Source organism: Peromyscus californicus, unplaced genomic scaffold, assembly GCF_007827085.1.
Source record: "Peromyscus californicus insignis strain IS unplaced genomic scaffold, ASM782708v3 Scaffold_4__1_contigs__length_199733344, whole genome shotgun sequence".
In the NCBI taxonomy this organism is placed as follows: Eukaryota; Metazoa; Chordata; class Mammalia; order Rodentia; family Cricetidae; genus Peromyscus; species Peromyscus californicus.
In genome coordinates, this window is record NW_026294562.1 from 3,213,677 (window position 1) to 3,281,513 (window position 67,837).

At 46.9% G+C, this 67,837-nt stretch overlaps 1 long non-coding RNA gene across 5 annotated transcripts; it reads right to left on the reverse strand.

Moving 5' to 3' along the window:
• Nucleotides 1–3,925: 3,925 nt before the first annotated feature.
• LOC128094835 (uncharacterized) lies at nucleotides 3,926–24,682 on the reverse strand. 5 transcript variants are annotated; one of them, XR_008213090.1, is made up of 5 exons: nucleotides 13,897–15,256; nucleotides 13,307–13,341; nucleotides 12,204–12,317; nucleotides 5,974–6,329; nucleotides 3,926–5,589 (listed from the first exon to the last, which is right to left on the reverse strand). It is a non-coding gene; the product is annotated as an uncharacterized LOC128094835 (long non-coding RNA). The 5 variants fall into 5 exon arrangements; XR_008213092.1 differs by lacking the exons at nucleotides 13,307–13,341; nucleotides 13,897–15,256 and adding an exon at nucleotides 24,518–24,682; XR_008213089.1 differs by adding an exon at nucleotides 15,988–16,193 and having other exon boundaries at nucleotides 12,204–14,139.
• Between the last annotated feature and the right edge of the window lie 43,155 nt (nucleotides 24,683–67,837).

Sequence of the window (67,837 nt, forward strand, 5' to 3'; positions counted from 1 at the left end):
AAAGCCCTAGTCACACACTAAGCCATTGCCACAGCTCTCTCCCAGTACACTGTAAGAAGCCCTCACCCGGGAGAGAGATTTACTGCCATAAAAAATACTGCCCTGCCGGCCAGGAGAGCCGCAGTGCCTGCTGTACGCATCGGAAGCCTGCTGCCCGCAGCCACACACACCAATCTAAGCAGGGTTATTAAAGCATAAATTCCCATCGCTTGTCTCCCTCTCATTGGGCCGGAGCATCACCATGTTCATTAGTGGGAAATGTGAGGTTATATAATCTAATTTTTATAACTCTCCAAGGAGAGTGTGGGTCATACATTAGCCTGAGATTTCAACCTTTAAAGATAAGGGGAATGTCATTTTTATTAAAAAGGACCACAAAGTATAATGAGAATTATTACCCCAAATAGGCAAAATAACCCAGAATGCACAGAAAGGCTTGCTTATAATTCTCTCTCATATATGGTATCTGCAGCAGGACTGCATAAGAAACAGCTCAGAGGCATTTTCCATGATGTCCAAAGAGCGCCTGAGCTCTTCACAGGGACCCAGGCAGACAAGAGGTGGCACCATGAGACTTAGTGCCGGCTGGTGGGAGGTGGCCAGGTCCCATTGGCCTTCAGTGCACGACCTGGACAAGAGGTCAACCCAGGCCTGCCCCGGCTCCTTTCATGTTGGAAGCACTGAGAAGGCCACAGAAACATCCAATACAAGAGGCTGCATGACTACCTTGGTTGATGTGTGGGGGTGGACATCTGTGACGGCTCCACACCTCCAAGGGCAAATGGTGGCCTCTCCTTCCTGGTCCAGGTCCTCTTCTCTGGCACCAGGAGCTTCAAGTGCAGTGGCATTGCTCCCAGGGTCAGATGGAAGTGATCTACAGTCAGAAGTCACCTAGACCCAGACAGGGCCTCTGCAGCATCCAAGGTCATCAATATCTGTTCTGCCTGCATATGTGTCCAAGAGATCTCTTAATGGTTTTCTTGGCAACATTAGTGGTATTCAGAACTGGCTGTGGGTACAAGAGTACTGTGGGCTGAAACAGTTTCAAAAGATTCTAGAAAGCATCCAAGAATGAAAAGTTTTACCTCCTGACACAGAGTGTGGGTTCCCCTGGTGCTCCAGTCACTGGGTAAGCACATGGGTGCAGCCTGGCAGGTGCTCGTATGTAAGTGTCTCCTGAGCCTCGGCCTTGTACCGCGATGTGGGGAGGTTTGAGTTCCATATGACCCTCACCCACTCCTCTCACTGCCCTGGCCATTCTTTGCTCCCTGCCTACTTCCTAACTTTGACACTGTCCAATCCATGGGTAGGATCTTTTACTGAGTGGGTCTCTCTGCCTACCTCCTTTTCTCTCACTAGCCTGTGGTCTGAGGTAGCTGGGTTACCTATGGCTGGCCCATCTGATGACCCCATCACAATCTACCACTGGACTGTTGTGGGAATTTACAAATGGCAAGTGAGGTCCTAAAAATGCAGAGTCCCATGTGTCCAAGGATGCCAAAGACAGTAAGGACTCCTCTACTTTACACTCAGAGAGAAGTTCAAGGCCAAAGAGAAGTCAGAAGTCTAGCCCAGAGCACACCCCAGCCCCTCACACTTGTATCCCAGAGCTGCTCAGCAAGAAGTACTGCCTCAGCAAATCTAAATCTTTCTTGTTGCAGTTTGAGCCAATTTCCTGGGCAGTGTGATGTACATTTCATCAAGGACACATGGGTGGCAATTATGTTTCAGAGTGGCTATTATGGGCAGGCTCAGCGGATGACAGCCTTTTAAGTTTTCAGAAGTGTGTGTGTCTTTATTCCGTGCCATATGGACTTCCTGCTCTGTTCTGCATATTTAAAAACCCATCGTCTTCTGTTTGAAATACATTTAATCCATCGGAACAGGCAGGACATCAAGTAAAACCATGGATGCAGCTACTGATCAATATCCCACCTGGGAGAAGAGCTTAAGCAAGGCTGACTTACACTCCAATCTCATAGCAAACCTGAGCTGGGCTCGTTTAAGAATGTTCTAGACCTTCACTTCTCTAATTCCCTTAAATCCTGAACCCCCGTGGCTGCCAATGAAACACAGAAACAAATGTTTGTAACTAGGTTATGCTAACTTGGAAAGTGTTTCCTTGAGCTACTAGATGCATTTTAAAATAATTCCCTCTGATGTACAATACAGAAAGTCATCCTAAGAGAATGACTGTCACTAGGATTCTGGGATCCTTTGACACAAAGAGCTCCAGGCACTGAAACCAGACTCTGTGAAAATAAATATTAATGGAGACGTGGGTGTTAAGCAAATCCTCATGTTGTATTTGCAAAATACCCATAGTAAAGAGAAAGAAAAGGATCTAATGCTCGCCAACAGTCTGGAAGGAAGGCTGACAGAGTAACTAGAAGTGTCTCTTCCACCCCTCAGCGCAGGAGGCATGCTTTCTGTCTGGGTGGCCGGGTTTGGGATGATAGAACTTTTCACATTACATGTTAATTTCACATATGTGAATATATATTTCATATGTATAAGGCACTATTCTCTCTTCCTATAACATTCCTGTTCTCATTAGTGCTGGGTCACAGTGAAATGCTTAAGTTTTAAAGTGTCCCTTTGAGGCATGTGGGATAGATAGTTCTTTGCTGATGTGTAACAGATCTCTGCTTATGAGTCAAAGCCAGGAAAGGGTTGACATTTCAAAATGGCCTTGGGGACTTTGTGAAGGCAGAGTTCCGGCCTGCAGATGTCAGACCCAGTGGACTCCTCTCAGGCCAGGTTCATCCAGTGGAGTAAGGGAAGGTCATCATGGAGTCATAGAATCCTGCTGTGGCCATGGAGAAGGAAAAGAGCAGCCTTTGGGTAGTGGATACATGTTCTACCTACCTATGATCTTGAAGTCCTGGCCCCTGGGGCGTGGCCTTGGGGCTACCCTTAAGACCTGAGATGAACCAGGCCGCTGCTCTTCTCTCCCTCATGGGCTTGGATGGTGGGACTGACTCAGGCAGGGGGAGCTGCGTGGGAGCTGCGGGGGACAGGACATCAGCCTTCCAGAACCCTGCCACGATTTGCCTATCCTGTTCAGTGAGTTGTCTTTTCTGGTTTATCTCCTAATAAATTACTTATAACCTTTAAGCAGACTCCCTTGGATCTCTCACCTACACCTTGGAGCCTTAATTCTAGGACTCACGGTTACAGAATCTTCCTGGGAGGAGGAGCTGGAGGCACACTTACCTGTAACTTCTGTTCGACTTCATAGTTCCCTGGAACAAAGTGACCATGGAGTCAGTCCTGGGCACAAACCCACTGTGAGTCTCAAAGGAGGTGGGGAACAGGATGGAGAGCTGTTATTTTCCTAATGGGACAAGAATGTATTCTTTATCCAGCGATGACTGTTAAAACAGATATCCCAGTTGCTATTAAAAACCAAAGGACTCGCCGGGCGGTGGTGGCGCACGCCTTTAATCCCAGCACTCGGGAGGCAGAGCCAGGCGGATCTCTGTGAGTTCAAGGCCAGCCTGGGCTACCAAGTGAGTTCCAGGACAGGCGCAAAGCTACACAGAGAAACCCTGTCTCGAAAAACCAAAAAAAAAAAAAAAAAAAAAAAAAACCAAAGGACTCATTGGCATATGGAGAGACGCTGTTGCCTTGTCTTTCAGTTCCATAGATCTCTGCTCAACTCCAGTGACACATTTCGAAAAAAATAGATGGTTACTGTCTGGGTTTTCCTTTTAACTTTCAACCCATTTCCTCTCCTCTGAGTGAACAGCTAACCCACAGACACTAGAACTGAACATCTCACTTTGGAACCACTTGACGACTAAATGCGCTTTAGTTGTGTCAAGTTTCTAATAACCAAATTTACCCGTTAATACAAGTAGAAAAATATTAAAATCAGAATCATTTCATGCTAGAATATTCCATCAGCCTCAACTCCTTTCATTCCACTTTATTGTCTTTATTATAATAAGCACAAGAAGCTATAAAATGTGAAAGCAAGAAATCCCGGCTCCAGGGAGGCAATCGCCCTTCCAGGCATAAGAATTGATCATCTACTCTTCCTATTCATGCTGTTCAGACTCATATTGGTCTTTCTAATTTTAACAGCAAAAGTCAGCTTGGGAAAGAATGATTCTGTGCAAATCTTCACAATACGTTAACAATTCCAACTGTGAGGAGTCAACAGTTACAGCATACATCATCGTCAGGGAGACTGCATTAAAAGGAGATAATTATGAATGGAATACATATAGATTCCATTCATATATATATATATATATATATATATATATATATATATATATATAAAATTTGCATATAATCGCAGCTCTGGCTGATGAGACGAGGGCCTTGCTCATGGAACACATGTTTGGTAATTGAGTTCTCATTTGGAAGATTAATTGTTCCGTGGCTGCTGTCTGAGTCTCACTCCTGTCACTGATGGAAAGCAGCTTCCCCAAGGCTGTCCTTCTGGAGCCCTTGGCCCTGGGCAGAGAACAAAGCCGAGGATGGAGGAGAATAGGGCTATGGTTTGGCTGGGTTATGGTTTCACCCAGTCTTGACAATGGAACACTCCACAGACTTGCCCACCAGATTCTTAGGCTTGTGTCCTCACCAAAGGATACTTTGTGTCCCAAAGGTGGCAGACAAGACCATTTCAGGTGAAGCAGATGTGGACTGTATTTAATTACTACACAGTTACTTTCTTGAGTATTATTAAACATTCACTTCGCACATGCATGGGTAATTTCAGAGGGAGAATTACTTACAATGAAGCAAAGAAAAAAAAGAGCAGACTATTAAAGAAATGTAAAGGCTGACAGTAAGTAGGTTAGGCACAGGGATGGCTCAGGCAGGAGAAAATGAAGTTGATGAAGGCTTGGAAACTGTCACGAATCCTCACCTCAATGGAGACAGGCAAGGCAGGACCCTGCATCCTCCTGTTTAGAGAAAGGGATGGAGTGAGTGAGGAAAGGTTTCAATTGCTTGTGTCCAGCATTCAAATTGAATTCAGATATGTCATGGTGGCTGGTAACTTAGAACCAGGACAGGTTAGTGTTTGTCAATATGTGGGCCTCAAAATTACAATCCAGACTTCAATTTTGGAAAAATAAACCAACAACAACAAACCCCAGCCAACCAACTAACCAAACAAAACAGGGAATGTGGAAGCTAAGCAATATGTATGCCTCTGGACACTGCCTTAGAATTCTCCCAAGCTCCTGTTGAATTCCCAGGGTCTCTGACCCAGAGACTCCAAGTACAGAGACATGAGATCTGATGTGGTAGAGGGCCAGGCTCTGTTTCTCGGTCCTTGACCCGAGGGCCTAATACTTCTGGAGAGCATCCATTTTCAAGATGAAGAAATGAAGACCCGGAGACGTAGCAGCTGGCCCAAGGCTGACCTGCTCACGGCTACACGTTGACCGTGCCACACTGAATCCTCTTGGTCCCTGTTCACCTGTCATCAAAAGCCCCAAACTGTTGAGAGTCACAGAGAAGTCCAGACACCTCATCTCAGGACCTCACAGTGAGTTTATGCATCCTCTTACTCCAGTTGCTTACCCTTTCTCCTCAAGATGATGGCCGTAGCTGATCAGTCATTGTCTGGAAAAGAGCAAAGATGCTGTCACTCAAAAGTGAGGTGCCCACAGGAAACTGATAGGCAGTTGTTTTCTTTCATTTTCATTTAAATTTCTTGTAAAACAGAATTTTAATGCCAGGAGGCCGCATGGTAGAAAAAGGCCTAACCATTACTTGACGAGGGAAGTAAAACTCCTCTGGCGTTTTCTTTCTTTCCGTACCCCCACCCCCACCCTGCCGAACTTGATCTTCTCCCACAGGCTCCATCCCTCCGTGATCGGATATGCCTTGTGAGAAAACATGATTGAAGAGAGTCTACACATCATTTCTCAGCTTCCCTTGGCTCTTCCCAAAGAGAGCGCCGGTTAGGATACAGAGGTGATTTTTCAAATCTACTGTCTAAATTACCTGTGAGAGCAGTGCCTCTTCTCAAGGTCAAATTAGTCTTTAAAGCAAACGTTGTATCACTGAAGGCAAATTATTTTTAATCCATCCTCATGCCCGGCAATAACACCATGTTCAAGTTATAATGAGGATTAGTCAAATGCTGAACTCAGATAATGAGAATAGTTACTGTTTAAAGAGATGGGCGCTTCTTGAGATGGGCAGGTGTGCAGGGCTCACGTTAGTTCTGCTTTGGCTTCGGGCTGGTTGATGACTAGTTCTCGATGTGCATGGGAAGCTCCTTGGCCATTGGCCTTGGGTGTTCTCAGGTTCCAATAAAGCTGTAACATTGGGTTGGAAGACACATGCTTCTACTTACCCTGGGGACAAGACAGCAAATAGTCACAAGGAAGCAATAGATGTGAAATCTCCCTCCCCATCCTCCAAAATGGCACAGGAAGCCACTTTGTGTGGGCGAGGACGAGGGTTCAGCCAGGAAAGTGACAGACCCATGCAAAAGCCAGTTGTGGTTATGTGTCTCTGTGGCCTCAGCACTGGGGTGCCCAGTGGAAAGATGCCAGGGCTGACTTGCCAGCCAGTCTACTCAATTGGCGGCCTCTGAACTCAATGAGAAATACTGTCACAAAAGGCACAGTTGAGAGAGAGAGTGGGAAGATACCCAACAGCGACTTCTTTCCTCCATATACACACACATGAGCACACAAGTGCATGCCTGCCCACATTCATACTTGCTTACATATACACTACATGTACACACGTATACATAACACTCAACAAGGGGCACTTTAAATAATCAAGCCGTGTACGTAAAATAATGTGACATTTTATCTGTGTCCCCCAGTAAAGTTTATCTGAGGATCAGAGAAAAAAGCCAGCCACTGTGGTGGTATTTTATTTGTACTGAAATGTGATTTTAATTGTATGTTAATAAATAAAGTTGCCTGGGGGTCAGAGCTATTAGAGCCACAGCAAGTGCGTGGCAGCGGTGGCGCACGCCTTTAAGGACCTGGAGGGCGGTACATACAGGCAGTGACGAGGCAGTCACATGTTTGGGTTTACAACCAATGAGAAGGCAGAATAGGAAGACTTTAAAGACAGACACACAGGAAGTAGGTCTTTTTCGGAGAGCTCTCTTGGCTGAAGAGGATCGCTGAATCAGGAAGGGTGAGGCTCTTAGCTCTGACCTCTTGGCTTTCTTCTCTGAATTGGCTCTGTGTTTTTTATTTAATAAGACCGTTGGTTACATCTACAAGCCACTATAGTAAACATAGAAGTCAGGCAATGGTAGCACATGCCTTTAATCCTATCACTCAGAAGGCAGAGATCCATCTGGATCTCTGTGAGTTCAAGACCACACTGGGAACAGAGTCAAGTGTGGTGGCACACGCCTTAAATTCCAACACTAGTTAACCATGGAGGTCTGGAGGTTTGTACAGACAGGCAGGAAGTGACAGAGCTTGGCAGGAAGAGGAAATAATGTAGCTGGGAGGAAATGAGATGGCAGAACAGAAAGGCATATAGGCGTGGGTATACAGGAAGTAGGTCTCTTTGGTGGAGGATCTCCAAGTGGTAAGAACATGGCTGGCTTCTTTCTGCTTTTCTGATCTCTCAGTTTTTCACCCCAATATCCAGCTTTGAGGTTTTTATTTAATAAGACCTTTTAAGATTCATGTTACGGGTTGGGGATTTAGCTCAGTGGTAGAGCACTTGCCTAGTAAGCACAAGGCCCTGGGTTCAGTCCTCAGCTCTGAAAAAAAAAAAGATTCATGTTACAAAATAACCTAACAGAGGCTTTCCCCAAAACCAAGCTGCTTAAATATCCAATGAAATCACTTTTAACATTATCTTCATGTCATATGTAAATCAAAGCCAGTCAGTGCAAATCCAAGATGGCTCTGCTATATCCCACTCTGAAGCCTAAGATCTTGGGATTGATCAGAAGGATGGGTCTGAAGCAAAGGTGTAGCCAAGTTCAAGTTCATCGCTCTGAGGCTTATTATTAGTGCTGCTGAGATAAACCCCATAGGCTTATCCCCATAGGCTCATATTAAAAGCCCCCACCTCATTCAGGTGGAAATTACAGGCTGATAGCAGGCCCTGACATTCACGTGCTCAAGTTCACGTTCACATAGTAGGAAGAGTTGAAGAGCTAGCATCAACCTCATTGGCTGACAGGTAGACCCTAGAGCACCATCATGCACCTTTCTGTGATAACTAACACTGAGCCTCAACAGCTAACTCTGCTGCCCCTCACACTTCTCAACTGCAAAATGCTCAGTGGAAGACAGTTTGGAATATGTTGCATAGGATTGGGAAGTTTTAAAGACACTCAGCACAGGTATTTAAATTTTTCCTTCACTGGCTTTATTGTAGCTATCCTTAATAAGACTAGTCTATAAAACTTGTGTTCCAACTTCTGGAGGCATCACGATCCCTGACTTCAAGTTCTACTATAGAGCTACAGTAATAAAAACAGCTTGGTACTGGCATAAAAACTGACATGTGGACCAATGGAATCGAATTGAAGACCCTGACATTAATCCACACACCTATGAACATATAATTTTTGACAAAGAAGCCAAAAGTGCACAATGGAAAAAAGAAAGCATCTTCAACAAATGGTGCTGGCAAAACTGGATATCAACATGTAGAAGGTTGCAAATAGATCCATATCTATCACCGTGCACAAAACTTAAGTCCAAGTGGATCAAGGACCTCAACATAAATCCAGCTACTCTGAACCTGCTAGAAGAGAAAGTAGGAAGTAGTCTTGAATGCATTGGCATAGGAGACCACTTCCTAAATAGAACACCAGTAGCACAGACTCTGAGAGAAACAATCAATCAATGGGACCTCTTGAAACTGAGAAGCTTTTGCAGAGCAAAGGATACGGTCAACAAGGCAAAGCGACAGCCTACAGAATGGGAAAAGATCTTCACCAACCCCACATCTGACAGAGGACTGATATCCAGAATATATAAGGAACTCAAGAAATTAGACATCAAAATGCCCAACAGTCCAATTAAGAAATGGGCTATAGAACTAAACAGAGAATTCTCAACAGAGGAAACTCAAATGGCCGAAAGACATTTAAGGAATTGCTCAACATCCCTAATCATCAGGGAAATGCAAATCAAAACAACTCTGAGATACCACCTTACGCCTGTCAGAATGACTAAGATCAAAAACACTGAAGACACCTTATGCTGGAGAGGATGTGGAGCTAGGGGAACTCTCCTCCACTGCTGGTGGGAATGCAAGCTTGTACAACCACCTTGGAAATCAATATGGCGCTTTCTTAGAAAATTGGGAATCCATCTCCCACAAGATCCAGCTATACCACTCTTGGGCATATACCCAAGGAATGCTCAACCACACCATAAGAGCACTTGTTCAGCTATGTTCATATCAGCATTGTTTGTAATAGCCAGAACATGGAAACAACCTAGATGCCCTTCAACTGAAGAATGGATAAACAAAATGTGGTACATATACACAATGGAATACTACTCAGCAGAGAAAAACAATGACATCATGAGGTTTGCAGACAAGTGGATGGATCTAGAAAAAAATCATCCTGAGTGAGGTAACCCAGACTCAGAAAGACAAACATGGTATGTACTCACTCATAGCAGGATACTAGACATGGAACAAGGATGGCTTGTCTGCTACTCACATCACCAGGGAGGCTACCTAGAAAACAGGACCCCAAGAAAGACACAGGGATCGCCCAATGACAGAGAAATGTAATGAGATCTACATGAACAGCCTGGACATGAGTGGGGGTAGTGAAGGGCGAGGGTCGAGGGAAAGAGAGCTTGGGGGAGCGGGAGATCCCAGCTGGATCAACAACAGAGAGGGAGAAACAGGAATAGGAGACCATGGTAAATGAAGACCACATGAGAATAGGAAGAAGCAAAGTGCTAGAGAGGCCCACAGAAATCCACAAAGATACCCACACAACAGACTGCTGGCAATGGTCGAGAGACAGCCCGAACTGACCTAATCTGGTGATGGGATGGCCAAACACCCTAATTGTTGTGCTAGAAACCTTATCCAACTACTGAGGGATCTGGATGCAGAGATCCATGACTAGGCCCTGGGTGGATCTCTGGGAGTCCAATTCTCGAGAATGAGGAGGGTTTATATGAGCGAGAATTGTTGAGACCAAGGTTGGATTAAGCACAGGGACAAATAGCCAAATGAATGGAAACACATGAACTGTGAACCAATGGCTGAGGGGTCCCCACTGGATCAGGCCCTCCGAATGGGTGAGACAGTTGATTGGCTTGATCTGTTTGGGAGGCATCCAGGCAGTGGGACCGGGTCCTGTGCTCATTGCATGAGTTGGCTGTTTGAAACCTGGGGCCTATGCAAGATTGCTTGGCTCGGCCTGGGAGGAGGGGACTAGACCTACCTGGACTGAGTCTACCAGGTTGACCTCAGTCTGTGGGGAAGGCTTTGCCCTGGAGGAGATGGGAATGGAGGGGGGGGCTGGGGGGAAGGTGAGGGGGACGGGAGGGGGGAGAACAAGGGAATCCGTGGCTGATATGTAGAACTGAATGGTATTGCAAAATAAAATAAATAAATAAATAAACAAAAAAAACTTTAAGTATGATTCCAAAAAAAAAGAAAAAAAAAACAAAAACAAAAAAAAAACTTGTGTTCATGTTACATTTTCATCATACATTCAGAGGCCAGGTAGGGCTCAGAACTTATAAAGGAGAAACTCGAAAGTTCACTGAAGCTGAGAGAAGTCACTTCTGGTAGACCAGCAGCAGGCAGGACAGCTGATTCCAGAACTGGTGCTGTTGATCCTGTGTCCCGGGGCTGGTTCCCATAACCTCCCGTGAAAGTCCTTTAAGAAGGATCCACAGGGCAAAGCTGTTAAAAGCACGTCTTTTCACTAAGAGTACAAATGTAGGAGTATCTCCATGAACCAGACATGGCTTTGGACATTCAGATACCATAATCAACAATAGAGGAAACTTCTGCTAGGCCAAGGGTCTTAGAGTAGGGAGGTATGGCAGACTACTAAAGGCATTCAGTGGTTAGCATGAGAAAAGCATGAGGTGGAGTTGGAAGAGTGAGTGGTAGTCTTTCATACAAAAATGGTCAAGGAAATATCTCAGGAAGAAACTGAGTGGAGACATCATGGTTGCATTTTTCTTTTAGCTGATTGGTTTAGGGAAGTGAAAGGGAAGGGCATGCGGGGGACCTAGACCAGAGAATTCCAGATGGTAAATGTGGTCATATTTTGTATATGCTCTAACAAATTAAGCTTGCCTGAAGATCAGGGAGCAAAGCTAGCCACTAGTTAGCCATAGAGGCCAGGCAGTGGTGGCACATACCTTTAATCCCAGCATTTAGGATCTTATGCCTTTGCTCCCAGTTCTTGGGAGGCACACATGCCTTTAATAACAGCATTAGGAAGGTAGAGACAGGAAATGATATGGCTGGGCAGAGAAATGGAATATAAGGCAGGCAGAGACAGGATCTTGGTCCTTTTGGCTGAGGAGTTAGTGAGGTAAGAGGTGGCTGTGGCTTGTTCCTTCGTCTCTCTGATTTTTCAGCATTTACCCCAGTATCTCCAGGTTATTATTAAGACCAATTAGGATTCGTGTTATAGGTAAATTCAGATCAGGGTGCTCCAGACAGCAGGAGTGTTAAGTATGGGCCTCAGAGCCAGAGTGTCCTTAGAGGGCCTTTAGGGAAAGATGGCTAGGGACAGAGGAGACAGGGCAGGGGGATTCTGGGGGCCGATTTCTCACTCACACAGGACACCTACCTGCTCTGAGCTGCAGAGCCTGGAAGAAAAGCAATCCTAGCCTTCAAGAAGACAATCTCACTGATGGCTCAAGATACAAAAACCCAGAGAAATTACATGGAGGACCAGAGAAAATTACTGCAAAATGAGTCACAATGGAAGATGGAACAGCCGAGAACAATTCCCAAGGTCTGCAGTCATTTGAGATGATCCAGGAGTAAAAATGCCCCTTGGACCTCAAGCGTGGCTGGACTCAAAGAGAGCAAATTTGCTTAGCACACAGCATGGTGTCTGGCATGTGGAGGCTGCACAGCAAACCCTGGTGCGGAGAAGTTAGTCAATGAATAGAAAAAAGGTAGGAAAAAAACTGGAAGACCAGGGTGGGGACATGGCTCCAGGAGAAAGTGCTTGCAGCTCAAGCATGAGGACCTGAGTTCAAATTCCCAAAATCCACATAAAAACTTACCATGACAATAGAAGTCTATAACCCAGAGCTGGGAGTCAGGGAGGAAGGAAGATCCTGGAGCTTGCTGGTCAACCAGCGTAACAAAAATGGTGAACCCAAGTTCAGTGAGAGACTCTGAAACAAAAGTAATAAGGTGGAAAGTGATAGAGACACTAAGTGTTGGTGCATGTACCCACGTGTGTACACACACACACACACACACACACACACACACACACACACACACACACCCCAATTGGAAGGTTAATTAAAGTCACATGTTAAACAGATTGAATAGTACCCTACAGGATGTTTTGTAGAAAGGCAGGGCAATTGGGGTTCACTTTGACCCCTAGAAGGATCACACTGTAAATCGTAGTCTTGTCTTTATGACCAACCATTTGGGAATATGTTTCATTGGATGCTCAAGCTTCAAAGAACAATGAGTGCAGGCGCCTACATTCCTCTTCACTGACTTTGGTGCAGCCGTCCTTAGTAAGGCTGGACTGTGACCTGTGATCGAGTTGTACTTCCCACCAAGCACTGGGAAGCCAGGCAAGAACCAGACCTTGCCAAGGAGAAACTCAAAAATCCATAGGTAATTGCTTCAGCAGCCCCAGATTCTTGCTAATGTTTGGGATGTGTGCCCGCATGGATTCTAAGTGCTGACAGACCTGACCTGGGGAAAATACCTGTCGTATTTTAGTGATCATTTACACCAAAGCCCCAGAAGGAGAGCAGTAAAGCATTTTCCAATGGAAGAGAAAACACTGTTGTAGATGTCTGCACAGGTGTGAATCATGCCGTCTTCCTCCCGGGAACCAGGAGCGAAGGTAAGCTTCAAAAACAGACATTCATGTCCAGCTATTGAGAACACTGCTTATAAAGTCAAGTTGCAATTTGGACTGAAGACCAGTATCTTCCATGCCATATTAAGTAAACATCAAATAAAGCTGAGAACCAGTTAAGACAGACTGGAGAAGGTCTGAAAAATTCAACAGAGTCAGAGAGGTAAGTTAAGCTCAAGCCAGAAGCCAATGTCCCAAGACCCTGAATGTGCAAATATGTGGATTTAAGCTACTATAAGACTGGGAACTACTATGGGTAAAAAATGATTTACTTACTTGATCAACAGATTTCTCCAACAGCAGCATCTAAACTGCAAGAAGTAATTCACCATTAACATCATTTGGCACCATTGCTCAATTAACTTTTTAAATCAGCTGATCATGATGTTAACTTCTGAGAAAATGGGCAGGCTTTACAATGTCAAGCTTTGTGATGGAAGTGATAATGAAAAACATAATAGTCTGCTTTCTGTTACTGTAACTGAAACAATCAACTTCTAAAGAGGGAGGTTCTTCTTAGCCCAAAGCTTGGGAGGATTAAGTCCACATCAGTTGGCCACACTGCCTAGGGCCTGTGATAAGTTAGCACATCTTGTCCAGGAGAATATGGAGGAACAATTGTTCATGTGATAGTCCAGTCATGAAGGACAGAAGTGCCTTCATAGTCTTCCTCAAGAGCACGTCCCCAATGACCCAAAACCTCTCACAAGCCCCGCCCACAAAGCTTTCTACCATTTCCAATAGGGCCAATGTGAGAACAACGCTTCTGACACACGGACCTTTGAGGGGCATCCAAACTACAGGGACAATCTGAAAAGGGCAAGGCATGAAGGGCAAAACACAGGATTTAACTCCCACAAACTCACAGGTCTGTCCAGCCTGGGTGAACTTCCATCCTGTTCCAGTTTCCATGACGTCATTGCAAAGGCTTTGGTGTAAGATGTGATGAACTAAGGCCTCTCTCACGCTTCTTCATAGGCCATCGATCAAGGAGTGAGGACTTCTTATAGGCTGTCCCACCTCACTGCCTCCACCATGGCAAGGGAACAAGGGGGGAAGGTCCTGGGGCCGGAGGAAGGCTTAGCTTGCTGGGGAAGATGAAGCAGTGCCTATTTTTTCAAGCACATAAAAGGCCGATGCATGGGTGCCTTACCATTCCTCCTAGGGTAATGACTCAAGCCCAAGCCCTGGAGAGACAAGTTTGATGGATTTCTAGGAGATCAGAGCCAGGGCTGCTGTGATCCATCCCCAGAACCGCACGCCGTTTGGGATGGAACTGGGCATATTTCCTGTGCTCTGATGAGGACTTTATCTTTGCTGGGCCAGGAGGGGGAAGAAAAGCTTCACTGAGCTTTTTGATGGCTGCATTATTAAAACTTTCAATTGCCATTCCAACTCTCTGTCTCCTGACCTTTTTTAGTGGATGGTGAAGGCAGAGCTTCCTTGCTTAAGCTTATGATCCATCGCCTCAATTTAGTATTCTGTTTGTTCAAAAACATATCTCCTACCCAGCCCCTTTGGCAGTATGTTGAAAGTACAGATGGAAAAAATATGACTCTTATCAGCCTAAATGCTCAGTTTAAAAAATAGCCCAAAGCCTTATCTAGCAGAAACTATCAGGCGTTATATGCAATGTGTTAGATCACAGGAAAAGAGGTCAAAAGTGGGGAGGTAGCTAAAAATGGGTTTTCTCTGTTTACCAAGGACACAGATAAGGTCCAGGTACTAACGGTACCAAACTGAAGGCCAGGCTAGACCCCAGAGTAGAATAGGCTCTCTTTCCCAATCCTTTCTCCTTGATGTTACTGTCTCATTTTCATACTGGCTTTGCCGAATTATTATAACGGCTCTGAATATGAGGGTGCTTGCAACATGTATTTATACAGATCTAATTTATTCATCATCTGATCCCCAGGGAAGAGGGCTTGACTGATGGATCTTTACATGAGAATAGGTGTGTTCTTTTTGCTTTCCATGGAACAGGAGCACGCATGTCTATGGCTGACCCATGGAGTTGGAGGATAGAGGGACAGTGTGAAAGCCCAGGTCTTTCTTCTCAGTGAAAACCAAAACTTAGAAATGTATTTTTTTTCCCAGTCAGTTCAGCTGAACTTCTGGTGATCCCAGAGAGAGAAAGGGAGAGAATAGGGTCATCATAACATCCAGGCCTAAGGAAACCATGATCTTCTAGGGCAGGGATGAGGAAATGGAACCAAAGACGCAGAACTCCTGGGACCATCAGGGTTCTGCTTAGCATCAAGTTCTTTTTTTTTTTTTTTTTTTTTTTTGGTTTTTTGAGACAGGGTTTCTCTGTGTAGCTTTGCGCCTTTCCTGGAACTCACTTGGTAGCCCAGGCTGGCCTCGAACTCACAGAGATCCGCCTGGCTCTGCCTCCCAAGTGCTAGGATTAAAGGCGTGCGCCACCACCGCCTGGCAGCATCAAGTTCTTAACTGCGATGGTGGGAGGGGTGTGAAAACAGAGCTCGGTGGCTTTAAACCCATCCTCTCCTGGTTATAGAGTTAGACATAAACCTTCCCAGGTTTTTCATGGGTGGAGGGTACTTCCAGCAAATGAACACTTAACAAAAAACTAAGGAAGTGCTTTCCCCAAGACCTTTATGGTCCTAAAAGAGTTATATTTATAGTTTTGTTTTTATTTTTAACAGAATGGCTAATCATTCAGGTTGTGTTAGGATTTAAGAAGCATGCATTAGTCAAGAAGAGAAAAAGGACATTTTTGGAAAAATTAAAAACTATTATAGATTTAGAGCAAGTTTGTGAGCCCAATTAAAGAGGAGAGGGAGAGAGAGACAGATACAGAGAAGGGGTAGATAAGGAGAAGAGGCAGAAGGAGAGCAGAGAGATCCAGGAGGAGGAAAGAAAGGAAAGCTGGCTTTATGCCAGGAGTTCTTGATGTGGTGGTTTGGGCAATGTAGACTAAAAGAAATTAGACTCACATGAATCACTGCCCAGGGTTGTAGAACTCCATGTAAACTATTAAGTGACATCACACTGGTTTGGAACATTGAGCTGGGGTCTCCAGACAGGAAGCCTTTTATCTGGATACGTGTAGGATGGGTAAGGGTGATCCTTGAGATCAGCAGCCCTCCTGGACTTCCCACTGGAGTTCCAGTTACATCCAAGGCAGGTAAGTCCTTCAATAAGCCTGTCAGAGGAAAAGAACATCAGAACCTCCTTAGAGAGTAGATGCATTTAAATTCCTGCATGGAGAATCAGTGCTCAGGATGCCTCTCTTGAGTTAGGGTAGGTCCTGCTTCTGCATGAGTAACAACAGACTGGGGAAGTAATGCTGAGCCATTGCAGGTCCAGACTCAAGAGAACTAACCTCTGCAAATTCCTTCTTCCTGAAATAGGAGTGTCTGGGGAAGACTGTGGAGTAAGTGCAGGGTGTAGCCTACCAGTGCTGGAGAAAGCCTGTGGAGAGAAAGACCCTGGGGTCACAAGGAGAGGGGGACTCAGCACCTCAGTATTCCAGCTGGCCTCCAGATGATTGTAGACACATCTCGTGGAGACCACTTTGCTATGGATGATTGATTGATAAATAAAACACTGATTGGCCAGTAGCCAGGCAGGAAGTATAGGCGGGACTAGCAGAGAGGAGAATTGAGAGAACAGGAAGGCGGAAAGGAGGAGATGCCAGCCTGCCATCTAGGGAACATCATGCATAGGCAACAGGTAAAGCCATGGAACACGTGGTGACATATAGATTAACAGAAATGGGCTGAGTATAAGAGTAAGAGCTAGACAATGGTAGGCCTGAGCTAATGGCCGAGCAGTTTAAATAATATAAGTGTGTGTTTATTTTATAAGTGGGCTACGGGACTGCCAGGGCTTGGCGGGAGCTGGAGAGAAACTCTCCAGCTACACCACTTGCAAGACCTTAGTAGGACCAGCAAAAGAGCTTACAGATGAACTCCATGAAGCCACACAACTAGGGAATATAATAGATCACTGCTGTCTTAATCACATTTAGGAGTAATTTGTTACACAATGGGCAACTAAAACAAGGGGCATCAGAATTTTTGTCTAATCATCCATTTGTCAGTTCATTTGACAACCCCTGCTGGGTGTCTGCAGCATGGCAGACAGAAAGCCACCGAGAATGAGAACCACCTGGTTTCCTTACACTGGATCTTTCAGCTCAGCATCAGAAATGAACATTGTCTCAGACAAGGAGCCACAGCCATACAGGTGTCACGGGTAGGGGCAGAAATCTCTGGAAGGAGCACAGGGTATCCAGCACCAAACAAAGAAAAATCACAATGTCTGTAAAGCAGCCATGAGGAAACTCCTACACAGAGATGAAGAACAGACAGAGGGGATGCAGCCGAAAGCCAAGGACGTAAAGTGGATGGAGTTAGATTCCACTACAAAGAGAGCTTGTGGGTTATAGAAAGACTCAGACTTCTGGAGACGATGACCATGGTGAGGAGGAAGACACGCTGGTCAGTACCGACAGCAGACACGGTGCGTAGGGAGATACCGGCTAATTTCAGGACAGAGCAATAGCGAATGTCCACCATGAAGCACTGGAGGGGCCAAGGCCAGGACCAGAGCAACACAGAAACAGTGGCTCTCTACGACATCAAGTTCTCTGACCGAAGGGAAGAAATACACAAAATATTTGCAGAAAGGGTAGTTAACTTCCCCCAAATGTGATGAAAACTATAAACTCACAAATTCAAGAAGCTCAAAGAACCTCAAGTCCAACAAGTAAGCAAACACACGCATGTGTAATATACCAACACACACAGTATACTGTGTCATAATCAAGTAAGTATCCAAACCCACACATGTGTAATATACCAACACACACAGTATACTGTGTCATAATCAAGTAAGTATCCAAACACACACATATGTAATATACCAACACACACAGTATACTGTGTCATAATCAAGTAATATCCAAACATTCACATGTGTAATATACCAACACACACAGTATACTGCATCATAATCAAGTTGTTAAAGCAATGATTTTTTTTTAAATCATAAAACCAGATATATTATTCAGGGTTCTAGAGGAACAGAACAGGTAGAATGAAATATGGACTGGAGAAATGACTCAGAGTTTAAGAGCACTGACTGCTCTTCCAAAAGACCCAGGTTCCATTTCCAGCATGCATATCATGGCTCATAGTAACCCAAAAATCCAGTCCCAGGGGGCTGATGACCCCTTCTAGCCTCTACTTGAATGTGGTGTATAGACATGCACATAGGCAAAATACTCATAAACATAGAATGAAATATAATAATGGGCTTTATTAGATTTGCGCACATGATGTGGCTAGTCTTCCCAGGCTGGGAAGACTGGCTGTCTCGGCAAGTCCAGTCTGCTGCTGCAGGCCTGGAGGACACCTGCAGAAACACTGTCCACCTTGGACAGCAAAGGAAGCAGCATTCTGACGTCAGCAGAGAAAGGCCGCAGCATTGGGGATGAAGTCACAGCACAGTGTGAACAGAGTAGATGATCTTGCCAGCACCACAAAGGCAAGTAGTCAAGAGCAAAGTTTTTCATCTGGAAGGGGCCAGCCACGCTTAGGGTGTGTCTTCCCACTTCAAATAAATCCCATCCGGTGGCCCGGTGGCTTATCTAGTTGGTTCCAGGTCTAGTCAAGTTGTCAAGCGACATTAACCATACAACACTAGCTGTATTAGTTAGGTTTCTGTTGCTGCAATAAAATACTCCGATGAAAGCAGCTTAAGGGAAACAGTTTGGTTTGGCTCTGAGTTTCAGAGTTCATCATGGTGGGGATGGTATGGGAGCATGGACATCAGGTGAGCCTGGCACTTAGGAAACAGAGAGGTCACATGCCCCCAACACACACACAGGAAACAGGTCACATGCCCCCGACACACACTCAGGAAACAGGTCACATGCCCCCAACACACACTCAGGAAACAGGTCACATGCCCCCAACACACACACAGGAAACAGGTCACATGCCCCCAACACACACACAGGAAACAGGTCACATCACCCCCAACACACACTCAGGAAACAGGTCACATGCCCCCAACACACACTCAGGAAACAGGTCACATGCCCCCAACACACACACAGGAAACAGGTCACATGCCCCCAACACACACTCAGGAAACAGGTCACATCACCCCCAACACACACACAGGAAACAGGTCACATCCCCCCCCCCCAACACACACACAGGAAACAGGTCACATTCCCCCCCCCCCAACACACACACAGGAAACAGAGAAGTCACGTTTCACCCCCACACGGGAGGCAGAGAAATAGAACAAGAAGCAGTAATAGATCAGAAAACCAAAAAGACCAGTTGGCGCCTCCCCTCCTGCAGGCAGGCGATGCCCTTCCACCAGCAAGGCCGCACCTCCTGAAGGTTCCGTAGCTTCCAAAAGAGCGCCACCAACTGGGGACCAAGTCTTCAAACACCCGAGCCTATGGGGGACTTTTCTCATTCAACCCGCCACACCAACAGAAGGAATAAACACGGAGGAGCAAGGTTTGGAATGTAGCTTCCCTGTTAGAAGTTTAGAAGCAAAGCCAGCCAGAGCATACTGGACCGCGTCTTTAGTGTCTCCAGAGCTCTCAGCATTGAACTCTGTAGCCACCAGAAACAGCCTTCCAAAATTAAGGTGAAAAGCTCAATCAGCCCTTCATCTGACATTTTCTAAATTCTTAGTTGTTTTGTTGTTGCTGTTGTCTGGAATGGATACATTGGTTCCCCAATTAGACACATTGGGTCACAAAAGTAGACATAAAAGTGGCAAGGGGATATGTTAGAAATAAAAGGGGGTTTGATGGGCGTGAAGGAGGAATCAGAGAGGATGACAAGGGTGAATATGATCAAAGTACTTTATGGCATTGAGAAGGAATAAAAAAATGCAATGGAAATAAAACATAGTCTTCTATTGCTACACTACAAGACTACAATACAGGCATGGAATAACCGCTACATATTTATAAAACCTGTATGGTTTAAAATTGGCCACAGTGAGGTGAGACCATAAAGTAGACAGTCAGTGTGACAGGCCACACTCTGGGAACCAATCTGCTTGGCTCTATTTGACTCTGACAGAAGCGTCACAGCATTTCAGTCTTTACTGAGGTGTTGAAATAACTCCATAGTCTCTCGAGAACTTAAAGATTCCCGCCCTTACCTCACATAATACAAGAACTCCTCCAGACCAGAGCATAGACATAAAGGCAAACAGGAGAATTACTATATTTTAGAGGGAAAGATAGGAGGAAAATCTTAGCGACCTTGACTTTTACAAAGATGTCTTCAGCAGGACACAAACTCCAGCAGATTGAAAAGGAAGCAATGGATAGTTATGAAATCTGAAGTGTCTTTAAAACACTGTTAGAAAAACAAAAATGAGAAATAAAGCACAGGACAATACTAACAAAAAATGTGTGTTGCTCATAGAAAGAACACAACTCGATAATGAAGCCAGCGCGGTGCTTCACCAGAGGAAACATGGGTAGCAAAAAGGCTTATGCAAAGTACTCATGTCATTAGTCATCAGCAAAACACAAATTAAAACCATACTGATATGCCACTATACATTAATTGCTATTCATAAAATTACAAAGCCTGCTGACAGTAAATGAATCAACAAGAACCCACACATGCTGCTCTTGAGCACACAAAACATTGCACCTACTTTGGGGAATAATTTGTCAATTTCTTTTAAAAATTTGGTAACCACGAGACCCGGTCCTATTTCTACTCATTAACACAAAAGATGGAAGCGCATATTTACATAAAGGCATAAATAAATTTATGTCAGCTCTGTTTAAAGTAACACAACTACAAATAAATTTCAGAGCTGGGCCTGCTGGTACCTACAATCTTTGCAAGCTACTTGCAAAGCTGAGGGAGGAGTCCCTTGAGGCCACAAATCCAAGACTAGTGTGAGCAACATGGCAAGTCTGTGTCTCAGGAAAAAGAAAGCAGAAAAGATGTTAAGATATACACCAAAACACGGCATATCTTCGCAAGGAATTCTGCCAGTAACCAAAAGGAAGGAGCTGGTGACATAAACACAATGAATCTCCAAAGGCTAAGCGAGCAAGAGACCAGAGCACACACTGCATGAGTCAGCCCACACAGAATTCCATAGAACGTACAATTGGTTGGTACAACTTACCGAGTTGAAACTATATCAAGTTCACCAGAATTTGATCTGCAAAGTCCAGAGATGGGAATATATCTTGTGTAAAAAATGCTAATGTACAAATGATATGACTTTTTAAACATACACGAGATATGGAGTACTTGCCTAAAGAAGATTTGAGGGTGGCCATGGAGGCCAGGAGAAGACGCTTGGTGTCACAAGGGGAAATCACAGTAAGATGTCACTTCATTCCCAACAGGATGGCAACAGCCGTTACAGAAAGAAGGGGAAGTAGGGTGTGGGTGAAGGATATGCCTTGTTGGCAGGAATGTAAAATGCTGACTTACTGTGGAACACAGCATGACGGCGCCACAAACAACTAAATCTAGAATCTCCATATGAACGAAAAATTCCATTTCTGGGCATTGAATGCAGGAGCTAAAAGAAAAAAATGTGTGCACATGTGTTCATGGTAGCATTATTTATGCCAGCTGAAGGATGGGAGCAACCAAACGTCCACAGACAAATGAGTGACTAAGCAGGATGAACGCGCAGCGGAGGACATTCACCCTGAGAAGGAGGGAAATGCCTTGGTGAGATGGCTTTGCAGGCTTGCTGCCGAGCTTGATGACTTCCGTTCATTCCCAGAACCAAGAAGTGGAAGGAGAGAACTGACCCCAGCAGCTTGTCCTCTGACATGCACACACACACACACACACACACATAAAAAAAATTAAAGAAAGGAAAATCTAAGTTATGCTATAACAAGGAAGAATCTCAAGGACATTATGCTCAACTCTGTGTGACATCATAGATGTGAGGGACTTAGAGCAGGTAGGATTCATAGAATGTAAAGTGGAGAAAGGGAGGAAGCAAGCTTATTTAGTGGAGGCTTTGCATGGTAGAAAGTTCTGGAAATGGGTCAGAATGCTTGCACAATCTTGTGGATGTATTAAATGCTACTAGAAGACATTTTAAAATGATTGAAATCGTCTGTTTTACATTATGTATTTTTTTACCACAATTACAAAGGGTAAAAGTATAAGATATTCTCTGCAATGTCATGTGTTAAAAAAAAAAAGCAGAAACAACTTAAGTACCTGTGAATTGAAGCTGTTAAAAGCTTATAGCACATTTAAAAATTGTACCCATTAAAAATAATTAGATTCTTCCCTTTCTACGGAAATGATCTCCAAAGCTTGTGTATAAAACAAAACCAAGCAAGATGCAAGATGCAGAATTATGCATGTTATGCATGTTCCCAACTATGTAAATAAAGATGGAAGAGGGGCCAACATCACACACACACACATACACACACACACACACACACACACACACACACACACACACACACACCACAGTTGCATATGTCTAGATGCATATGATCCTTGATGGAAGGATGCATCAAGAGCTAGCTCCAGGGGCTGGAGAGGTGGCCCAGCAGGTAAGAGCGTGTACTGGTCTCGCAGATGCCCAGAGCTCAGTTCCCAGAACTCATGTCAAATGGCTCACAGCTACCTATAACACAAGCCTTAGGGGAATCTGATGCCTCTGGCCTCTGCAAACATCTGCACTCACATGCACATACCCACATGCATGCACACACACGTATATAATCTAAAACAATACAGAATTGAAAAGGAATTGGCACCAGTGTTTGCCTCTGGGAATGGGTGGGAGTTCTTTTGTTCTCTGAAGTTTTACCAGGAGTGTGCATAGCCCTTTAATCCTATAAAGTGCGTCAGAAGCCCCACTGACCTGAGCACAGTGTCAGGGAACTTGACTCCCACACAGGGCTGTCCTCCGCTTTGCTGCTCTGTTTGTCTCCCACGAAATACAATCTCTCTGTTGCCCTTTCTCAGGTCTGAGTCCTCCCCAGCAGATCCCTTTTCAATCCCTTCTTTTCTCCCTAAGGCTTCTGCAAAGTTGATGGTGCCAGCTGCTCCCACTCCTCCTCTCTGCTCCCACTCCTCCTCCCTGCTCCCACTCCTCCTCCCTGCTCCCACTCCTCCTCCCTGCTCCCACTCCTCCCTGCTCCTCCTCCTCCTCCCTGCTCCCACTCCTCCTCCCTGTTCCCACTCCTCCTCCCTGCTCCCACTCCTCCTCCCTGCTCCTCCTCCTCCCTGCTCCCACTCCTCCTCCCTGCTCCCACTCCTCCTCCCTGCTCCCACTCCTCCCTGCTCCCATTCCTCCTCCCTGCTCCCACTCCTCCTCCCTGCTCCTCCTCCTCCCTGCTCCCACTCCTCCTTCCTGCTCCCACTCCTCCTCCCTGCTCCCACTCCTCCCTGCTCCCACTCCTCCTCCCTGCTCCCACTCCTCCTCCCTGCCCCCACTCCTCCTCCCTGCTCCCACTCCTCCTCCCTGCCCCCACTCCTCCTCCCTGCTCCCACTCCTCCTCCCTGCTCCCACTCCTCCTCCCTGCTCCCACTCCTCCTCCCTGCTCCCACTCCTCCTCCCTGCCCCCACTCCTCCTCCCTGCTCCCACTCCTCCTCCCTGCTCCTCCACCTCCCTGCTCCCACTCCTCCTCCCTGCTCCCACTCCTCCTCCCTGCCCCTACTCCTCCTCCCTGCTCCCACTCCTCCTCCCTGCTCCCACTCCTCCTCCCTGCTCCCACTCCTCCTCCCTGCTCCCACTCCTCCTCCCTGCTCCCACTCCTCCTCCCTGCTCCCACTCCTCCTCCCTGCTCCTCCTCCTCCCTGCTCCCACTCCTCCTCCCTGCTCCCACTCCTCCTCCCTGCTCCCACTCCTCCTCCCTGCTCCTCCTCCTCCCTGCTCCCACTCCTCCTCCCTGCTCCCACTCCTCCTTCCCGCTCCCATTCCTCCTCCCCGCTCCCACTCCTCCTCCCTGCTCCCACTCCTCCTCCCCGCTCCCACTCCTCCTCCCCGCTCCCACTCCTCCTCCCCGCTCCCACTCCTCCTCCCCGCCCCCACTCCTCCTCCCTGCCCCCACTCCTCCTCCCTGCCCCCACTCCTCCTCCCTGCTCCCACTCCTCCTCCCTGCTCCCACTCCTCCTCCCCTCTCCCATTCCTCCTCCCTGCCCCCACTCCTCCCTGCCACCTCCCCTGGCTCAGCTTCCTCATTTCCCCGTATTGCCATCCTTCTAGGCCCTGGACCTGCTTGCTGCCTGCTTGCCAAGCCCTAACATATTACACTTTTCATCACCGTACCCTGGAGCACTTGGTAATACTGGCCAGTTTCCCAGGCCTGTGCTCTGTCTTCTTCTCTGGTGCATAAGCAGCGGGAGTCTGAAAGCTTCTGGGGTTTTGATCACTGCTGCCCTGGCCTCAGGACCTGGCATGGAGCTAGGGCGCTGGAAAACCTGCACGAAGAACCAGCTCCTCCTCCTACCATTTCCCACCTTCTCTTCTGCAGATCCGCTGGCCTGTGGCGGTCCTTCATGCTCTGCTTTGCCTGTCTGTCCTGTGGTCAGCCTGTCCATGCTGATCCCACATCTCTCAGACCCCATCTCTAATACCTGTGTCGTTCACCGCCAGTGCCAAGCCGAGAGCTTGCTGCCTGGCCAGAGCAGTTACCTCCCTACTGGACAGGAAGTCCGTATGTCTGGAGGGCTCTTCCCAGCAAGGTCGCTTCCCTCCCTCACCCTCCTCCACCCACTGCTGCCTCCCTGGTAAAGGAGCAATCTTCCAAGCCTGGTGACCTAGAGCAGACCTCCAACTCTCCTTGTCTCCTGCACTCCTCACACCGGCACTGGATTAAAAAAAACGAAAGTCTTTCTCAGCCACAAGGTGTCAAACTAATCACTTCGAAATGGTTAACTTTATGTTCTATGAATTTTGCTTTAATATTAAAAAGTCAATTACTGAACAGGTTGTAACATCTTACTGGTTCCTTCACTAATTAATGAGTTAAATAAAATCTTGAACATGTGTTCATCAAAAAAGCCAAGCTGCTTTACCCTCCTGTAACCTGCTTAAATGTTTTTAAATGTTTCCCCTGACTGCTCACAAAAAGTCTCCAGTCCTCAGCATGGCACCCGCATCCTAGGCTGCCCCACTGGAACTTTCCGTGGGGTGAAGATGCGCAATGTCCATCCAACAAGACATTTGGTAGACACTGGATCTTGCAATGTGACTCTTAAGACCAAGGAGCTGAATGTTTGATATAGCCCACTGTAATTGGTTAGATTTACTTTAATTTAAATACCATATGCAAACTTTTTTTGTTTCCCTTCTCTTTGGGGAGAAGGTGGGGACTCGTGTAGCCGAGGCCGGCCTTGAACAGCATACAGAGCTCCCTGCCTCCACCCCTGGGTGTTGCTGCAGTTACAAGTGTGTGCCACCACCCTTTTTTTGTTTTTTTTGAGACAGGGTTTCTCTGTGTAGTTTTGGTGCCTGTCCTGGATCTCACTCTGTAGACCAGACTGGCCTCGAACTCACAGAGATCCACCTGGCTCTGCCTCCCGAGTGCCGGGATTAAAGGTGTGCGCCACCACCGCCCGGCCAGTGGACTTCTGACTGCTGCACTAGATGTACAGTCTAACGGGCGCTGGACCTGCCTGCTCCAGGCTTGGCGCCCTCTCTCTTTGTTGACACCACCTGTTCAGCCACTTCCCACCTCTGCTTGTCGCTGTCCTCTGATGGCCTGTTCTGCTCTGCTGTGTTTGTCCTTGCCTGCCCATTCCAGGTCCAATTCCTCCCTCACCGTCCCCAGCAAGCTTTGCTGGCCATCGCTGCTTCTGGCCTTGCTCCCCTCCCAGGAGACCTCATCTGTGCGGCTCACTCGGAAGCTCTGCCTTCGGAGACAAGGTCTTGTGGGACCTGTTCTGCAGACTGAGCTCAGGCTGAGGAACGCTCTGCCTGACTCAGTTTCCTCTCACTCCAGCCCGTCCAGTGTCATCACAGGGTGGTGACGGAACAGTGGGAACTATACAGATGACAAGGGTGAGGCCATGAATTCACTCTCCACTAACTCTGAGCACCGTGATGGAAGCGATCATGCAGTGTCACTGTGAGAAGACTGCTGAGCTTCCATATATAACAGGACACGTGACAAACAGTGTCTCACATGGTCTTCATAATTTTGTCCAAAAAAAAAAAAAAATTCCTTCTTGGTTTAGACTCTGGAGGGGCTTAGCATGCCCGTTAGTCACAGCACCAGGAGAAGGTGATGAATTCTACAGGAACCCACAAGAGTAACTGGGGGCATTGAGAGAAGCAGGAGGTGGAATGTGGGTGGGTGTTTGGAGGAAGGTGAAGTTTCTGTATGGCAGAACTCAAAGCTCTACCTCACTTTTGAGTAGATTCAAACGCACAAGCTGATTGGGCATTCTTAGAATAATCAAACAAAATCTGAGTTCTGGGTGGGAACCATGAGAACAGAATAACACCCACAGAGAAGCCTAGAACTTGGAGATGCAAAAACAAGCATCATTTTTGGACCACGGCATCTTTTCTCATCTTAGCCTTCCTTTCCGTTTCTTCTCTTTTCTTTTCCTTTCCTTTTTTTGAAAGATGTACTAGTTATTTAAACTATTTATAACTAGTAATTAGTTAGAGCCTCAATGAATGCTACTACCAAGAATAGCCTTACTATTGAAAAAGATATGGATAAGAGGGGGCCAGCAAGATGGCTCAGCAGCTAAAGGTGCTTGCTGCCAAGCCTATGGGCCTGAGTTCCATCCCTGGAATCACCTCTAACTCCACACAAACACCATGACATTCCTGTGCCCCCCACACACACTATAAATTAATAAACAAGTAAATACAATTAAAATGCTATTTAGAGAGAGATAAAAGGAGGAGGGGAGAAGGATGAGAAGAGGCTGAGGAGAGGAGCCGTGATGATGTGTTGTCAACTTCACAGCAGCTGGAATCACCAAGGAGACACACCTCCAGGCACACCCGTGAGGGCTTGTCTATGTTAGGTCACCTTCTGCTAGGCCTGAGAGGGATTGCCCTGGTGAGCTTGCGGTTGGAACGCCTGCTGTAAAATTGCATGAGCTTGGGTCCTGAACTGCTAGGGTATTTCTCCCTGGGAGCCCCTCCCCACTCTCGGGAGTTCTTCTCTTTCTCTCAATAAATCTATATTCACTCTGAGAAAAAATACAGAAAAAGGATGTGTGGGCATGGCTTCCCACCCCTCTCTTCCTTATATGGAAGATGCATATGCGACCAGCGGCCTCATGCTTCAGCCTTCACGACTTCTGCACCATGGCTGCAGAAAACTTTCCATTCCTTAAGCTGCTGCTGTCCAGGAATTCTATTTCCTGTTGCAACAGGAAAAGCAATGATTACGAAGGAAGGGAGGGAGGGGGAAAAGAGGAAGAAATACTCAGAACAGTAGTTGTATAAAACACCACAAGTGACTGTGATAAAATGCATGCGCTCTGCTCTTCCCTCCACACTGTCTCTGTTGTTCTCAATTAATTTGTTGGGCTGTCTTGGTACAGCCTCCAGTGAAAGACTGTTTTAGCTTGCTGTTACAGATACGTATCTGAACTGAGCAACCTGTCTGACTTTGCCATCAAAATTATAGTGCCCAGAGCAGTCGAACGCAGGGAAGCAGTCAATTCCCTAGCAGACCCGGTGTCTTCACAAAGCTTATTTCTCTCTGGGTGAGTGTAACTCAGAGGCGGAAAACGAGAGCTGCAAAGATGCTGCCCCTCTCTCGCCGTTAGAAGCCTTTGCAACAGGCACAGCTCCCACCTTGTCCACCTGTCATGCAGCTAGGGGAAATAGGCGCAACCTCTTGGCACCTTGCAAAAGCTTAAGAAACACCAGGAATGACAGTGACCTGGGAGGGGCTCACTAAAGAAAGGAGAGAGAGGGCCCCGTGCCTACCCACCTCCTTCATGGGGACTGCAGACGAAGGCATGAGATTGACTCAAGCTTGTAATACAATTATAGCAGGCATGCACCAATGAAAAACTAAATTTAGAGAAATAAAGAACAAACGTGGATATTGTGAGGTTCAGCTCTGTCTCAGACGCATGCCCGCCCATACACCCGCAGGTGGTTGCAACCCCCTCCTTCTTCTAAGGAGAACCGTATCTCGCTAGCTTATGGATTTCTTGGAGAAAAGGCCTGACAAGGAAGGGCCAGGACTGAGGTGATCAGACAGGTGTAAAGTATGCTAGTCTGAGACTAACAAAGCTGTGCATTACATCTGCTGACCTGTCTACCCTGACAACAAAAGGGGATAGGAGGCCTGTGGCCTGCCTTCCTCCTCCTCATGACTGAAGGCTCCAGAATTTCTCACCCTGACAGAAGCACACGCGGTGCCAGCCATACAATGGAAACCACGAAAGAGAACAGTGTGGAGATGATGATGATGCAGGCCCTGCACCAGCATTTTCATCCTATGACCCTGTCAACGCTCCTGTAGGGTGAGTGCCCTGCTTGCTGCCATTCCCCAGAAACAAAGCTCAAAGGGAAGTTAAACCCAAACCCACAGCCCCTCAGTGGCAGCGCCAGGCATCAACCCCAGAATGACTGCTGTCCTGGTGGGCCTCTCTGTTGCTGTGATAAACACCATGACCAAAAGCAACAGAGGAAAGGGGTCACACTTCCACATCGCAGTTCATCATTTGCAGAAAGTCAGGGCAGGAACTCGAGACAGGGACCTAGAGGGAGGGGCTGAAGGAGAGGCCACGGAGGGATCCTGTGCATGGGCTTGCTTCCCGGCTCCTGTCCAGCTGAGTGTCTTACACCTTCCACTATGGGTGGCACCACCCACAATGGGCTTGACTCTCCCACATCAATCGCTAATGCAGAAAATGCCGCCCTAGACTTGCCCACAGGCCAGTCTGAAGGAGGCATTTTCTCGTTGAGCTTTCCCTCTGTGCCCAGTGACCTTAGCCTATGTCAAGTTGAAAACCAACCAACCAACAACCGACCAAGCGGCAGCACTGGAGCCGGGACCTGTTTCTTCTCCTGTGCTGGGCTGTGCCACAGGTGTCTCTAAAGCCTGCTGTGACATCAGCCCACCTTCAGCCTCACCCTCTGTGGACAGGCTGCCCCCAGGCCATGCCTCACGTGCTAGCTACCTCCCTGAGCTGCTCAAGTACAAGGCAAAGTCCTGCCTCAGTTTCCCTGCCACTGGAAGTGCTGATGCTGCCAATCTCATTTATAATTCCCTGTGTTCTTGGCTAATCCATGGCATCCTCTGTGTCCTAGCTCCCCTGAGAAACTTCCTGGCAACTCCATTCTCCAATCACCATCATCCAATTCATTTCTCTAGTAGTTTAGTGCAGAAACACCAGGGACATGGCATGTGAATCCCATGCTGAGCCAGCACAATCCTTCCGAAACCTTCACACATCTGTCCCTAACCAGATAATAGGCATAGCTATGGGAGTACGGTGCCATACCTACCAGGATGGTAGGTCCCCAGCATGGGGCTATTGAGCACTGTGGCTGTAAGTAATATACCTATATTAATAATTCATGCTTATTCTGCATTGAAGTGATATTATTTGGGAAACATTTTCTTATATAAAATGTATTATTAAAACAATTTCATTGATTTATTTTTACTTTTTTATGTAGCTATGAACAAATTATAATTTCATATGTGGTTCATGTTAATTTTCAACTGGACAGCTGTGAGTTTGGTCTGGGCGTTTCCCTATTCCCCATTTTGCTCTAATACTCAAAGTGAATGTGGTGAAGTCCTGTTCTGCTGTCCCCTCTTCTCCCATTGAATTCAAGGCCACAGAGTACATGGGATGACAAATCCCTTTGGACCGGGGAGTTAGCCCCCAGGGACAGCCTTTCGGAGAGCTGACCTAGGATGTCTTTGACCCTGTTTTCTCTGCAAGCAGAGACACAAGGAACAAGGTACAGGGCAGCATAGGGTTAAACACTAGGAAAAAAAAAAACACTCAAGGTTTTTTACAAACTTTGCCTCCAAAGGAATTTTGAATAATGAACAAGGGAAATAAAAACTCAATTTGCAAAAATAAAAAGAGAGAGAGATAGAGAGAGAAATTAAACTAAATTGAAAAAAATAACTTCTCGGGGCCGTCAAGCACCAGAAGAGAATTTGTGAGAACATATTATTGTAGTTTCAGGGGGTTGCCGGGCAGATTGATTTGGTGATGAGGGCCTCTGAAAGCTATTTTCTCAGCTTCAGCTGAAGTTAACCACCTCAGAATGCCTCAGTATTTAGCTCTGCAGCTGACAGCAAGCATGTCGGGGGGGGGGGGGGGGGGGGGGAACAAGATAAATGAATGAACACACTGGATCAGAGCCCCTAGCAATCTGTACAGCTCCGTCCCTGGGGGCTCTGATTAGCACCAAGGGCAGTTTGGAAGCCTTACATTGGTATTCTGGGAGCAGGACAGCAGCCAGGGTCAGTGACTTGGAACCTGTTGTCAGCAGCCCCACAAATGGCAGGAAAGTTTTAATTGGGATTTAAGTCAGGCAGACAAAAGGGAAAGAGGAATTTTACTTTTTTTTTCTTAATCGTGTCCTGTGGGCTACTTCCAGGTCTCGGGCCCCAGCCCCTCCAATGCATATACACCAAGGTTTCGTTCATTTTTCTATGGGTGGAGAACAAAGCAAAATTCTTTATTCATGTTCTTTACCAGGGGACCTTGCTAGCACTGCACTTACAAACATTTGTTCTTGCAGCGAAATAGAGAAACCTAATTTCCTCTGTGACGTTTGTACAACCCCACCTCGGGTGGATATTTTCAACACTAGGAATAAAGGCTTCGTCTTCAAACACTGTGGTTTTTTTTTTCCTGGTTGTTTCCAGAAATAAAGGGACTCTCAAAAACACTTTAGCAAATGTTCACAAATCCTAGCTGGTGACTGTTCTCTCTCCCTTCCCCTGCCCAACCTCCTTGGGTAAATTACTAATTTCCTGTCAGATCCCAAACCACAGATATATAATATTGCTCCTCCAGCCTCCAGGGAGAGGGAAAAGCCTTTTATTAAAGGCTGATAAATAGGAATGACAAGGTGGAAGGTCCTGATTCAATTCACGAGTGCCACTGTCCCTGGCTCTGGTCATTCCGTCTGCACAAGGAGGCTGTCATTCTGACCTCTGTGTGACCTTCAGAATATATCAAAGCATATCTCCTCACCTTCCCTCATCAATCAGCAAACTGGAATGGAGTGACAACTGTATGCTTCACTCCGAGAAGTGACAAATGAACCAGAAGTGTGGGTAGGCTGCAGAGAGAGTGCGTGCTGGGGGCCCAGGCTTGAACTTGAACACCACGGGTCCAAGGAGTGATGAGATTTTATGATCTGGTCTGAGACATAGACACACTCTCTCCTCTAACCCATGGGTGGTCTCTAATCTCTTGTTTGGAATTAAAGTACATTTAGTGGAGTTGTAAATTTGAGTGATGGTAAAACACATTGTTCCCATGTATTTGTAAAGTCTAGAGCTAGACAGACCTGGGGTCAGATGACTGTTCCTCTAGTTATGGCCACGTGACCTTTGAGTCTTGCATTAACCTCTGCCCTCACATGACAGCCCTCACCTGAGAACTAAGAGTAATAGCACCTGTGATTATTTTGAACAATATTGCACTAAAGGAATAAATTAAGAGCCACAAGTGCAAGCCAAGCTTATATTGTTAAGTTTTCTAGTAATGATATATTAAAAGACACAGAGAAGCCAGGCAGTGGTGATGCATGCCTTTAATCCCAATACTTGGGAGGCAGAGGCAGGCGGATCTCTGAGAGTTCAAGGCCAGCCTGGTCTATAGAGCGAGTTCCAGGTCAAGGCTACACAGAGAAACCCTGTCTTGAAAAAACAAAAACAAAACAAAAAGACACAGAGAAAATAGGTGAAATTCAATTTCTCACCTAAGCCAGTAGATTAAAAAGAGCAGCTTTTATTCTTATGATTCTCATGTCTATGTAGAGCACATTTCAATTCAGAACAGCCATGGGTTCCGCAGCCACATGTGGCTGGTGGCTACCACACTGGACAGCACAGAGCTGTGAGTCAAGTGGAAGAGCATACACAGGCCCACACAGAGAGTAGACAGTAAATGCTGGTCCCCAGGACTCATAACAGCAAGTCTGCCCAGGAAAGTGTGACCAAGGGAGTCAGAGGGGGAATGCTACCCTGGAGAAGTAAAGTCACCATCTTGCCTCTAAGCAACTTAGAGATTGGGGTTAGAGCATCCCAGCAATTAAAATGAAAACAACAGCAATCAGAACCAGTGATCTTTATGTATGAAACAATCTGTTGAATGCTTGATCAAAGACTGGGATGTGGGCAAGAAGGGGTAGAGGCAGGTAATTAGTGCCAATGCTTTATCCCTCAGATAAGGGTATGGGAGGGAAAGGTACTTGTCCTTTTAGAGTCCATATTAGAGAGCATCCTTGGCAGGGCTAGGTGAAGGATCTCAACAGCTCTTCAATACCTGAGAATGTAGTGCTGCAGGGTGAGCATCTCCACAAACATGACAGCCCTTCGTGAGTCCAAGGGCTTACAGTGCTGGCATTATTCTGGTCCCAGTGCAGGTCTGTGAGTGAGATGTTTGGGGTCAGGGAGACCCTTTGATCCTGTCCTATGGTCTGCTCCTCTGAGCCGCTCTGATTGGCCACCCGGCAGTTTTTCCATCTCTGAGAGACTATGTTCTCTTGAGTACATCTAAGTTCAGAACAGCAGTCAGTACCATAGTAACAACCACGTCCAAGGACTTCACAGTGAAGAGGGGGAGAAGCTGACACAAGATCAGCCCATGGGAGGGCATCAGGACCATTGGCCTGCTCAGACAGACCGCTGTCCTTGCGGATACGGTTCCTCAGGAGTTACACGTCGTCCCATTGGCCCCACAGACACTGAGTGCTATGAGACAGTGTCATGAAGACCTTTCTCATTCCTATCACTTCTGACTCTCACTTTCAAGCTCCTGACTATGAGTTAAACACAAACCAGATTTTGTTTTAAATAATAAAACTTTGGATATCGGGTCTGAGTTTCCGTGCTGAGTCATTTTTCATCACTGGTGTGATGCCTACGAATACATTCAAGAAAACAACTGGAGAGAGAGGAAGGAATTATTTTGCACTGTGGTCTCTGGGTTTTCAGTTCCTGGTCATGTGGCTCTGCTGTCTCTGGGTTGTGTGTGGTGAGGCAGGCTCATGGTGAGGAACATGTGTTGGTTCAAAGCTGCTTATCTCATGATGGACAAGAGGCAGAGAGTAGGTGGGCACACTTCAGTGATCTAATGCCTTCACGTGGGCCCATCTCCTAATTAGTATTGCCACCATGTTATGACTTGATCAATGGATTAATCCATTGATTGGATCCAAGCTTTCATCACCCAACCACTTCTCAGAGCCTCATCTCTGACCCTTAGAGACCAAGTTTTGAACACAAGCTTTGGGAGGGGGGTTCATATGCAAACCATAACACCTTCCAAGGTCTACAAATATAAGTCTGAAGTCATATTGAATTACACTTGTAATAAGCTTCATTTAAAAGAGTAAGGACCAGGGCTGCAGAGATGACTCAACACTTCAGAACACTTGCTGCTCTTGCAGATGACCCAGGTTTAAGACTCATCACCCACACATCGGTTGACAATGTGTCTATAATTCCAGTGCCAGGAAAGCTGGTCTCAGAGGGCTCTAGGCATACATGCAGGCAAAACATTCAAACACTTAAAAAATAAAGATTTAAAAATGTTTTTAAAGTAAGGCTGATCTATAATCAGGACTGTCCCATGGTATCTTGGTTGAAACTTCTGTGGTATGTCAAAGCTGTGAATAGCTGTTAAAAGAGCGTCTTCCTAAGCCCAGGTCCCAACTGCCATTTACAGCCAGGAGCCGATGGTCTGGAGTCAGGAGACTCCAGAAACTAGCAGACCAAGAAACCCCCTGGACAGGTTACTAGGCCTGTCTGGTTCTTCCTGGTCTGCTCCTCTTTCTCTGGTGACTAAAGGGAAGAGACTGTTGGAGAAGTGAGAGCCACCCATCCCCCTTGGTTCTTAAGTGAGCTGAGCTCTTTGGCTGGATCTAGGAACCCAACTTGGATACTTTGTATAGGCTTTCTTGGACCACCAGCCCCCAAATCATGACATGGAAACTTGTTATTAATTATGAATGCTCAACCTTAGCTTAGGCTTGTTTCTAGCTAACTTTATTTTTAACTTAAATCAACCCATTTCTATTAATCTATGTGCTACCCCAAGGCTCATTTACTTCATCTACATACTGTCCATCCTGCTTCCTCTGTATCTGGCTGGCTGGCTGGCTCCCTTTTTCTCTCTGCCTGCCAGCCCCACCTATCCCTCCTCTGCCCAGCTATTGACTGTTCAGCTTTTTATTAGACCAATCAGGTGCCTTAGGCAGACCAAGTGAAATGGCATCACATCTTTACATAGTTAAACAAATGTATCATGAACAAATGCAGCACACCTTTACATAGTTAAACGGGTATTCTATTCCACAACAGTGTTTTCCCCAAACAAAGAAACTGTCCACCCCAGAGAAGTTTTAGCTTTACTACTCTTTAGAAAATGGTCAGTTTGGGTTTTTGAGGGCAAATTGGATTTTCTTAGCTGCCCTTTGCCTTAATCCTTGTAAGACTCCTGAGGTTTTAAGATCTATGTTTCTGCTTAGGTACTTTGCAACATCAATGCAAGTTTATCTCATGAGTTCCAAGGATTGAACCCTCGTGAGTACAATGAAGTCAGGCAATGAATCCAAAGAAGCTGTTTTGGGTGCACATTAAAATCTGAAATCTGGGTTTATGGAAAAAAAGCGGAAGTCTTCCATTATCCCCAGCATATGATGATGGTATTTGATTTAAGTTGCACAGAGTGGAAAAGACTAGACGCATCCTCTTAAAACAACCGTTTATGCTGCCGACTCAGAATAGCCTTCCATTCAACAGCTCCAGCCCAGGTCTTAATGAAGGAACTGTTCTGGCAGCACCAGTTAACTCACTGGGGGTCGACAATGTGTTAAAATTTAGTGTAAACCAAATTTGTGTGTGCCGGTGTAATCATATTACTGTTTAAAATATGTAATTTGGGAAATTAAATTTAAATTATTTACAGAACTCCTGAAGTGCTTCTGCAGAGCCCTGGGGTTCTCTGGCAGAACGTAATTAGAAAATCTCTGACCTACTCAGCCAGGTTCAAGCTGATCTGCATTTCACTTCCCCCTTCAACCTTACTCCCTGATGCTTCCCCAACACAAGCTTCCAGCTTCAGGTGCCCTGACTCCTCACAGCCCCTGACTCAAGCTCATGGTATGGTGTCTTCAGGTTTTAGTTTATGCTAATAACTGCCCTGGATACCTGCCTCTTTCCTCACTCAGGACTGGCCATATTTCAGGTGAAGGCCATCATCCATCCATCCATCCATCCATCCATCCATCCATCCATCCATCCATCCGTTCACTCAGTCTTCCACCCATCAAGCTTGCCAGATGTCAGATACCTGTTGGAAACTGTGATGTACAGAGTGGCCACAAAGACAAGCAGATCATAGACTTGGCCTATGGAGCAGTTCAGGGGAGACTCAGGTGTGAGTGAGATACTGGAGTGTAGTGAGGCTGATGGTGGGAAGGAAGGAGGCACACAGGTATGGTCACGGATGAGCAGGGACCTAACTCCAGAAGGTCCAGGCTGTGGACTCCAGGTTGCCCCCAGCCTTTTACTTTGCTGCTCGTGGATTTGCTCAAAGCCTTTGGTTCCATCCCTCCTCTACTTCTATCCCAGCTCATCTGGGGCAGGTCTTCAAATATCTTTGCACACCCATCAGTGCCAGGCACAACCGTAGACACAAAGAATTCTAGAAGTGCTTGCTGGCTGATGTTGCCGACCAATGGGGTAGGTGAGAAGATTCATGCAGGTGGTATCAGAGGATCATTGTAAACTGTAAGTTGTCGATGAGTGCCCAGAAGGCTCTGAAGTACACTGTAGGTCACATTTGTCCTTCTAGCATGGCATCCCATAAGGACAGCTGGTTGTGCGTTTATCTTTCACTCCAGTGATTACGTCACCTCATTCTAGTAGTTTTCCTTCTCTTACATGCCTTTAAACATCAAAGTAAGTTGTACTTTCTGAGCAGATGCAACAGGTCAGTCCACAGCCAGTTGGGCTGGTATATGATGCACAAAAGCCATCCACTATGGAATTTTCCAACTGCTGTGGTGTAAATACTCCCAATATGGTTAATCCCACACTACCGATGTGGCTTCGCTGACTAGGAAGCTGAGAAACAGCTCCACCCAAGAGGCCTGCGTGTGTTAGCCAAACAACACTGTGAATGAGCCTCCCACTTGACGGCTTTAACTCAAGGAGGGCTTCTATAATCAAGTAGGACATTCTGCCTTTGATTAATTTCGATTGTGCTGTCAAAAATAAATATACAAGAGATCGCTCTCAGTACAAGACAGGGAGACAGCCTAGTGCCTCTCCTCCTCCTAAGAGTTTGTTTTGATGAGTAAATAATGACCAACTGGGCTCTCAGAGAAGACAGATCAAAACCAAGAACAAGATGCTGTTTTCAGGACTCAGCTTCTCTGTGCCTCAGTCTGCTTGTATTCCAGAAATAAGGCTTATTCTTAGAAACTCTGTTGCTTCTGGAAGTTAGGTCTGAAGAGCAGTTTATGGGGTAGTAAAACTTCAGATAGTCTCACCCCAGCCCTGCTCCCAGATGGCAGCCCAATAAACCTGTACCCTAAGCATGAGCCCTGAAGTTTAAGACATTCTACTCTACTGAGGGATTCTTGGGTGAGATGTGAGAATGTTCAGGCAATGTTCTGGATGCTGGGGAAATAACGACAAGCTAGGTACTGCTGTGGGATGTCCCTCTGTACGCTGTGAATATGTGTCTCTCTCACTGGCTGATAAGTAAAGCTGTTTGGCCAATGGTGAGGCATAATAAGGTTGGGGGGTACAATCAAACTAAAGATGGAGATAAAGAAGGGCAGAGTCAGGGAGATTAAATCCAGCCTCCCAAGGAACACGATGCCAGAGAACTGTTAAGCCATGGGCCATGTGGCAATGCATAGATTAATAGAGATAGGTTAATTTAAATGTAAGAGCTAGCTAGTAATAAGCCTGAGCCATCAGCCAAACATTTATAAATAATATAAACCTCTGAATGATTATTTGGAAGAGACTGAGGAACGGGTTGGGACAGAGAAACTCCGGTTACAAGGTACAGAACATAGAATTAACAAGAATGTGTACAAAGACTGCTTTCTTTCTCTGGCCACACCCACCTATTCTTATTTCAGGATCCTTCCTGCTCAGATGCCAGCTGGGTCAGCCTTCCCAGGAGCAGAGATCTGGACTTGGCTTGTGTGGCCTATGGACCTAAGACCCTGCATAGGAGCCAAGGATACACTCAGCCCATCTGCCCCTCCATTCTCTGGCTGACCAGGAAGCTCTGGCTCAAAATAGCAGCAGTTTACAAAGGTATGTCCACCTTTCAGGGAGGGGAGTCAGTGCAGTGGTTTTACTAGCTTCCTCTCTTCCCCTTCTCAAGGTCACTGGACTCCACTCTCAAGGTCAATGGGAGTAACCTAATGGGCTGGAGTGAGTGAAAGGGGCTCATAGCTGTACTTGAGTGTCAGGTTTGTGATAACAGTTGTTTTGTTGACTGATGAGCCAACTCCCAAGAGTAATTCGCAAAAGTGACTTCTAGGAGATGAGTTCCAAGTTCAAGCTCTCTTTCAATTACTGAGCCAGGCCTGCTGCAACTTTGAAATGCAGACAGCAGGCATAATTGTTCTGCATCTACACATGCTCCTTAAAAAGCCTGGTGGGCTTGCTTTTCCATCCATGAAAGAAGAAACAGTCTTCTGAAATGTGTGCGCTGAAAGCCCATCTGTCGTCTGCATCCTCCCCTGATAGGCATCATGGCGGGTGCGCTCCGGATTTGTCTCTGCCTCCTCCAATGCAAGGACCCAAATTCATGAATGGAATTCTTCCCACAGATCCTGTAATTAATCTCTGTCTCATTGGGAGAAAAGCGCAGTTAGCAACAATGCAGTCCCTGTATCTGTAAGCAGCAGGCATCGCACCTATCAGGAGAGTGTGCACTTAGTTGCTTCCCCATCATTAACCCCCTTGGGTGTCTAAAGCCAGACAGCTTAGGTGGGTGAGCAGATAAATGAGCCTGTGAGCTGCCATAGAGCTACTTGCTGTGGCCTGGAGGAGGACACAGAGTGCACCAAGCCAGAGGACTTTCTGCTGAGTGTCCACTCCAGGGAGCACTTTCCTCCTCCATGTGTGTCTGTACCTGAGTGGAGTGGGATTGGGGAACAGCTTTCCTTCATGGGCAGGCCACCACAGAGTTCCCTCTGTGTAATGGCCTCTCTGTTTTCCTCTCCAGGTTGACAATTAACGTGGCTGCCATACTGGATTTTAGGAAGTGCCGTTTTCCTTAAGTGGGCTCCATCTGTGGACTTTGCTAAGCCCTGGCACCCTCTGTGGGAGGCGGGGATAGCACAGAGCTTGGTCATTAACTTGCTTGTTGCTAATTTCCATTCTTGTCTTTTCTGTAGGAGATTCCATCTGTGATGGGAAGTGCAGGCACACGCAGCTCTGTTCCTGAACACAGTCCTCACTAGCTCCGGCATTTGCTACCTGAGGCGATGGGTGTCACCCACTTTTTGATGATGCACTGAAGACTGTTCCTTGACCTCTGGAATTTAGTAAAAGCAGAAGACTTGGGGCATAAATGGGAGGAAGAGAGGAGAAAGGGGCTTTTTAAAACATGGGTGTTCCTGACTTGAGCCTTAGACATGGAAATTATTGTTTGGATGAAAGTTAAAATAGTCTTTCAACAAAGTGTCCTCCTTCACATTTCTTGGAGTTTCACCTTACCTGATGTAAGAGAGACCTCCTCTCTCTCTCTGTCCCTCAAGTGTTATCTGAACTGCCTGCTAAGATCTGAACGTGTGTTCAGAGGTGCGGCTTTGGGAAAGTCATTAAGTATGAGGGCACCATCCTCATGAATGGAATTAGCACCTATGAAAGGAGCTGAAGGAAGCAGCCTCGCCCCTTCCATGGAGTCAGGGTGCAGTCGGAAGGTGCCATCCTTGAGGCAGAGGGAGCCAACTAGATATGGGATCTACTGGCACCTCAGTCTTGGGCTCCACAGTCTCCAAAATGCTGAGCGATACTTTTCCATTCGTAAGTTACCGAATGTATTATTAGTTACCGTTTTGTATTGCTGTGAGAAAATACCTGACAGAAAACAACTTACTAGAGGAAGAATTGTCTTCAGGACTCAGCCATGGGTGATGTCACCCCCACTCAGGCTGAGTCTTCTTAGTTAAAGCTCTCTGGAAACCCAGACACGCTCATCACTCATCTTCTTGGTGATTCTACATCCAATCAAATTGACAACAGAGTGAACTTCACACCTGGTCTGAGGCCTTTGCTGTCTTTTTTCTCTCATTTTCCCAGACAGGGTTTCTCTGTGTAGTTTTGGTGCCTGTCCTGGAACTCACTCTGTAGACCAGGCCGGCCTTGAACTCACAGAAATCCGCCTGCCTCTGCCTCCCGAGTGCTGGGATTAAAGACATGTGCCACCATGCCTGCCTTCTGAGGCTTTTTATTACAACACCTCAGTTTAACTGAGACACAGCTCAGACTGTACAAAAAGCATCCTGGGTTTCAGCCACAGTGAATTCTGTGTCTTCACCTCAGTGACTCAGCATCCCTTCAGCGCAGACATGCTCTGGGCGGACTGATCCATGGCGAGACGTTTATGCCCTTTCTCCAGATGATCGATTCAAAACAGCCATGCTGTGCCATTCCCCCTGCTGTTGACTAGCTCAAGACCTGGTCTGAAGGCATCTCCACCATACAACTTCTAAAAGCACTGATCTAACCTCACGTCTCTCTGTTCAGAAATGTGGAGCAGCGATGCACTGCCTTTAAAATAACGGCCAAACTTTGGCCAAATGTTTATGAACCTGTGAGATCTGGTGCTGTCAAATTCCCAGCATTATTATTTTATTCTCCCACAACCTTGAGTCTGGGCTGGGTTGGAGTTCTACCCTCCCCCAAATTTGTGTCTCCCCAGAACTTCAGAATGTGACTTCACTGGAGAATTGGTTGTTTGTGAATATAATTGCCTAAATTAAGATGAGGTCATCCAGAATTAATAAGCCTGATCTAATGACTGATGTCCTTATAAAACCATGTGGGGAGCGTAGACACACACAGGAAAAGATGGCAATATAAACCAAGGAGCTCCAAGGACTGTTAGAAACCACCAGATTAAGTCACCTCCCACAACAGTCAGGGAGTCAGTAGTTCTTCTCACCGCTCAATTTCAGCCATTTAGGCCCAGAACTGTTAGCTTGGTGTTCTAGGCAAAATCTCTGTTGTTTTAAGAAAGCTAATGTCTGGTAATTCATCACGCAGCCCCAGAAAATCAACTGCCACCCCCCTGCACTGTCTGTGCCAGCCCATGCCCTGAAAAGCCTGTCCCTTCTTGTCCCTGGCATCTACATAGCGCTCACAACTCAATTAGCACAAACAGTCCTGCGTACCTAGAGTGGGTTCTCTGCCCATTTCTTTTGTGAGCTTTATCTGTTGGGTTTCTGGATGGGTTCCCTTGGTGTTCTACCTGTTTGTAGGATCACTTCATGTGACTGGCACGTCCACATCTTGTGGAGGGCTCTCCAGTGTTAAGAGGACAGAGCCAGGTGTGGCAGCACACACCTGTAATCCCAACATTCAGGAGGCAGGGGTAGAAGGGTCGCAAGTTTGAGGCCAGCCTGACATACCTTGTCTCAAATAAAAATTGTGTTGCATAAAAACTTTCATGTTTATCACTTTAAGCACATAGTTTGTTGCATTAAATACATTCAGAACACTGTAACTGTCACCACCTACCTTCAGAACCACACACTTTCTCACACTGAACCTTCTTGCTGAGCAGTAGCCCCTGAGAGACCCCTTATCCTCAGTCCCGGCACCCACCCCCTAATGTTCTGCCTTAGCAGCTACAAATGGGGGGGGGGGGGGAGAGGGGACCAGACAGTATGCCTGACTTATTTATCTTAGCATATAAGAGAGTTTTGATATTGTAGTGTTTCAGAATTTCCTTCTTTTAAAAGATGACTTACTTTAGTTTTTAGTTATGTGTATATGCATGCATGCGCACCTGTGGGTGTGCATGTGGGTATGTGCACATGAGTGCGGTTACTCTAGGAGACCAGAAGAGGGCATCAGATTCCCTAGAACTGGAATTGTGAGCCATCAGACCTGGGGTCTAGGTATCAAATCTGGGTCCTCTGGAAGACCAGCAAGTGCTAACCCCCAGAATAGATTTTTTTTTTGCAAGAGATGGTATTCTACTATATGAAATGTTCAATGTGACATATGGTGATATTTTATTTGTATTAAAATGTTATTTGTATGTTAATAAATAAAGTTGCCCGGGGGTCAGAGCTTTTAGCAAGCCATAGGAAAGCAGGGCAGTGGTGGCGTACTCTTGTAATCCCAGCACTTGGTAGGCAGAGCTGGGTAAGTCTCTGTGTGTTCAGGGATACAGCCATTATTGGATACACATGCCTTTAATCTCAATACCAATCATGGAAAACCTGGAGGCCTATACAGACAGGCTGTGAGGAGGCAGTCATGTGGTTGGGTTTACAACCAATGAGAAGGCAGGACAGGAACTCTATATAAAGACTTTAACACAGGGGTAGCTCTGGTTCGGAGAGGTAGGACCACTGCAGGAGGAAGGGTAAGGTTTTAGCTCTTAGCTCTGACCTCTTGGCTTTCTTCTTTGCATTAGTTCTGTGTTTCTTATTTAATAAGAAGGTTGGTTACATCTACAGTGACATTCTTGCAATGTTGGGCAGCAGTAGGGAGCCCCAGGTCCTGGTCAGTAATGCAAATTCACAGTGCTGATAAACTATGGTTTTAGGTGTATTAAACGCATTTCTGAGGAAACATCTTCAGTTTATAATTCCACATATAACCTCATTGGAAGAAAAAATGTGAATTGAACTGATTAATTTTCAAACCTTAAACCAATCTGACACTATAAGCTTGTGATGACAAATCCTTTGACACCTTGTTTATCTCTGTTTTCACAAGATGTTATTTATATGTTACTTACACATGTGCTTGTATGAGTTGCTGTGATAAAATACCCTGACAACAGCAGCTTAATAGAGAAGGGGTCTGTTTATTCTGGCTCCTAGTTTGAAGGTCCATCATGGCAGGAAGTCATAGCGACAGGAGCAGGAGATGGGTGGTCCACAGATATGATGTCCACAGACAGGAAACAGAGAGAGAGAGATGAGTGATGGTGTGTAGCTGAAGTTTTCCTGTGTCCCGCCCAGTCCTCAGCAGCTCAGACCCAAGTAAACACACAGAGACTTATATTATTTTTAAACTATGGCCGTGGCAGGTTTCCTGCTGGCTAGCTCTTATATCTTAAATTAACCCATTTCTATTAATCTATGATTTATCACATTTTCTGTGGCTTTACCTGCATCCCATTACATGTTGCTCTTTGGGCGGCTTGCTGGCATCTCTCCTTTCCTTCTTCCTGTCTCTCCCTTTGAATTTCCCGCCTGCCTCTAAGCTGCCTTGCCATAAGCCAAATGGCTTTATTTATCAACCAATCAGAGAAACACATATTCACAGCATACAGAAAGACATTCCCCCATCAATGGTGCTCAGCTGTCTTAGTCCTTTGTATTCACTCATCCTGGGATTCCATTCTAGGGATGGTGCCTTGTGAAGTTAAAGTGAAGCAACCTTAAAATCTAGATTGTCCCTCACAGGCACCCCAGACTCTGACCTGTCTAGATCATCCATTGGGGTACCCCCAGAACCTGACTTGTATAGATCATCCCTCATAGGCACCTCTAGACTTTGACCTGACCTGTCTAGATCATTCCTCAGAGGCAGCCCCCAGAATTTGGCTTTTATAGCTCATCCCTCATAGGCACCCCAGACTCTGACCTGTCTAGATCATTCCTCTTTCCCAGGTTGAGTTCTAAGGATCTTTGAAGGTGAACTAGTTCAAGCTGGGCAACATCTTTGCTGATCTCTGGGGTTCTTATTTATTCCTTTGTTTCATTTTTCTCTGCCAGCTGTTATGAAAGAAGCATGACGATGCCCCTGGCTTTTGTTCTGGGTGTTTCTACGCATCTCTGTGATCCTCTGGATTATGTTGGGGGACAGGTGGCATGACAGAGAATATATGTACCCCTCTGTAGGAGGTCAGGGCAGAGCACGGTGGTGATGGACGGGAAGGGAGGAGTCCTAGAAGGAGGGGACACTCCTGTGAAGCAGTGGTGAGGAGCGTTGTTACAGGTGCAGGAAACTGCCCTCATACCCTGTTCACACCTGAGCCTAGAGCACCACCCTCTCCCAGCCAGCTCCCAATGTCTATTGTGATACTTAGCTTCCCACATTCCTTACATCCAGGTCAGTTTTTCCCTCAAGTTGCTCCTTAAGCCCCAGATATCTCCTTGTCACATTAGGTGATGCCTGGCTGCCTGCCTGGCTGCCTCACAGTGCATTCCCATGTCAGATCCCCTGAAGAAAGACTTTCTGTGTACTTCACCACAGACTCCACCAGCACTCTGATTATCCGCTGCACAAATAATGTATAATTCCTCAAAGTTTGAGTGGTCACACAGAACCTCTCCTGAGCATTCCATGAATTTTCAGAACTGAATATGAATTTTAATGCTGACATTTAAGATATTGTCAAATGGGGCCGGAGTCTCTGGAGACACACTGTCCTTGGGTGCAGACATATGCAGACCAGGTGTGAGGTTTACAATAATCCCACACGGGCCTTCTCTCTTTGGAGTCCCTCCCTGTCTGCACACATCACATGTCACAGGATGCTGTGGCTCTCTCTCAGAGGAGTTGTCACTGACATTCCTTCAGGGCATCGTCTGTTCTGTGTAGGTAGCAGCTGCCAGGTCCCAAGATGAATGCTCCAGGTTCTGCCTTGATGGATAGCTGCCCCCAACAAATTGGCACATGATCTACAGAGATCTTCTTTAGAAATGTGACAAATGGTGACAGATGCCGAAGGTGAGCTGCTCTCCTGTTTCCAGGTACACTAGCTCTGAGGAAACTTGCCCCAGCCGACAAAAAACTGTTCATCACAGAGGCTCCAAAGGAGGTTGAGATCATTTGGTTCCAGGGGAAACAATCAGAAGAGAGCTACCTGTCCCCATCCCCCATTTTCCTCATGCATAAACCCAGACTAGGACAGGGTAAATTCCAATTTTCGGTCACATAGTGTGCTGGGGACATATGCTGTGACATGGCATTTTGTCTTCCTCCTATTCCCTGGCATACCCTTCCTAAAGTCCTTGGAGTCTTTGAACTGATGATGCCACTTTGCACACACTGACTGAGAGCTGACAGCTCCTAGTTCTCTTAGGGATGGGGGCTTGTCCCTGGAAAGACCAAGCAGGAGAATGGTCAGCCCTATTTCCAACTCTGCTGAGGGCAGAGCAGCTGAGGGTTGAGCTGATTATCAGTGGCCCATGATTCTGGCAATCATGCTAAGTAATGAAGTTCCCATTAAAAACCCAAAAGGACAAAGTTCTAGAAGCATCTAGGTATTGGAACATGCAGATATTCCTGGGCCAGCATGGAAGCCCACACTCTTGCATCACGCCTTGCCCCGAGCACCTCTTCCTCAGCTCAGTGCCACTTGGACAAATGAACACTGAACCAGAAAGTGGGAACCAGTTTCCACTGCTTGGTCAGAAGCCCAGGTGGAAGCAACCTAGGGCCATGCCTGGTGGTGCAGAGGGAAAGGAACTGATGAATGAGCCCCAGACCTGTGGGATCTGGCACTATCTCCAGGTAGAAAGTGCCCAAATAACGGAGTTAGGAGACACCCAGCTGGTGTCCCCAGTCCACAAATTCTTATTTCTCAGTGGGGAGACCCCGGCACTTTCTGAGGCCCTAGAAGTCCTCTGCACTGACACGGGTGTGAGAACAGAACGAGATGGATCCCATCTGTCCTCTGAGTCCCCTTCTGGAGCCCCTGTAGTCACTAACAGGACAGGGGGTAAAGACAACACCGTGATTTACTCATGGCAAAGATTAAAGCAGGAGGGTAAGAGGCACCTATGTGTGCATGTTTTACTCCTGAGGATGCTGAGGAGGAGAGGATTTACTTGGAGTGGAGAATTAAACAAGAAAGGTGGTTTTGTGATCTCAGGTACTCAAGCATGTCGCATTACCCAGCAAGTCCTAGGTGTGTGGCGGGTGGGTGGTCTCTGCTGTGTGCCTCTCATGTGGCAAGCATCCGGGCTTTCTCTTAATGGAACGAGGCCTCGTGGAAGCAGCTCATCCACTCTAGGACTGAAAAAGCAGTGTGCATAGCTATAGAGAAAGAGCTGGGGCCATGTACCAGCCTCGGGCCAATTAAGCCTAAAACAAATTCTCAGGCTGCCAGAGCTCTGATTATACTTGGAGTGCTGTGGGCTCTACCCCACAGGGTAAAGCCTGCTGGACCTGCCCCAGTAATTGGGCTGAAGCGCTGGCTCTCCACCCATGGCTTCCTAATGATCAACGGTGCCTGGCTATTTGTTTAGGAGCATTTAAAAAGCAGAAGTGCTAGAAAAACCAGTCAGCGAGCCACTAGCCTGCCTGCCTGCTTCTAAAGCATCTCCTGGATGCGCACTCTGGATTTTTCTACCAATCTATGTAGCATAAATAGGGGAACAGGAATGAAAGGTCAGAGAAGCCAGAGTTATTAAAGTGAGAGCTGAGAAGTCTCCCCATGTGAACAGCAGCCTCAACTCACACGGGGAAAAAATCATGGATTTTCTTTTCATCAAAAACACACAAGCTCAGCATCAAAGAGGAAACAATTATTCATAAGGTCCAAACTGTGAGAGCCTGACCTGCCATCCCAGCAGGGAAAGGGTACAAGTGGCTAATAGCTTGGGGTGATTAATTTGGGCAAGATTAACTCTGTGTTTCCAGTGGGTCCAATCCACACAGCGAAGAGGCTGTACAATTCCTTGCTGCCTGTAGTATGTGTTTATAAGCCTTGGAAATAAGGAAGCGAGGCTTCAGAAGGAAGTAGCCTCCTCTGCTGGGTTCCACAGAAGTTTCTTGATGTGTGCTGTGGGCCAATTAAGATATCTCTTTGCCTTGGAAAAAATGAGATCCTAGAAGATTGTCTCCAGGGCAGGAGGCACATGCTGACTGAGTGTCTGGGACAGAAGGGACCAGAACAGTCCTCATTGTCACCTAGGTCTCCACTGACAGATGCATGTAAACATACTCCTACCAGATTTGAGGCTGGGACCAGGCATCATGTCATTACAAAGCTGCCTTGGTGATTCTATAAAATGCCAATTTAGCTTATTCTTCCATTATCCAGAAGATAAACTGAGGCACAGATTGAGCAAGGGACATGGCTAGGTCAGCTGCTGCAGCCTATTGGGATGTGTTATTCACGGTCCCCAGCACCTCTGCCAACACTCCCTCTTACATCTTCTGGCTACTGACCAACATAAAGCAGATTACGGCGGCGGCACAGACCCGAGCCCTGGCAAGGGCCACGTATAATTCCATCCAGGCAGTTCTGGGGGTGTTTCCTGGCAGGAGGAGGATCTGAACGGGACCTGGTCACACGGACAACACTTATAGCAAGGTTCTTATTACTGGCAACACCTGCCTGCCCAGCCGCCAGCCTCTAGCTGAATCCCCATCACATCCTACCTGACACCTGCGCAGACAGGCCACTCTCTTCTCCCTCTTGCTCTGACTAGAGACAAACAACCTCCTCCAAACAGAAACACCTCCCAGAAATAGGGGAGGAAAAGAACAACCACTCAGCTGGAAAACAGGCAAAAACATGTCCAGAGAGATCAAAAAAAAAAAAAAAAAATGCAAGTGGCCTGAGCACCACGCTTAGCCTGAAGCATGGGGGCAGGGGACGAGGAGGGAAGGACACCTCTTCTTCTCTTCTTGTCCAATAGCCAGAGCAAGCCCAAACCTTGAAATCAGTGGAGGACCTGTGGCAGATGGACACCAGGATATGTTTCTCCTATAAGAGTTCAAAAGGGCACAATCTATGAACACACATGGTCTACGAGCAAAGGATATGGCCACATCTGTGTGTAAGAGTGGTTTAGCAGTCCCACATCAGAGTCCACATCCTTAAGAAAACCCCCCACCACACACACACACACACACACACACACACACACACACACACACACACACCATATACAAAGTTACAGGTACAGTCAAGCTTGGTTTGTAGTCACAAGAGACAGTCCAGCTAAGGGATCCGACTGAAGGGAAGTGAAGGCTGGCACAGTCACACAGCGACGCTAACAACAACCACAGAAGAATCTGTGTTGACATGCCACGTCCTCCAGGATGTGTTTTAAGAAGAAAGAATTAAACTACACAATGTGAGAAAAGTGCATGAAGTCTGCCAGGTTTGCATAAGAAAGGGGGGAAGTAATGCTTGTGTGGTTTGTTTGTGTTTCTGTGAGCAAAAGCTGCAAGAATTCAACCCTCAGCATGAAGGTGCTTGTGAGTGCCGCAGGTGAGGTAAGACACAGCTGAGAATGAGAGACAGACAGACAGACAGAGATTTGCCAGTGCACCCTTCCTCACTGTCTGTTGAGTTCACCCCCACCTGGATTACACCTTTTTGTCTAGTGACTCCTCAGCCCACAGACAGGCAATCCAAGCGGTTATTCCTTTTTGCTGTTCCTTAATCTTATAAACCTCATCACCCATGGTCATCTCCAATGCTGGGGAGAGACACAGGGGAGAGAGAAGGAAGTGACCTCACCCAGCAACTTCCTATGGCAGCCGAAAGCCCAGCCTAGGAACCACCACTCCCCCGTGACTCATCTTCCAGATATTCATATAGCAGTAATGGAGGGGGCCCCTGCTAAGGTAGGTTCGGGCAGAACTGGGGTAGGGGTTTGGGGGTTGACCACTTCAGATGACTGTTGAACCTGGACTGCAGAATAAGGTGTAGTTATGGTTGTGGCATTACAGTGTGGAACTCTTGGAGCCTGGGGAGTGCAGACAGGGCTCATTTCTTCTTTCTTTCTCCTGTGATTTTTTCTCATTAGTCATCCAAATGGTGTAGGACATGTTGGGACTAAAAGAGCTGATGTCGGGAAGGGGACAACACAGGTGACAGTCCTGGTATCAGGGACTGTCACAGCCTGGGCTGCATAGCCATCTGCAGACCCAGGAGACAGGGCATGCTTCAAGAAAAAACCCTGAAGTCAAGAGAAAACTGCATTTATTAGAATTCATAAAAGGGTCTGGGAGGGGTGGGGAAAGCTGCCAGAAATAAACAGGCAGGCTCCTTTTTCTTTTTTTCTTAAAAAAAAAAAGAAGAAGAAGAAGAAAAGAAAAGACTCACCATTTGCCAAGTGTGCAGAGCTCAGTGTCTGATTACTGTCCACAGGGAATTTTTTAAATCGGGGGAAAATAATGCAGCTAGGAAAAAGTGTTGAGTCAGGGAATCTCAGAGGCCGCTGTGGGGCTGAGAGGTAGTCATTACTGATGCAGCGGTGGAAGGCGTCAGGGGTCAGAATATCATTTGGGAGGCCCCAGGGGAACCCAAAAGGGAAAGATGGCTCATCAGCTGCACAAGTTCCCACCCTCTTTCTGCTGTTGTTCCACCTGATGTGGGCGCTGCCCTGCAGCCCCCCGGGTGAGGGCTTTGCCCACCTGGGTGGACAGCATGGGGTAAAGGTCCATGTCACTTAGTTCTACAGTGATTTGCTGTGGCATGTGGCTAGTTCTACCAAAGTTGGAGCTGTTCACTGTTCCCAGGAGCCCTCTTCTAAACTCCTAGGTAACGTTAAATCCATTGGAATTGGGAGTGAAGAGGGGGTGGAGAGCACAAGACAGGACCAAGAAGATCATCTGTGTGGTTGACTAACTGGGATGCCCTAGAGGGCCCAGCAGAATAATCAATATCTCCTTTGAAAAGAGCCCTAGCGAAAAGCCAGGGTCCCAGGCAAGACCTGGCAGAGGGACTGTGTAGCAGGCATGGACTTGGATCATTTGTCCTTTTGCAGGACACTCCCTTTGACTGGCCTTCCAACAGGAGAGTGCTCCTGTCACTGCCTTTGATAACTGAGTAGGTCCCCAACTTTTGGCACATCTTATCTAGGATTTCAAGTCCCCCTGAATGCCACACTTCACTGCTCTTCAGCAGTCCGGAGAGAGCTGCGTAGCAGAGGGTGGGAGTATCTTCCACAGACCACAGCTACCCTAAGCCCCTTTTGGTTGCAGTGGGGTGCAAGGTGCCCTGTGGATCTGGCCACTCCAGAGGCCAGTCTCTGTAGCATGAATTTTAAATGGTCTTATTAATAAAATCAAACCTGAAGCCAGGTATTGGGGGTGAATGCTGGAAGATTAGAGAAACAGAACAAGCCACAGCTTCCTCACCTCACCAATTCCTAAGCTGATCCTGTTTCCTCAGACTGGAAGCCTCTGAGTTCTCATCTGAATGGGTCTCAGCTGAACTGCTACTCAAAAGCCTAAAAGCTTAACCAGCCAAAAGCTTCTAGTTTCTGGTCTTCACGCCTTATATACCTTTCTGCTTTCTGCCCTCACTTCCTGGGATTAAAGGCTCACTTTCTGGAATTAAAGGTGTGAGTCACCATGCTTGGCTGCAGCCTTGAACACACAGAGATCCAGGTAGATCTCTGCCTCTGGAATGCTAGGATTAAAGGTGTGTGCTACCACTGCCTATCCTCTATGTTTAATATTGTGGCTGTTCTGTTCTCTGACCCCAGATAAGTTTATTAGTATGCACAATATTTTGGGGAACACAATACCACCACAAGTCTCCCTGTTGTCTCATATTATTGCCAACCATATAAACCCCTGAATCCAAAAGAAGGTGGAAGGAAGCCACATGGCGGTCAAAGGAGAGAAAGGCTGTGCTGGGACAGGGGCTTCTTTGGATAATGGATGGGTTATGTGAAGACTCTACTCCACATTTATTTCAGGGAGAAAAAAAACAGTCCAACAGGAATCAGTTACTCTAATCGTTATTAGATTTAGCTCCAACACGCCATTGGTGTGACAGTCAAGTGGTGTGGGTTATTTATTTGAAGGATCCTTGATAATCCATTTGTTTATTGATTTAGTTAAGCAGGTGTGTGTATCACTGTTTACTGAGAAGAAAAAAAGGCCTTGTATTCAGTGAAATAGAAACACTCTGTGGGTTAAAAGAGCCATATTAACATTTAAACAAAGAGAAAGATGTTGAAATAGAATAACCAAATCAAGCGTTGGCTAAACTCTCAGTCAGTTCAGAAGAACTCGAGTCGCGTTGGAATGGCAGCTTGAGAGCTGGGGTGATGACTCAGTTCAAGCACTTGCTGTACAAACGAGGTTGCCAGGAGAGCATGGCGCTTCTGTAACTTCTGTCTTAGAAGCAGAGACAGAGCATCCCCTGAGCAAGCCTGATAGTGAAATAAGCCACATTGGCAAAATCTGGGTTTGACTAAGACCTTGCCTCCCCAAAATGAGAAGGCTGGAGATCACTTTCTGGCACACCCCCCCCCCCATACACACACACCCCTCCATCTGCATCCTCACACATTTGAACATGCATGAAACATGTGCCACATACACATGAAAAGAAGAAGAGGAGAAAGAAGACGACCAAATGGTATCTTGCAAAGCCGGGCGACCTCTTGAAATTCAGAGACGGAGAGACATGATATAGGTGCCTGTAAGAGGTGGGTACAGGAGCTGACAAGGATCCCCACCATTACGCTTGCTGCCTGGAGACCTGACTTCTTGTCCAGGAGATGGGGAAGGATCTGCAGACGTGACCAGTGACCAAAAAACGCCTTTCATACTTGGCTCACATGATGTGAGGGAGAGTGCTTGGAGAAAATGGGACAACTTGATACATATACTTGGGCATTTCAGAAAACGCAGTATTATTGATTGCATTTATCAAAACCGTAGCACACAGAGAGCTACACATAGAGGAAGCTGTCGGCTCCTTTCAGATGTAAGAAAAATCTCTTACAAACAAATCTTTGTGATGTTGATAGGTGGTCCCTGCAGAGCACCCAGCCATCTCTTTAGGAAGAAATCTATGTAGTAAGTCCTCTCTCAGCCTGCTTTACTTTCTAGCACTGACCTTCTGGATGCTGAGGAGGGACGTTTTTATTGTCCACAGAAGGTAGTAGGTTTAGGGATGTGGTGTCAAGAATGGTCCTGACTTGTACCAAATCCCAGGAAAGCAATGTCACCAGTGTAGCTAGAGTTTTCCTGCCTGGCCCACAGTCAGGACAAATCTCTCTCACCTGCCAGTCCCACAGCTGCTCAGACCCGACCAAGTAAACACAGAGACTTATATTGCTTACAAACTGTATGGCCGTGGCAGACTTCTTGCTAACTGTTCTTACAGCTTAAATTAATCCATACCTTGCCACGTGGCTCATGGCTTACCGGCATCTTCACATGCTGTTTGTCATCATGGCGGCTGGCAGTGTCTCTCTGATTCAGCCTTCCACTTCCCAGCTTTATTCTCCTTGTCCTGCCTATACTTCCTGCCTGACCATGGGCCAATCAATGATTTATTTACCAACCAATCAGAGCAACACATTTGCCATACAGAACATCCCACAGCACACCAGTGCTCTTCTGAGCCCTCCTGACAGTGTCCTCCATTCCTCCATCACTAAAGCTGCTGCTCCTGAAGTCCCAAGCCAAATGCCAGCATGACCACAGCTCTCTCAGAAGGCTCTTCTGGTAAGCTCATTCAGACATGTTTGAGCATCCAGGCTGCTCAACTCCCGGTCCAACGAGCCTCCTCCCCACAGTTGTCCAGTAAGCCTCTCACATCCGTGCATCCTCTCTTGCCTCTGGCCCCCGTGAGTTCTGTATTAAGCTCAATAAACCAGAGCACTTCTCTTAAAACACACATAGGGCAGAGCTAAAGCCGACTGGTGTACCTTACAATGCTGTCTTTAAAGTGGTACTCATGTTTCCAGAAGACCTGTGTAGGGAGACCCATGACAGCATGTATAGGAAGAGCACTGTCTTAGTTAGGGTTTCTATTGCTGTGGAGAGACACCATGACCACAGCAACTCTTATAAAGAAAACATTTAATTGAGGGGCAGCTTACAGTTCAGTGGTTCCATCCATTATCTCATGATGGAAAGCATGGCAACGTGCAGGCAGACATGGTGCTGGAGAAGTAACTCAAAGCCCTACATCTTTCAGGCAACAGGAAGTCGACTGAGACACTGGGTGGTGTCCTGAGCATAGGAAACCTCAAGTCCACTACCACAGTGACACACTTCTTCTAACAAGGACACACCCACTCCAACAAAGCCACACCTCCTAATAGTGCCACTCCCTGTGAGATTATGGGGGCCAATTACATTCAAACTGCCACAAGCACCAAGGAAACCATTAGCTGTATGGTAGAGGAATGCCACTCCGTCCCTCTTCTGCGTGACACAGCATCAGACACGGAAAACTTTCACCGACACCTCACAGATGGGGGAATCTACAAGACACAGTTGAGCAAAAGAACCAGACATGAAAAAATACATCCAGTAATCCACTGATGTGAGGGGTGTGTGTGTGTGTGTGTGTGTGTGTGTGTGTGTGTGTGTGTGTGTGTGTGTGTGTGTATACACATGCATGTGGAGGTCAGAGGACAACCTCAGGTATTATTTGTTAGGAGCTGTCCACTTTGTTCATTAAGACAAGATCTCTCTTAGCCCTGGAACTGACTGATTAGATCAGGCTGGCCCTCCAGTGAGCCCCAGGAATCAACCTGCTTTCACCTTACCAGTACTGGGGTTTACAAGTGTGTGCCACCATCCTCACCTGGGTTTTGGGGATCAAACTCAGGTCCTCAGCTTGCAGGTCGAACATTTCACCAACTGAGCTCTCTCCCTACCGATTACACACCGTTCTCGAGTCGGCCAAATTAATTTAGAGGTGGAAGTCAAGAGAGTTGTTAATGTCATGTTTGGGTAGCAGAGTGGCAGCAGGCAGGAGCCTGGTGGGGTGCGCCCTGGGGATGCTGGTGCTCCAGGGTTCTTGATCCGGACAGAGCTGGAGAAGCATGTCTGCTTTTGTAGATGTCCCGCTGAGTGGAAATTTCACTGTGCTCTTCCGTCTCCTATACCGTCCTTCAATAAAGTGTGTAACCTTTCGGATAATTGCACAAGGAAGACTAAAAATAGACAGAAATGGAGATCATGAGAACATCTTTTAAAGTATGTAGTCAAATCTGGAGCGCTCTGTATCCATGATGTGGAATAAATTGGGTTCAGTCAGAAAGTTTCAGGACTGTTAGAGGAACTCTCCACTGATATTCTACATGGTGCCTATCACAACTCATGCTTTGGGTGTCTGAACCTCACGTAGTATTTTTAATGTAGAGTTTGAGTTTGGGTTTCTGAGACATGGACTCACTATGCAGCCCAGGCTGCCCTTCAACTCACCATGTAGCTTGCCTCAAACTGTGATTTGTCTACCTCAGGCTCGAGCGCAGGGATCACAGGAAAACTGCTGCTGTGTGGGTCAGATGGAAGACCTCAAGGTTGATGGTCCTTCAGGACTGAGACTGACTGAGAGTGCAGCACAAAGCCAGCTCCTGATATCTTTATCCAAATATCAAGGCTATGCTCAAAACCTATGCCCCTCCTCTCATGTACAGCCAGACACAGTGCCGGGAGCCACCAAGGCCTATGCAGCTCTGCTGATGGGGACCTTCTTGTCCCCTGCTATTTTTGCTAGGCCTCAGACATGGCAGCCTCCAGGAAGCCAGAAACACCCTACCTCAAGTACTTTGAACAATCTGCATACACTCCTAGGACACTATATTTCAAAATGCTTTTATTTAATTTCTGGTACTTTTATACATACATGCACACACATACACACACTATTGTGATTGTATTTCCCCCATTGACTTCCTGAGCCGACTCCCACCCCTGGTGACCCCCCTATTCCCTGCCCTACTCTCCTGTTTTCTCTTCAGGTCCTGTGTGTCCTGCCACAGCTGCTCCGTTCACAGTGATATCAGCCATGCCATCTATCTCAAAGTGAAGATTCAGGGTGGCCTCTGTTCTTTAGACTCTGATTTTTGTCCATCTCAGCGAATTCTTTCTGGACCACCAGCTTGGCCTCCCTCCTCTGCCTCTGTCTCCCTGGCCTTATCACCTATGATGTACTGTGTCATTAGTTACGCACGTCTCTCGCCTCTCTTCTCACACTAGAGTCTGGGGGTGAAGCATTTTCCATGACTTGGTTTGCTGACTGTGTCTGTTCATCTTCCTCCACTTCCTGGCATTGGTCTTTAAGCATGACCTCATTCCTTTGGACTTTCCATTTCCCTTTTTGCACAAAGTTGGCTGATGGTAGCACCGGTATAACGGTACCAGTCCCTCTGTGGGAGCTGCCACTGTTCTTGCCCATGGGATGACTCCATTTGCAGCCTCGATTCCATCAGCCTGGGAGTCAGTTTGGTGGCCCAGATGATACCTAAGTTTTTGGAAGACTGATGAGTCTTCTTCCCCTGGGTTCAGTCAGAGCAAATGAGGTTCCTCATTTCCCAAACATGTAAAAAATAAATATAATATAATATAATAAAGTAAAGTAAAACAAAGGATGCAGTTGCAGACCCCTGTTATCCAGGGAATCATTTCAAATCTTAAGCATTGTGGAGTTAGCAGGGAAAGTCATTTGTGAGCTAGGCTGAACTGGATCCTTGAGGGAACGTCCTCAGCTGCGAGCTGGTGACTATGAATGGTGGGTAATTCCAGAGACAACAGTGGTCCAGCACTGGCTGTTAAGATCCCAGCTCCCTTATGCTGCCCACCTTGCCCTAGCAATTTAATGGTTGTGCTTTAAGAGAAGGAAGCAGGCAGAAAGAAAACAAGAGTAGAAAGTGGAATATGGGGGCTGAAGAGATGGCTTAGTGAAGAAAACATTTGCCACACCAGCTTTACCGCCAGGATTCAGATCAACAGACCCACGTCAAAGCCAGGCAGGTCTAGTAGCCACCTCTTATCACAGCATGAGGGAGGCAGAGCCAAGGAATTCCCAGGCAAGCTGGGTAGCCAGAACAGCTGGAATTGGCAAGTGCCAGGTTTCAGGAAAGATTCTGCCCCAATAAATAAAGTGGACAGTGATCAAGAAAGACATTTGATATCAACCTCAGGCATCCACATGCATACACACATGTGCCCCCCACATATATGCCTGCACACATGTAAACATGCATACATGCATGCACACATACACCACATGCACATGGCCAAAGAGTTAATTATGTTCACAGGTGGTATTTCTACCTCTGACTCAAGTCTCCTATGATCATGCCTTCAGGACTCTGACTATTTGACAGGGCAACTCCATGCAGGACTGGGTAGACTGCCAGATCTGTCTCCTCCTCTGTGTGTGGAGAATGCTTGGGTCTTCATCACAAGTGGATTGTGGAGAATGAATTGGGTAAGACAGCACACCACATTTCTAGAATAACACTGTAGTGAAAACAGGATCATTGCTACCTTTTGCACAGAAACCCATTGCATTGTGAATCACATGCAATGTGATTGTGAACAGAACTATTCCTGAGCCGCTGTCACCCACATGGTTCAGCTCTGCTGCGAAGGATGGGGAAGAAGCTAAGCTGGAATGAGGCATCCAATCAGAAGTCCTCTACACAGTGAGCTGAACCCCAGAGGGTATGCTTCATTTTTAGCACTCAGCAGGCTAAATAAACTTGGCATATTGGCTATGAAATTTACACGTCATATGGCCAGGTGTAAAAAAAAATTCTACTCTAAGGAAATCTAATTTTTTCTCCACCATTCATTCTGCCTGAAGCCCAATGTATGGCAAGTGGAGGAAACTCAGACACCTGAAGCTTCTTGTAGGGTGTGGGTTCACCCCTTTCTTTCTTTTCAGAGCACATCTATATTCTTGTTCAGCAAGGTGAGGGGAACATGGTGGCTGTGCCTCCACAGCCTCGGGGAAAAGACTCCACGTCACTCTCTATGGTGGATTTCTGGCAATGAACACCGTGTTGTCTTCCTTGGACCTAATCATTGGTGTACAATCTATAGGTTGCTTCAAGGAACAAGACCTGAATCCCCCAACATGTGTGTGAGTACCCATGACATCACACCCCTACACATGTTCACATCCTCTTTTGTCCTGGTCCAAGGAGTCAGGTGAGTGGGCAGGGCCTAAATTCTCCTTTCTGAACTCTTCTGTCCCCCACTCAGCTGTCTGCTGTCCTCTTTCTATGGATGTGGATGGGTGTTTATGTGAATGGCTCCTGTAGGTTGATGGGTTTAACACTTGGTCCTTGGCTGGCAGAAGCAGTAACCAGAGGCCATGTCCACCTCTGATTCGAGACTGGATCTCTGTGTCTTGTCAGGATGTCAAGAAGTGACCATGCACCTTATACTTCTCTAACCATGCCTTCCCCCATCGTAATGACTTGAGTCCCTGACACTGAGAGCCAAAACAAACCCCTCCTTCAGATTAGGTTGTCTCTGCTGGTCATGTGTTCACACAGCAGGAGACTGTCAGCTCAAACCTCAGCTAAGTCTACAAGTCTTGTCCCAGCACTTGGGTCTGAATGAACCCACAGTCTGGGATTAAAGATACTGTATCCTGGTTCTTTTTTATTTTAACTCATCTTTGGGGACATAGAATCAGGGTGTTTCTTAAGGATGAAATGTTTTTGTTTTCATTTTCATGTATTTGTGTGCATGTGCACGCGAATTTGTGAGATGATTGCTTGTGTGTGCGTGTGTGTGTGTGTGTGTGTGTGTGTGTGTGTGTGTGTGTGTGTTGTAAATTTGTGAGGAGATGATTGTTTATATGTGTGTTTGTATCCACACACATGTGCATGCATGTGGAGGCCCAGAGTTGATGTTAGGAATCATCCTTGATATCTCTTTGGCATGATTCAGTGAGGCAGGGTCTCTTGATCAAAGCCAGAGTTCACCAATATGGCTAGTTTTACTAGCCAGCTTGCTCTGGGGGCTCTCCTGTCTCCATTTCCCAAGGCTGGGACCACAGGCAGATCATCACAGCCAGTCAGCATTTATATGGGTTCTGGGGAACCCAAACTCTGGTCCTCTGCTTTAACATCTGAGTCATCTCTCTACCTAAGGATGGATTTTAAAGGCAGTTGAGCACCCCAAAGTGCTGCTTTAGAAGACAAAGTCGGGCGTGTGCAGCACCTGTGTCCTCTCAGCCCCCTCACTGTGGGTGAGACTCAAGCCCTCGTGCTTTCCAGGGAGCTGGGAACTGAAAGGTAATTCTCTTACAGCATCCAGGATCCAGGGTCCTGACCGTGCACTCAGAACTGGGAGTGGGCAAGTCTGCTCAGGAGCCTCTGTTAACCCTCAGTGGGTGAGCGGTGAGGCCGGGCTGCCTGCAGTGACTGGTGTTTAGAGGAACATGGCTCAGAGGCAGACTTGAGGTCTGCAAGTGCATTTCTGAGAAGAAGCTGTGCTTGCAAGATTGTGACAGCTTCTTCCCCCTCCTTCCCAGCAGTGAAAACAATTATTCTTCACATTAGTCTCCCTCAGTTCAGACCCTCATCCATCTCCATCCAAATGGCCTGAGATGAACAGTGTCCAAAGAGCTTCTTGAAAAGCCTCCATCAGCATAAACACGCCAATGCCAGGGTGGCTCCTCTGCTCGCTGGGGTCAGGCCTCCTGGCTACAGAACTCTGGCTGCTGCCTTAGGCTGGCTGGAGCTGTGGCCTCTGCCCACTGGGGCTTCGGCCACTACTTTGCATGAGACCTCCCCCGTCTCTCTTAGTCTTCTCTGGAGTCATCCATTGTCCCTCCAGGGTTGCTAATGATGACCTTTCATTTCTCCTAGCGGCTTGGTCAATCTCCCCAGAGTGCCGCCTTTGAGTTTCATCAGTCTTTCTGGTCCTATCAAACGGCTTTGAAGAGAAAAAGACAATTTGTCCAGCTCACAACAGTGGAACCTGGAAGGCATAGGTAGAGTTGGTTTTATAACCACACCCCTTTTTATCTGTTTAGCCTAAGAGCACCTGAATGAAGGTGAGCTGCGGGTGGGGGTGAGGATGGCACCCCTCCTGTGGTCACTCACCCTTTGTGCCATGGGACAAGGTGCTGTTGCTGCTTGGAGCTTGCAAGTATGAAGAGGCTCCCCAAACCAAGCTTCCTGGAGACTGATTTTTGTCATAACACAGTGAGAATTTTATTTTAACTATTTGAAGGCCTTGAGAAAATCCCATCTGTGAATTACATTGAAATCAGTAAGTGCTAACATTGCTGGGTTTGAATTTTGAATAGGGGCTACTATTTAAGTGTATTAGATTCTAGTAGCCACTGTAACAAATGACTACCTATCCAGTGAGTGGTCTTCACAATGGCTATGTATCCTTCTTTTGACACCTTTGGGGGCCACAAGTGTAGTGAGACCCGGGGGCAGAAAGCATGTTGTTTGGCAGGTCTGCTTCCTTCTGCAGATATCAGAGAAGGATCCAGATCCCTTGAGGTGAGGACCTCACCTGACCAGGGATGGTAAAGGAATGAAGAAAGGGCAGAGAGACATAGACACAGAAAAGCTGGGGTCGTGTGGGCCATGCCACTCTGGTGGACAGTTTCAGTGTGTTTATTTGTACAGCACACGGGAGGGGTTGGCTAGACCCAGTAGGGGTCTCTGTAGGCAGCAGTCTCAGGCTGTAAGCACCCAGGGAAAAGAAGTTGATATTGCTAGTTTTGCACACGCTGCCAACATTCTTCCCGACCACAGGGAGACTTTGTCACCCTTCGGAGGCTGACCCACACAGGGAAGCTCTGCTGTTCCACTGGGTCTGAGACACTGGGTCTTGGACATGGCCATGCCCATGTCAACAATACACAGTAACTTGGGGTTTCCTCGGGTACCCACAGCTTCTGGGAGTGGAAAGTATTCTCTGTTGTAAGGCATCATCTAAAGAAAAAGCCATATGGCCTCTTCCCTTTATTTGCATAAAGTCTTGTGAGGAGGTGAAACCTGGAGCCATGGTGGTTATCTTGTGAGCAAGAACAAACATGTGGAGCAAAGCTGATTCACTGAGGATGAGAATGGGGGAGGGTGGGAGGGCACCGTGAGGCTTCACGACAACCCGGGGACTCCTGATGGCAGAATTCGAAAAACATACATTTGTTTGTGTGAGGGGAGTGGGGGTGGGGTGAGGGGGATGGGGAGTGAGGGTGAGGGGAGTGGGGAGGGGTGTATGCTATGGTCTGTGTGTGTGTGTGTGTAAGTATGTGTGTGTGTGTGTGAATGTGTGAGTGTGTGTATGTGTGTGTCTGTGTGTGAGTGTGTGAGTATATGTGTGTATGTAAGTGTGAGTGTGTCTGTGAGTGAGTGTGTGTGAGTATATGTGAGTGTGAGTATGTGTGTGAGTGTGTGCGTGTGTGTGAGTGTGTGTGTGTACGTGAGAGGTAACTCACAGGAGTTGTTGCAGGAGCTGGCCCTTTCTTTCCATTGTGTAGGTCCTGGGAATTGAACTCAAACATTTGGCCTTGGTGAGACATTTCAACAGTCCATGGTTTTTTGGTGCTGTGAGGTGAACTCTAAGTTCTTTGAGGTCATTCCCCTGTTTCTCAGGCTGCCCAACACTGACAGCTAACTACACCCTAAATGACAAACAGGCAGAACAGAGATAAGCGACAGACAATTGTAGTTTAGGTGCACCACCAGAAGGAACCGAGACCCCATCAGCCCTTCACAGTGAGGACACTCCTATCTGAAGCCACCGTGTGCTGCGTCACTGTTGTGTACCTGTGTGTGTCAGGAGCAGAGGGGTGCAGGGAAGGCAGCAAGATGAACACACACAGGAAAAAAAAGCGGGACCCTTTCCCATCCAGGGTCACATAAAACAAAAGGAACACTCCACGGAAAGCTGTGAGTCACAAGAGTCAGACAAGGTAGGTGTTTGGTAAATGACATAAGACCCTTTACCTATAAAGGGTCAGGGCCCAGCAGTCTTGAACATGTAGCATGTGCCTTTCCCCAGCGTACCGGTCTACACCCATTCTCACCCATTTCTTTCTAAATGTCTTTCTTAACTGCTGTTGTTCCTGTTACTTATTAGGTGCCCCACTACGGGACCTGAGGACCTGGAAACCTTAGGTGGTTTGGCAGCACTCAGATCTGTGCCATAACAATAATGGGCCTGCACTTCTCACCCCCAACTTTGGGATGGTGTGCGAGCGTTCTCAATCATCTTTGTTAGTCCCAGACGGAAGTCTCTTTAAGAAGGATTGGTTAAGTCCTACCACGGTGATTTGCATTCAGTTTCTCTCACTGGAGGGCTGGGCCATGTCCCTCGGGTCTGCACCATGTCCCTTAGGTCTGCACCCTCCTCTTGGAGACACACGTGCGGCTCCTTTGCATCCGTTCACTTCAGTTCCACCACAGGTCCCGAGGAGCTTCCAAAAGCAGAGGGAGGCTCCTTGCCCCCCCCCCCCCCACGCTGCTGCCATCAACCACATGACTAATTATTCTTCTGTGTAACTTTAACTGTTCTAAAGACAATCCCAGGCAAACAGACACATGCATTTTTCTTCTAGAATTGTTTGTTTGAATTCCCTCACTCATATCAGACTTAATTATGCAATATCTTAGAAATGCCCAGACACCTGCCATTTTGGAGCATTTTGGGGAAGGCAAAGATTACATCCCCTCCTGTGGTCTCAGGAGAAGATGGGATCTTCTCCAGGGTGACAGGGGGAAGTGAGGAAGGAAAACAGAAAAGGAGAGGACCACCCCTGTGCAATTATAGAGAATCCAAAGAATGTCAAATGACTGAGTGTGAGATCTTGACTCATTTCCTAGTCTACATTTTAGGGGCGATGCTGATTTTTCACTTAAGAAATAATACTTGAAGAAGTCGCTTCCCCTTGGGGTGTGGTGAAAGGATGCCTGCAGCGTTGATTAGCTCTCTAACTTTTAATCTGAACCGCTACTAATTTGCTGGCAACTCCCCTCCCAGCCTCACTGCCCTTCTGTTCTCTGAGTCAGCACACCAGCTCTTGGAGGAGGCTGCCTCATGCAGGGCTGTCACCACTATCAAACAAGAGGCCCTCAGGGCTCGTGCTCGTCATTAAAGAAAGGAACACTTGTTAGAGTGTTAGCGGGACCCAGTGCAGCACAGTTAAATTAATTTTAGAGATGTATCTAGGTCAATGCATCTGCACACCCACTGCATACAAACATGTCGGCCAGTTACCTGTGTTTGCACATTTGTGAAAGGTTAAAGCCTTGCTTGGTAGGGACTTACCCTTTATCTGGGTCTTAGATGGAAAAAAAATGGCTATTCTGCTTCAAAATAACTGCAAGAAACTGTGGTGTTGCTTCCGAGAGCTGGGCACCAGAAACATATTCCATAATCTTTGTTTGTTTTGTTTTTTTTTTTTTTTTTTTGGTTTTTCGAGACAGGGTTTCTCTGTGTAGCTTTGCGCCTTTTCCTGGAACTCACTTGGTAGCCCAGGCTGGCCTCGAACTCACAGAGATCCGCCTGGCTCTGCCTCCCGAGTGCTGGGATTAAAGGCGTGCGCCACCACCGCCCGGCCCGTCCATAATCTTTTTAGAAGGCAGTGTTAAAAAGGCATTAACATTCCTGTCCCTGCCTCCGGTGTAACTAGCAGCTCTGATACAGAATCCTTTGATGCCCAAATAATCCAAGAATTTTCTACATCTAATTTTCTATTGTGAGTAAAGAATATATTTCATAAGGTCCTTTTAGAGGCTGAAATCTCAGCACATGGCTGAGACAACACAGGTAAGCAGTTAAACGATGCTGTCGTGATGGTTGAAATAAAGCCTCACTGAGAAATGAAGTAAGAATCTGGGATTTGGGGAGGGGTGAACGAAGAACATCTGATGTGTGTATGAAGTGGAACTTCTCTGTTAGAGAGGATGATGGAAACACAGAGCATCTGAGGTGTGTATGAAGTGGAACTCCTCTGTTAGAAAGGAAGATGGAAACACAGAGCATCTGCTTTGCTCTCTTCAGTATGCTGTGCAGCCTGATTCGTGACTTTCGAGGGGGTCCAAATTACAGACTGAAACCTTGTGAACTGGTCAGCATCTCTCAGGGAGATCCAAGTCTCTAAAGCTGGCCTGAGCTGACAGACTTTACTCGGTTGATGAGAGCTGGCTTGTGACAAACACATTATAGTCATCACCAGGTAATGATCCAGGCAGAAGGAGCAACCGCATCCTGAAACGTACATAGGGATAAGGCAGGCATGGTGACAAGTGCCTGTTAATCCTAGAGCTGGGGAGGTGCAGACAGGCAGGCTCATGATGCTCAATGGTCAGCTGTCCTAGCCTACTGGTAAACCCAGGCCAGTGAGAGACTCTGTCTCCAAAAAATACAGTGAAAGCTGATGGAGGAAGACACCCAAAGTTGACCTCAGCATTCCCATTACCACACACACACACACACACACACACACACACACACACACACACACACACGAGATAGAGACAGAGAGAGAAGAGAGAGAGAGGGTGAGAGAGAGAGAGAGAGAGAGAGAGAGAGAGAGAGAGAGAGAGAGAGAGTACTGACTAGTCCCAGGAACATGCTTTAAATGAGTTCTGCTGTGTGTCACTTCCTGGCATCGTGGGATCTGCTGAGAGAACAGACATTCAGATGGTGTTTGTGTTGCCTTGCCAGGATTCCAGGAGACGACTTCAGTACCTCTCCCAGCAGCTTGTGCTATGATTTGACATGGTGTAAATACCTCCTGAGGCATCCATGATAAGCCTGGCTTTGCTCCTCCAAAGCTGATAGATGGGATATGCAAGAGAGTGCCAAACTGAACTGTCTGTGCTGAACAGATGTAGGTTGAGTAGTAAAAGCAGACAGCAGGTCTCTGCTCCAGCCCCATTCCTGATGAACTATCCCACTGGACTGATCCAGTGCTGCAGGGACAGTCTAGAGATGTGTAAGTCACAGCCAAGAGGGATATGAACAATGTGATCTCATCCCATCAGTGTGGAACTTGAAATTGCCAGAATCACTTTCTATTCTATCACTTGCACTGTTGTGACTCAATGACATGACATGAATGGATCGGAAGCCAGTCACTGACGAAGACCACTGTGATGAAGTAGGCTGACTCAATGGTACCATGGCCCCCAGGTATCTGGGCATCTGAGGCTGCCTAGGGCTCAGCGAGTCAGAGCTTGTTCCCTTGTTATAGAGAACTAGAACCTGTGCAAAAGATAAGGCTATGGCAGTGCTTAACTGAAAATGGCCCCCATAGGCTCATATGTTTGAATGCTTGGTCCCCAGTTGGTGGAACTGTTTGGAAAGGATTAGGAGGTGTGGTTTGTAGCTAGAGTTTTCCTGCCTGGCCCACAATCAGGACAAATCTCTGTCACCCGCCAGTCTCATAGCCGCTCAGACCCAACCAAGTAAACACAGAGACTTATATTGTTTAAACTGTTTGGCCTAATGGCTCAGGCTTCTAGCTATCTAGTTCTTACATCTTAAATTAATCCATTTCTATAAATCTATACCTTGCCACGTGGCTCGTGGCTTACCGGCATCTTCACATGCTGTTTGTCATGGCGGCGGCCGGCAGTGTCTCCCTCCTCCTTCCTGTTCTCTCAATTCTCCTCTCTGTTAGTCCTGCCTATACTTCCTGCCTGGCCACTGGCCAATCAGTGTTTTATTCATTGACCAATCAGAGCACATACAGACCATCCCACAGCAGTGGTTTGTTGGAAGAGGTGTGTCACTGGGTGGGCCTGGAGGTCTCAAAAGCCCATGTCATTCCCAGTTAGTTCTCTCCTCTCTGCCTCCAACTTGTGGATCAGATGTAAGCTCTCAGCTCCTGCTCCATCACCATGTCTGCCTGCTGCCATGCTCTCCACCATGATGGTCATGGACTCACTCTCTGAAACTGTAATCAAGGTCTCTAATTAAATGCTTTGCTTTATAAGCTGCCTTGGTCATGGTGTCTCTTCACAGCAATAGACAAGTAATAAGATATTATTAGATAAGGGAAGGTATGACTTTGATTGAAACTGTCATTGAGAAGTCTAACCAGTGGACAGTGTGAAAGGATGATCGGCTCTGGTTGGTTGGCAGAAGAGTCACAGGCCATGGTTACCAGAGTTAGAATGGGCTTTCTTAGAAAGAAGAAGGGACAGGATGGAGAAACCAGGCCTGGCGGAGGGAACAGAGAGAGGAAACACAGGAAGAGAGGCACACAGAGAGAGTGTGGGGTCCGGTACGTAGTCATCCGCTGATGAGCGTTGGGTCCAGTATGTAGTCGCCTGCTGATGACGCCAGACAAGACCCCGAGCTGCACATGTACAGGGACCCAACAGCTTTCGGGAGCCAGGGTGTGCCAGCACTTGGCAATTTTGTCCTCGGGCTTTTTATCTCTTCCCTGGCACAGATAACACTTTCACCTGTGGGGTCAGGAGCCTTGCTCTCCAGATGCTTAAGTTTTAGTCAGTGAGGTCTGGGGAACAAGAGATGGATTATACTCTGTGTCTTAATTTTTTTTTTCCTTGATGTTTGCTTGAGGACAGCTTTTGGAAGACTTGCCTGAAGGCAGGCTATAAACTGATCTCTTGTTGAAGAGCCATCCTAACCATTGCAAACTTATTTGCATGAATCTTAGCCTGCTTCCAGACTCATCTGTGCCTCTCATGGCAGCTTGAGAACGAGTGGGAAGGGTTAAGGTGAGTTAGGGTGAGTGTCAGCACAAGCGGCCCACCCAACACCAGAGAGCCCACCCAGTTGTTCAGGAGTTAAGGTGATGTGGGCTAAAACCCACCCACTGTCGGACAGCAGAAAGGTAAGTCAGACAGAAGTGGTTGTATGTGGCAGGGGGCTGTAGGGGGAGGGAGAAGGATTCAGAGCTTCAGTAGGAAGCTTGGGGATAAAATACCTCTTTTTATTTGCCCGTTTGCTGGCAGAAGTTCCTGAGAAGCTGTTATGTGGCCAAATTTACTGGTATCCGCCAATTTTACTGGTATCCACCCCTTTATCCCATGGCTGCAGCCGAGAGAGAAAAATAAAAATTAAAATAACAACCGGGGATCCTAAGCTGCTATCTCAAGCGTCCCTGAGATAAAGGAAGGATCTATGAATCAGCGCAGGTTACCCAACTGTCGTCATGTTATGAGTAAGGGCTGGGAGTGTACACAGCACATGGACCACCCGGCGGTCTGACAGCATTGACCTCCTTGTCAGGAGAGAAAATGTGTTGTCGCCAGCACAGGCCGAAGACACCCCCCCCCCCCCCCCGCCCCGACCCCGGGAGGTCTGGAGCGAAGAATATAGGTCAGGTTGCATGAGTGGTGGAGACACAGCAGCGGGAGCCATGGCAGCGGCGGCGGCGGTCACGTGAGCACAGTCCCAACGCGGTACTGCAGTGGTGGGCAGGGTCTCAGGCCCTCCATACAGGGTTCCCCACGACACTCAGCCCCGGAGGCTGAGTGTGAAGAAAACCTATCCAAGATCGAGTCCACGGCACCAATGAAAGGATGCACGCCGGCGCTGGTTGGTTGGCAGAAGAGTCACAGGCCATGGTTACCAGAGTTAGAATGGGCTTTATTAGAAAGAAGAGGGTCTAGGATGGAGAAGCCAGGCCTGGTGGAGGGAACAGAGAGAGGAAACACAGGAAGAGAGGTGCAGAGAGAGAGCGTTGGGTCCGGTTTGTAGTCGCCTGCTAATGACGTAAGACGCCAGACAAGACCCCGAGCTGCGCATGTACAGAATCCTCACATAGTGGCCAAAGTTATTGATGGTTCTCCTTCCACGGTGGGAAGGGTCTGTTTGGCAGGCACCTTATATGTGCCTCTTAGTGGCCATACAAGCTTGGGCAGGTCAGTGGTGCACAGCTTTCTGAAGCTGGGGCTCCACTATTTTGCTCCTACAGGCTGACAGAGGATTAAATTACATGGTGCCTAGTAGGTGCTGTTACATATTGGGACTTTCAGAAGGCACACTTCACAATAGGGTCATCTTGTTAAAAATATTTATTTTGATTTTATATGTCTGTGTATAAGGATCGCATGGCCATCTGGGTGCCCTCAGAGGCTGGGGAGGGCATCCATCTAATTCCCTGGAGCTGCAGTCAGTTACGAGATTCCCAAAGTGGGTTCTGGGAACTGAACCCTAATCCTCTGCTCTTAATCGCCAAGCCATCCCTCCATCCCCAGAAGTCATATTCGGAGAGGACGAGCGTCTATGAATTTACTCCAAGGGCAGAATAAATGTAATTGGTCATGCCACACAATACACAAATGTAATGAACAACCTTTCAAACCCAAACTGTCTTATGACCAGAGGTTAGAAGGCAACAGCTTCTGCCAGGACAAAAGCAAATCCTAACTGAACTTAGCACAGTGGGTAGAGTGATACACAGCCACCGCCAAGAGCCCCCATGGCCAGTTCATGTCCCCCAAGGCCATTGTGTCACATGATCAGGAATGGCTGGGTCAAGGCCATCAGCTGCTTTATGAACGGTCTCCCACTGGAAGGTCTATGCAGACAACACAGATGAAGGAAGAGTCTGGGTCCCCAGGTAGAGTTTTTCACGGCTGTCTCTTGTCAGCTTACTTTCCCACTCTCATCATCCATTTGGACATGTAAGTGAATATAAGTCAATATTATTGGTGTGTGAAGGCATTCATCGATGCTTCATGCTGGTCAGGCAGCACATGGAAAGATGAACTTCTGTTGCACTAAGAATTAACCAGGGCCTTTATCAAAATCACAGAAGCCTCATGCTACTCTCACCAGCAGACTTAGGAACAGGTGCAAGCTGGCTTCCGGCATGTCTTGCTAGCACAGGTGGACCAGGGCAGCATGCCTTTAAAAGAGTTAATTTTTAAGCATTTGTAACTCCTGAGAAGCAATTCAAGGGGATTTTCACTAATTAAAATTCAGGGAATAATGAAGTGTGGTGTCTCATGCCTGTAAGCTTGGCACTCAGGAGGTGGAGACAGGAGGATCAGGAGTTCAAGGCCAGCCTAAGCTCTATGAGACTCTGTGTAAAAAAACAAAACAAAACTGAATAAATAAACACTTAACCCGGGTGGTGGTGGCACATGCCTTTAATCCCGGCACTTGGGAGGCAGAGCCAGGCAGATCTCTGTGAGTTCGAAGCTAGCCTGGTCTACAGAGTGAGATCCAGGACATGCACCAAAACTACACAGAGAAACCCTGTCTCAAAAAAAACAAAAACAAAACAAAAAAAAAACCAAAAACCCAAAAAACAAAAGATAAATAAACACTTAAAAAAATAAGCCTAGGCATTATCACCATCCTTGTTACCCCAATCTACCTTCTAGGTCCTGCCCAACTAGAAAGCCACCTTGGAGGCCACAACCTTGTGGGACCTGGAGACATATAAGGGGTGCAGTGTTTGGTCCTGCTTTTCGGTCATGGCCCCCACTGTCCTGAGTTGCTCCTAACAGGAGTCCCCCAGTTGGGACCCTCTACCTCCCTTCCCCAGTATCATCTTAGAACTTCTCAAACATAAAAATTCTTATGTGCCTCCTGACTTGCTAGGTCAGAAACTAAAAGAGGGCTCCAGGCTTTGCTTTAACAACCCCAGATCTGGTTCATTCTAGATGCTGTAGTGTAAGAACCATGTTTTAAGAAAAAATAAAAAGCCTCTTTTATCACTTACTTGAACATGATGAAACAGTAAGTTTTTAAATGGTTAGACCTCTGGAATATTTACTGA